Below are 60948 nucleotides of genomic sequence, written 5' to 3' on the forward strand. Positions count from 1 at the left end.
CTATCCAGCTAAAGTTATGAGTAAGGGGGGAGGGCACCCCACATTTGCCTTCTTTAGTATTAAGTTCATGTGCAGACATCAGAAGGCACGAGTCAGCTTAGCCAGTAACTGCATTAATAACAGTATTCAGAAAGTAAATTCAGAAAATTCCACTGCACATATGGTGCTCGAAAAGGAAACAGGCTATGTCACTCCCGTCTTTTATGTGCAGCATTGGCTCTCCACCCATGTGCGGCGTTCAATACAACTTATCTGTCCTTGTTTTAATTTCTTTGAAGGCACCCATCTTGCCTTTTTCTCCGATTTTTTCTTTCCCTTTATCCCAACCACAAAAATTTACTTCTGCTATCACCAAGACAAAAATGTACATTCCATAGACTATGCTGCAGCAGAGCAATGGAACTCTCCTAAAGATAGTCCACTTAAAGCTACAAATTCATTCTCTCTCTCTCTGTCCTCTCATTTTCTTTTATACACTTAGTCCTGCCAATATCTTTTGTCAATATTTTCAGTCTTTTGTTTATAGCCATAGAGCATGATACTACTAATACTAGGAGACTAGTCAAGCATGCTGGCCCTATAAATCATTTCAGTGTGTAGTTTATGATGCTTTTATATACCTATAATTAAGTGAGAACATAAGTGACTATAGGTATGGTGATTAGTCATCAGTCTGATAAATGCATACTTACCAAGATAGATGTTGTATGTAGGTAGTAGGTGCAGTTCTGTAACAAGTGGGGCTTCATACATTTTGAAAGTAAAGATGTGCATGCCTTCTGAATGTTTCAGACTGCTCCTGTGGATATGTGTGCCCAAAATCCAGAAGCAGAAGCCTACCCATCTATTGAGGGTAGTCGGCCTGTGTTAGCGGTAGCTGTCTGGACACTGGTGGGTCAGCTAGGCACAGCACTAACTGTTCAGAGCAGTGGCCAGCTGGATTTGGCCTTCATTGGCACAACAGATGGAGACTTACTGAAGGTTAGCATGTGCACACTTATCTACATTACCCTAAAGGATGTGGAAACGTTAACGGCTGATGCCAGATAAAGGAAGCAGGAGGAGAAGCATTCAGAAATCTGTAGTTAATCATTGTAGACACTTAAGCGTATGCATCCATGCACACATATATACATGCACACAAGCAGTTAACTAAAAGCATAATCCATTTTAAGCATGCTTGTTCGAAATCAAGGCATGTAAGTAGATGTCACTTCCATTAATAAGTGCAAGTTCTAGCTATATGTATGTATGGTTTCTCTTGCATATAAATTACTCTTATTAAAAGAGGAGTAAGTGCTGATGCTGGCATGTATAGCTTGTGTCAGACATATTGCTCTTCAGACCAGTTCTAGAGCTTTTTACCTTGTATAGCCTATGTCAGACATACTGCTCCTCAGACCAGTTCTAGAGTTTTTTTACCTTCCCGGATGTAATGTTGCTGAATGCACCTGGGGAATTTTTTAGCCTATAAATACTTGCACTTCTTGGAAGGGCAGCCAGTGCACAGTAAAACATGGGTTAGAGCAACTTTCCACATGCAATCTCACATATGATAAGTATTTTTTTTCTGTAAAAGGACTTTATGTTCCTTAGAGTTCTTTGGTTTGAGTAAATACCAGCTTATGAAATTTGGAGTCATGAGTCTTTATCTTTGCATGCAAGTTGATATGGGTTTGCTTTACCACTCAGTACCCACAGCCTTAGAAAGCCCTCTATAGCAGTGGTTCTGAAAGTGTGGTCCGCAGACTACTTGTGGGCTGCTTGCATAAGTCAGGTGGTCCGCAGCTGACAGTCATCATATGTCAGCAAAGTGATGTTTAAATTGCCAGATACGCTAATTAGTCCTGTACTGGTTTCACACGAGTTTTAATTTTATCGATAACCAACCTCTCGTTCGCATAAAATGCTCGCTTACAAACTAAGTCTTTACATAACAGCTTGAGCATTGCGTCATTTAACCACGTCATCCGTTACCCTTAATGACTCAGTGCACTTCGTTATTTAAAATTTTTATGTATACTTTGCAAAGTATGTAATTTTATGTAAACTTATTACTATACTACTGTCATAAAAGTACATTTAGTTTTGAATTGTAATAAACCAAACGAAGCAATTAAATTTGAAATTCATGGTACATAGTGATTTTTAGGCCTCAGTGGTCTGCCATATTTTTTACTCTAGTAAAGTGGTCCGCAGTCTGAAATACTTAACCACTGCTCTATAGCCTTAGGTGAGGACAATACTGAAGATGAGAACTAATTGATTGTCATTTATTATCAGCCTATCTCTTGTTTCCTATGCACCATGTTTCCAATTACAGGATCATGCAGTGTGTTAGATACATTAAGTAGGAACATGCAGGTCTGATGTGTTAGATACATTTGTCAGAAACATGAAGGTCTTACAAGGTAAGATTTACCGCTGATTCTGGTCTATGGCCTCTGGTGTTTCCATTTACTTTCAACCTGCATGCAGAAGAAATGTGTTTGAGAGAAAGGCATTTTAAATAAAAGATACTTTGGATGAAAAAAAGCATGTACCTTCAGTCGTTCTCTAGTTTGTTTGTTTTGGGGTTTGTTTTTTTTTTCAGAAACCTAATGATTAATACATTAAACTGAAAGACAGACACCACTTTAAGTGCATTTTATGTGGTTATGCTGATTGCAGGTGGTTGTACAGGGAACAAGTGGCAGAGACGTTGACAGGTTGCGAGTGGACTCGCAGGGTCCAGTGCTGCAGGTGGTAGACTCAACTGATATGGATAACCTCTATGTCCTTACACCATCCAAAGTAAGAAGACTGGTGTAACATGCTTTATTCTTCTCATTTCTCACCTATTTTTTTGGTGACCCTTTGGTACTCTGTATCTCTCTCTTTCATTTATTATTTCTGGCATGTTCTTGTTTATCTTAGAATTTTACTTAATATTCCTATTAGAATGGCATCATACATCTTATGGAGTAGAGTGTTTATAGAGAATACAGGAATGACTGGTCAGCATGCATGAATATTTGTGTTGCTCTTCTGGCTTGTGGAAAATGAGAAAAGGTATATTCTTGATTGATTGGCTCACAGTAGATTTTGATCTTAGTGCTGTTTACAAACTTTGGCCTAGTGTATCTTGCACTATCTGCCCACTAAATCAGTGCATACCATGGATTAACTTCTGTCTAAAACTATGCTAATTTTATAATAATTACTTTTGGATCATGTGAAATACCCTGGCTAACAAGCAAACTCCTTGCGCTGAACAGTATTCATGAAATAGTCATAAATATGATAGCGCAAAGACTAGCTACATTCTGGTAGTAAAAAGCAATTGCTTCAGATTTAAAGGTGCCTAAAATCTCCAAAAGATGGTATAGTGATGCTGTTAGAACAGCAATAGTCAGACTAAAAATGTGTGCATTTACAGGTATCACTCGTTTGGGCTCGTCACTGTGAGCATCGAAGCAGTTGTGAGGAATGTGTTGCCGATAGTGATCCTATGTGTGGTTGGTGCATCATGCAAAACAGGTCAGTATACCTTAATGAACTCTATGAAAAATGCATTCTAGTAAATTTTCTTCACTTTCAAGTTTGCCATGAAAGAATTGTCAGGTTTATAATATATATAGTTTATTGATATTTGTTTTGTTTTGTTTTTGTTTTGCAGTTCTCAGTACACATGCATGTTGCATACATCCACATCATTCACATCCCTGTATAAACATCTTGAAGTGCCACATGTCCATGGAAGACTGATTTTTACTAATTCCTCTTCAGCTTTTTACCAATGCCCAACCATATCTACTACTAAGAATATTTCTTAAGGAATTAAGTGTGCAGTTGATTGGAAGATTGTGTCATCTGCTGCTTTGGTTTCATCTGTGTGTCCTTTGTGGAATGAATGGGGTTTTTTTTTTTTCAGTTGAAGACCAGTCATTTCTGTGTTTGTAAACTTTGTTAAAGAAGTGAACAGGTATAACTAAAGGAGACAGTTTTGTTTCTAAAAGGAGTTTATTCAAAATTTGCCATAGGAATAGGATGGGTGCTAACTTGATGTGAAGACATAAAAGAGTGGCTGACCAGGTGTTTTGTTTGGAGATTGAGACAACGCTCAAACACTATCAGAGCAGGGTTAATTTCAGCAGGTGGAGGTTCAGTTTTTAAGCAGAGTTGGCAGGTTAGACAAGCAGCAGGCATCAGTTAATCTGGCCAGTTTGAAATCAGATGTACTCAGTCATTTCAGAACTATGATAGTTACAATTCTTGCACCTTACCTACAACTGCAACAATCAGTGTTGCTCACAACATTAACATTGTAATCAGATTCCCAGTCCGGTGTATTATTACAACATCCAGCATGTCTGCTTTCTCCTTGTGACTCTGACAGCTGGCAAGCCTACCATTGACCTACTGTACAGATTGTGATATTTACATGTTGTGACAACCTGTTAGGAGAATTATACCATCTCCTTTAGGGTTGCCAATTCTGTGCATCTACATACAGGACTAACAGGAGAAAGCTGTCATTTCAGCCATACCTCTTCTAAAAGCTGACATGTAAATGAATTGTGACTGCATTTATCTTGATTGTGATTGCATGTGGGTCTGGTTGATGATGATCTGTGTAGTGAATGTCTGTGTGATGATGTGCTAAGGAGATGTTCTTGATACCTGATGAGTTATATTATAACTATGGTAGTTGCTACCTGTAACAAAACAATTTGGTGTAATGTTAAGACAAGATGCAGGCATTCCCTTCTTGTTCTGATGCATGCAGCATTGGATTTATTTTCAAAGTACAGATAGAGGTATTATGCCAATACATATAATAAAATTATGTTATGTACCACAGGATGTTTATAGTAAACAATAGAAAGGATCTCTTGGAGCAGTATAATAAGTCACATAATCATTAATATTAAACAACCATAATTGATAGATACAAAAGCAATAATGTAGTTTGGATCCATGATAGTTATGTTTCTTGCTTTAGTCAAGATGATTTTGGTGGTTGATTATATTATATTTAACTGAGTTTATTCAGCTGATTGGTTGGTGAGAGGTGCATGTGTTTATGAATGTTGTTATGTTTTTAACAAGCATTCTTGAAAACAAAATAAATTTTAACAGATGTACTGCTGAAGTACAGTGTGATAGATCAGCCATCACTCCCAACTGGCTTCCTGCAGCAACAGCAACTTGTGCAGCCATGACAAATATCCAGCCACAAGCGGTCAGCTTTGAGAGTCTTCAGTCTGATATCCAGTCCACCAAGCAGGTACTGGATTTACTAATTAGACATATCTCCAAAATGTAATGACTAAGTAAAATAAACATTGCTAAATTTACAGAAAAAGGTATGCGTACATTATTTTTCGGTAGGTTTTGATCAGATGTTCCATTTTTCTGTTTGCAGATAAGTTTTGAGCTTGATCATGTCAGTGTGAAGCCTGAGAAGGATACCAAGCTGGGTTGCATGTTTGTAGCTGGTCAGTCAGAACACCATACCCCAGCTACTCTCAAGGATCATGTCATCACATGTCCCCTTCCTGATCACACTCGCTTACCTCGCATACCTCAGGGTAAGGGTAAGTAGTAGTCATTGCTTCTGCTTTTGGTATTAACACTTGCTCTGCTTACCTTTTCTGTGCAAGCAATATCATCTAGTAGTCCTATCTAACTCCTTATTTGTTATCATCTGTCAGTACTAACTCTATTTGTTATCTAGCATGCTATTCTAATTCTTTATTTAATCCTAGATTAGGTTAGGAATGAGGACTTATCTAATGATGAAGTGAGGGAGGAGTTTACGGGAATGGCAAAAGAAACAGTCATGATCTTTTTCTAGTTGTTCTATTTTTAAGGCTATTCGGTTTCCTGACTTTAAATTTTGGTTTTATGCTATACATTATATCCTTTATCCTATTTCCTAATACTACATTTGTATACAAATATGTTCGTGAAAGAATCAAAGACAGTTTTCTTCAGGATTTTGTCCTCCATGCATAAATGGCTATAAGCTTGAGCTAAACAAAGAAGAGTATGTTTTCTTTAAAAACTAACAGTCTTACCTAACTTTAGCATGGCTGTTAGTTTTATTTCCTTGCTAGAGATTAATAGTGATGAGAAGTTTTACTTAATGCTGTTTCATATTGTTGATGGCATTTCTTTTTCCAGCTTTTGTAGACAAAGACTTTCTTTTAATAAATAGGTTTGTATATGTTTCAGTGTGCTTTGCGACTTCCCATAAATGTTTCACACACTCAGGCTTCATTAACTACAAACAATATTCCATGTAAAACAAATGTAAATCATTCTTTTTAAAAAAAATAAAATATGTTATATGTAAAAGGAAAAAAATCTTTGTAAATTTTGATAGGAAAACCATTTTGCAAATAGGATTTATTCCCTTTAACAACAGATGGGATGATTTATTAAAGGACATTCTTAAAGGCAAAGCTTCTTGTGGGTGCTTTTTAAAATGGTTTTGCCCGTGCGAGGGAAGGTAGGAATACATGCGGGGTAGTATTCGCAAATAAGCGTTAACAGCTCAGGAGGTTGACCAGGAGTTTCAATATGCAAACATTTATCTGAAAACTGTTGGTTTCTTGTGACCTCCATGCACTACTTTTGCCAAACTTGGTTAAATGTTTGACAGCATTAACTGGTTAAAGGTGCTTCTTTAACAAATACGGATGGATAGTATGATTATATAAAATTTTTTGCGAACTTGGTCAGATGTATGTTCATATATTTGCCTGATTAAAAAAAGCCTTAAAGAGTTTCCCTAGTGGTAAGACATATCATACTCAAAAGACTCTTTTCATATTATCAATTCCTCAATCATGAAGTCACTAGATGAAACACATATGAGAAATTTGAGAAGAGGATTTCTGTGCAAATCTACATCTAGTATGAAGTCATGTGTGACGTCAGCTGAGCATAGTGTCTCTAATGATACAAAATGTATGCAAATCTCAAAATTGCATGTGTAATGGAAGCATATGTGCTATTGCTGGATGCACAGGAAACAATTCCTACCTTCCAAACGGATTCAATATTGAGAAGATGAGAAGATAAATCATGACAGATCAGATCATTGACATTTTGTCTAAAATTATTCACTGTATATTCTGTGTAAGTTTGAGATGGGATGAGAAGGATTGTATCTGAGAAGCTTTCTAATTTCATGAATACACTGTGTCACATTTTTGCTGCTGTCCTGTTACTACAAAACTGGCAAAACTTTTACTTTTATGGGCCAGAAGGTTGATAATGTCACAACTGGCAAGGAAAGGGCATAGTATTGTAGATTTTGATTGTTGTTGATGACAGGGTAAAAGTTGTATGCATTTATGAAGATGGACTTTTATGTTTTTATAGGATAGATTTTGTGAGGTCAAGATTTAACTTTGATATCTGAACAGGGTTTTATTGTGATGTATTTGTGAGAATCATAGTTTACTGTGATAAACCATATATAAACAATATTTTTTTTTTTTTGGAATGTAAAGATAAGATTTTATCCATTTAGGGTTTTTAGGGAGAAAAAAATGATGAGGACCCACTTAAAAGCACCCTTCTACCAAATGTTGCAGATCATGAGGACATGGTTCTTCATTTCCATGTACAAGGCAAATCAGTTGTAACAAGAAGTGTTTCTGTGTATGATTGCAGAAGTAACACAGAGTAAGTGTTACTCATTTGTTTAGAACTAGGAAAAGGGATGATTCTTTAAGATTTTGACCTGTTGACATTTTGGTATAAAATACATAAACATTAATGCTTTCAGAGTTTATCAGATATTACGCATGAGACATATAATGGAATAAATTTTTTTTCAAAGGCAGTGATTTGTAAACTGATTTTTATGGCTTGCAGCTGTAGCAGCTGCACTAACAGCTCCTACCAGTGTCAATGGTGCTATGCTAGTGGAATCTGCCTGAGACAAGGCAATGCATGCCCTGCCAACAAGGAGTATTCTGTCACCCCCATTACCTCTCCTAGTGCCTGCCCCCTTATTTGGACATTTTTAAAAGACAAAGACATATTAGTGCATGCTGGAGAGAGCCGCCAGATTGCAGTGCAAGTGCGCAACCTGGAATCAAGTCGGACAAAAGAGGTCAAATGTCACTTCAGCTACCTTGATTCTAACTTCTCTGTAGCAGGTGCCATTTCTTCTCAGTCCTTGACTTGCAGTCCTGTTAGGGTATGTTATCTGATTGTATTCTTTATCTGATTATTGTTTCTACATTTGTCATTTAAATCTTATTCTTCCATTTACATTATTTGTTTAAAAGATAAAAATCATGATCAATCAGCATCAATAGATATTATTTAATGGCCATGCATTTATTTACTCTTTTCCTAAGTTTTTTATAAGAGTCCGACCATTTTTCAGGCTGTCACCATTCTTTATAATTTAATGTTAAAGTTTTCCTTCTTACACTTATCCTTCCCTTAAAATGAAGATTTTCAAAGATTTTTTTCCTACAAGATATCTGTAGAGTGCAGTTTGTTCAGTTTTACCTTGTTGCATTCCTGTATTGTTTACTTGCAGTTTGATTATGCTGACAAGATGCAGCTACCATACGTAACTGCCAACTTCAAGGTTACCTGGGGCCCCAGTGCTCTTCCCTTGGACAATTCTCAAAATATTCAGGGTATCTTATCTACTTTACTGCCTTAAATAATTGCAGGAATTATTAGACATTTTTAAGAATACAGTACAGTTTCAACTCTCTGCTTGCTGTCACGCTTTGTTTCTGTCATTTATATTTCATGACAGAAACTAATATGATTCTTTGTGATAGGTAACATTCTTCAACTTTAATTACATTGATAATGATTTCATGTAGTTTATCATCTGGTATGTATTATCATGGCATATGAAATCTGTCACTGGAGTTATGATACATGAATATCATTAGGGTATGTGATAGTTTGTATTGTATGAATACATCTTTTTAGTGATAAGGCAAACTATGTGCTATCATTACTTTTATGACATAGTGAGGATCTGCAAGGATTATTCTTACTATTGCAATGATGATGATGATGATGATGATGATCATGATTGGCACAGTGAGGATCTACAAGTGTCCTCTGATGGTCACCAACTGTGGCAAGTGTCTGAGCATGGATGCTGAGTACGAGTGTGGTTGGTGTGGCGACAGATGTACTCTGCAAAAATATTGCCCTCCTTCCTTGTCCTGGATGGACCGTACAGCCACCTGCCCTGGGCCTCAAATTTTGCGAGTATGTAGACATTAACCAAAAGTCATCATGAACTTACTAGTAATCAAGGATGTTTTGCAACAGACATGGGAGACTGGAAATGCATATAGCACATTGCATAACTTGATTGTTAATTGTAGGTTTTGGGTGGTTGTTTTTTTGCATAACTGTTTCTTTTGAACATACTGACATGATTATTTGCCATAGTCTCTCACCCTTAAAATACCATGTGTTCCATGCCCGACAAGGCCGTCAGCTGAAACTTAAAATCTATACCCGCTGCCCTCCAGCCAGAGATGTGCTGATGTGATGGACCACCTTTTCCAGATGTTTAAGTTAACGCTGATAAAACTGACTTTCTGACAACCAGTTTTCAGCAAATGATGTAGTCTTCCTTCTCGACAGGCTTCTGTTGATGTTTGACAGTCATCTCAGTCAGTCAATGCACAAAGTCTAATCTAAGTTGTGAAACTAGATGAAACAGAATTCGCTACATACCTAAAGTGCCAGTCTGACTAAATTAGAGATCTGCTACACACCTTGCCTTCTTACAAGCAGTAAACAGAGCAAGTGGAACTGGCTGTGAACAGGGCTGTTCCTAGCTGTAATTTAGTTGCAGGGCTTAGAAATGTGACTTTTATACCTGTCCATGTTGATAACTTAGATAAATAGCCAACTGTGGTTGTACAAGAGAAATTTGTAACATATTGATGCAGATAAGGTAGATCAAGATAGTCTACTCAGGGTTCCCAGGTCCTTACAAGGTCCTTATAAGTCCTTACATATTGAATTTTCGCCGTAAGGCCTTATAAGTCCTTATATTTGCCATGCGGTCCTTACAAATTCGCACACAGGTCCTTACATTTTCTCTGTGACCCTTACAAGTCCTTATATCGATAAAATATTACCACAAATTTATTTTCGGAGTCGACTTTGGCGCAAAATACGGACGATTTTTTGCCCCATTGCTATTTTAATCACATGACTACCCAGTCTCGCTTTCGGCGGGAACTTCCATTTCGGCCTTTCGCGAGTTCACTCTCGTCGTGTCGACCACATTTCTTTGTCTGCTTAACAATTTGAAAGGTGCCGGGGAAGTGCTCTTTTCAGGAGAACTGGCTAAAGGAAGACAAGTATGGATGACCCTTCTGTAAACCTGAACCTTCTTGAGAAAATTAATAACGACATGATTACCAATCACAATGTTGGTATGTTAAATGTGGGCAGCTGTGGACTCCATGTTATGCACAATGCATTTAGGCGTGGATGCGAGGCTTCTCAATGGGAGTTTGAGTCATTTCTTACATCTGCTTATATCTTGTTCAGAGACAGCCCAGCCAGAAGAGAAGATTATATAAAGTAACTGGTTCCACATCTTTTCCAGCCAAGTTCTGTGCTCACCGATGGCTTGAAAACAATTCTGTTGCTGAAAAAGCAATTGTTATGCTTCCAGACTTGGAAACATTTGTCAAAGCTGCAATGGAGAAAAAATAACATTGCCAAAGAACAAATCTTTGATATGTAAAAGCTGGAGTCTTATCTACCCCTTTGCTTCATGTCGTCTGGCTTTCTTTAGTTTAATTGCCAGTATACTTGAACCTTTTTTGAGAAAAATACCAGCTGATCAGCCTCTTCTTCCTTTCCTTTGTTTAGACTTACATGACATTATGAAAAATCTGATGCGCATATTGGTCAGTCAAATGTACTTAATAAATGTGAAACTGCCCTCCAACTTGTGCAGGTTGATATATGCAACAGTTCTAACCATGTCAATCTGAGCATGATAGATCTTGGCTTCAGGGTTGATAGACTACTGGCTGTAGCTAAGAAACAGTCATCAGTAAACGATGGAAACTGTCATGGCCTTCAGAGCTGAATGCAGAGATTTTTTGAAAAGCAGTTGTTCTAAATTGCAGGATAAATCTCCACTGAAGTACACCCTAGTGAGAAACATAACTTTCTTAAACCCAAAGACCATGGGGGAAAAAGACAAATCAATACAAAAATGAAAAAGGTTTTGTTGTATTGCCAAGGTGTGAAAAGGTTTGATGATGTGACTTGTGACAAGGTATTGTCAGAGTTCCGTAATTTTCTTGACAGCAGGTGAGTGTGGTAGTAAGGCTTTTGACCTATGACACAAAGACTGGATAGTTGGTTTTATGATGCCCTTGCTGGAAAAGCAGAGTTTCAGGTGTTGTGGTCTGTTGTCAGACAGTTACTCTTACTCTCTCATGGTCAAGCTACAGTGGAAAGAGGATTTCATTCAACAAAGAACAGTAGCTGACAATCTTAGCCAGACTGCACTAAAAGCACACAGAGTAATTCTTGATCATATTCACAGTGTGGGAGGGGTGGAAATGTTGAGATCTTCCAAACCACTGATGATATCCGCTTCTAGTGCCTATGGCAGGTATGAACGTTACTCTCTGAGCAGAAGCAGCAGAAGGAAACAGAAGAAAAGCAGGTCCACAGAAAGAGATTAGGAGATGAGCTGGTAATACTCGCAAAAAGGCTAAAGACCACCAGTGCCGAAGACACCTGCTGGAACTGGCTGACAGACATAGTTTCCAGGCTGAAGAGCAAAAAGTTTTTCACTTATTAAAAGATCTAACAACATGCGTTTGTTAGCCAAAGACAAGAAGAAGGGAGATAACAAAGATTCATCAGACATTGATAGATTACAGGAAGAAATTAAAAAGGTGTTGAATTGTGACATTCAGAATTAATGTTTATTTCAGTTTTAAATAAGCTGCACAATTCTGTACATGTATGCAATGGAATATGTTAAAAAAAAACAACAGAACTATTTAGAGGAAATTAGGTTATGTAAGAAATTGTATTGTTTACTATTGGTAAAACTGTAGGGGTGACAAAGAATTGAACTTCATCAATGAAACTTTTGCTTATAGTAGATGGATTGCTTTGTCATTTTGTAATCTTAATCTTATGTGTATTAGTATATCATGCTGTTTATGTATAAGTATATGTTTGCATGTGTTACATGTATGTATAATAAGAATGCTTAAATAATATCTCAAGGTTAACAAAAATAAATGGGCTGTAATGCTTGACAGTTTCGACTCATTCCATCTTTGGTTTAGCATTAGGATCACACTCTTTTCATTCCTCATCTGATCCTCCAAGCCTTGGCATTCCTTGTAGTCACAAGAAAATGTTTGGTCTACACATCTGTACAACACTAGTTGCCCTTCCATATTCGCAAAAAACACTCTTTTTTCAAAAGGTCTTTAGAAACTTACTCTTTCTTGAACCTTGATCTTCTATTACTACTGTGCATAGCTCTATTTCTCTCTCTCTTCCCGTTAGAGTGTGTGTGCGAGAGAGAGACATGAACTGACTTTTGTATTACACCAAAGAATGGCTTTCAGGTTTTGTAATTATTATTACTTAGATTTCTAGAAAACTTGGAACATTAATGGTGTATGTTATCAGCGCGCTAAGGACACTTTTTAAGTTATCTAATCTAAATATGGCAGACAGGCATCAAAATTAACTCTTTGATTATTTATTACTAGAAATACATGTATTTGAGAACACAGAGAAGACCACAGATTCATAAATAATGCATCTTTCCGACCACACAAGAGAAAAACTTAAACATTGATGACTGTCACTTAGGTCCTTACGAATGCATGAAAGGTCCTTATAAGGTCCTTATAAAGTCCTTACTTGGCACCATCCCTGATCCCTGGGAACCCTGTCTACTTCCTAACCACAGGTAAAAATTGGTCAGCATGTTTATACAATAAAATGGTATGATGTTGCCAACAGCTGTTGACAAGGATAGTTGAAAAGTTCAAGACTACCATACTGGTATAAAGATTTAATTTGTAATATGCTTTCTTTGTATTCTACAGTTTAGCCCTACTACTGGGCCAGTCAAGGGCCGAACAAGCATGTCTGTGACAGGTCTCAACCTTGGTAAAACCTATGCAGACATTGCGGGGGGCATCACTGTTGCTGGTGTCAACTGTGAGGTCAAACCTGACCACTATGAACCCTCATCTGGGTAAGTTTCTTGGAACAAAAACCAGCACAGAAAGTCATGATACAGACAGGATCTGGCACAACTGAAACTCACTCTTTCCTTTGTCACAAAAGCTCACCCTGAAAATCCTGCATATTATACTGTTTTTTTATTAACATGCCATTCATGCCAAGGAGCCAAAATCTGTCTTTTTCCATATTCAATCTCATTTGAAGTCCATTTAAAAGTATGGGACAAATATGTCCCTTGGTCCTCAAAGAGTTAAGCTTATGGTTTACCTTTTTAACCTATTTGTGTAGGGAATATGATTATTTCTTGTCATGATGTATCCTGTGATACTAACTCAACATTAAGAACTAACAGGCAACTGGCTTAAAATTGCTGCTTACGATCAGTCTACTATCGGTAAATAAGAGAGAATAAGTGGCAGTAAATATCACTATGTTTAATATTGCAGGTTTGTCTGTGAGACAGAAATGACGGACAAAGCAGTAAATGGTACTATCACTGTGGTTGTTAACAACCAGTACAAAGCTGAATCAGATTCACCCTTCTCCTTTGTTGTATGTCCATTTGTTCTTCATGATATCAAATACTATCTTTAAATATGTTTCACATTACCTTATTAAAACCAGTGCATTCTTTAACTTTACAGTGGTTACATTTACATGAAAGCAACCAAACAAAATTTATTATTATTTTGCTGTAGTGACAGAAGGTATGGGTTTTGTTCTGACTACACTTTATTCCTGATATGCCTGATATTCTTCTTGTCTTTATATAAAGGATCCAGAATTGGTGGACATCACACCCAAAGTAGGACCAAGGTCAGGAGGCACAACTATCTGCATCAAAGGAGAAGACATGGATGCAGGCAGTGACGTGACTGTTATGATAGATGGCGGGTTATGCCAAGTGCTCAAGTAAGTCTCTCTTCCTTTCCTGTTTTCAAGATCTGAGAGACACTGGTATCAAATGATTTTCAAGACTGTGATATAAAATAGTATAGAAAGTGCAGTGAATAGTATAACTGTCAAATAATTACGCAAAAGAGTAAAGATTTTGACATACCAAAGCATTAATTTCTTATGTACACCTAGCATAGACTTTGGCACCCACCTGACTTTCAGTTATGAAATGGAGTAGAAAAATGTTTCTGAAATGCATGAGTGATTATTTGCTTTAGTAGATTTCGCTAAATAATAATAATAAAGGAGCTTCTGCTAAGTGGATGTATGACTTTTGATTACCTTTGTAAATTAAAGTATAACCACAGACACTTCAGCTGTTGCTTTTCAAATAGTCGCCCCTCGCTATATCGTGGTTTCCTTAAAGCAGCTTCACTGTATCGCTTTTTTTTTTTTTTAAATCTAATTCTGTATTGCAAAGTTTTCATTATATCGCAGGATTTTGCGGTATATAGGTATTTATATTTATTATTCTTGGAACGATTCTTGGTATAAGAATATTCTTGGTATTTATTATTATAATTATTTTTGCCTAAAAAAAAATTTAAAACAGTATATAAAAAATGTTAATTCAAACATAACGCCTCTGTCATGAGGTTCTCTGAAACCTAACCCCTGCAATAGGCGAGAGATCTTTGATAGTAAAAACTCCCTATTAAGATTTGCTAAAATCCACCAAAATCAGGTCATAACTGAGAGAAGCTACAGCAGAGAGATCTGTTTTCATTCCTCAAACCATGACTTCTAATGCCTATAAAATCAAGTTCTTTTATTGAAAAAGTGCTCTTAGAAACCATATAATGCCTTTTTGTCATTCTTGGTCATGCTTAGTCTACCATTGTGAAGCTTGACTGAAGATTTATAGGAAAACTTATTTTCCAGGTAAGAGCAATCAATTAATACATGTTCATAGGTAGACAAAGATGCTTTCTTAATGCACTTTTTGTATTTTTAAATTTGATTTCTGCAAAAACTGAAGGTGAAACACAAAACAGTTGGTAACGAGAACTTTTTTTAATAGACAAGCGATTTCTGGAAAAGGTTGATAATAAAGCGTAATCAACTGATGTGTGCTGGCAAAGAGACAACAAGGAATGAGTGCTGATCACTTTAACCAAAAACCATTTTGCCCCAGCTATATCAATCTCCTGCCTCAGTTGAATCCACTCCATCATGACCCTACATCCTATGTCAAACATCATCCGTCACAGAAAGTCAGAACGACAAGGTCCAGGCTAAATGAATGCCTGAGGAATAACACCCATTTTATGTTAACTGATACATTTAATACAAATCTCCAGACTGAAAAAATAAGGACAAAGGCATTTTTCAATTTTATTTTTAAAATTTAAAAGAAAATTGCATTATGTACCATTGGGTGGTTTGTTCTTTGAATGTGTATTTCCAAACAGCCATTTTTGTTTAGTAAAGATAATGGCTGAACTTGTTCACAAACTCTGTTGATAATATTTGATGATGTTATTGACTGTCTTTTGGACCAGGATGGATTCAACTTACAGTGTTGAAATGATATGGTAGCTACAATTGGAGTAATATGGTTTGGGTCGAAATGACAGGTGACCCATAGAACAAGCAATCTTTTTCAAAATATACTTATTTTACATGATTTCTACAGAAAATTGTAACAGAGGTAAAAGCAGCTAGTCAGAAGCAATCTGTTTTAAAATGTACTTAATTTTTTTCAACACAGAACTTTTGCAAAACAAGTTTTAATACAGTACAAACTGTCAATCGTAACAGTCCTTTTTATGAAGTTCCAAATGGTGTGTGTATGGGGGGAGGGCAAGTGAAACAGGCCCAAAAAATTGGCTTTTGCAAAGAAGGGTTGTATGCAACTGGTCTTTTTGCCAGAACACTTGCATAAAAATCCTTTTGAGGTATCAAATTGACATGGTATTGATAAAGTTGGAACTTAATATTAATCAAGAGTTAAACTGCCATGAACTCACAAAAAGAACTAGAGCTTACTGATCAGAGAAGACTATTAAAAAACATTGTAGCAAATTTATTGTGATGCTGAGCCACAACCATACTCTAATTTTTGGTAGTGTTTTGCTGAGATAAAATGAAAAATGAGGTATTAATGAGGTATGAATAACAGTCCATTGAGGATGTTAACATGCAAAATCTTGAATATTAATCTTTCTTGTCTTACTAACAAATAGGGGAGTTCTTTGAAGGACTTGTATAGTCAGACATTTTCTTTTCTTTTCTTTTTTTTTATTAAGGCCATTCATTTCATTCTCATATTGGTCACTAATTATAGAAGTATATTCTAAAGTCTTTAAAGAAAAAGTGAAGTAAGAGCAAAGATTTTAATTTTATAAAACTTTAGAAAGTTAAATGTTGTAACCTTGTAACAACAGTGAAAAAGTAATTTGTGATTCTGCAATTACACCAAAAACTATGATGCAGACGAAATCGGACTGTGGTGGAGTGTGTGACACCAAAGCAGACTGGAACAGAAAGTAATGTGACAGTGGAAGTCAATTTTGGTGGGAGCAAAAAATCTGCTCCGCAGAAATTCACTTATGCCGCCGATCCTGTTATCTTCAGGATTGAGCCCATGAAAAGTATACTCAGGTATGTACAAGTATACTCGGGTATATAACATTTTTTTTTAACTGAATCATAATTGCACCATTGTCCATCTCTAATTCTGACTTTTTTCCCCTTTGTGTGACCATTCTGGGAGAGGACATATGTTAATTGGAGGAAAAAAAGGTCTTTAAGTGTGTGGAACTGAATGTCATACAAGTTTTCTCTGATCTTGCTTATACTGTTTCAGTGGTGGAACATTAATCAGAGTAATGGGCAAGGAACTGAACCTGATACAAAATCCCAAGTTCTTTGTGACATATGGTGGCAAATTTTTTACCTCTGTAAGTACATCCCCATAGACTTCTTTACAAGCTGAATAAATATAAAACTTGAAGTGCCACAGATTATGAGATTACATCAATAAGTAGGTGAGGTTTATAAAGGTATTGATGATGGGATCCTGAGTGGGATGGCTTGTGTCCACCTGTCTGTTAATGAATTCAGATAAGATAACATTACTGAGCATCATCACCTATAACATGTCAGTGCTTCTTATATTAATAAATATATATATACCTTCATGAAGATTCACCCATGCCGTCATATTATGACTTTTGTTTTGTATAGAAATGTGTAGCACCAGAGCCATATGGATTAGAGTGTGAGGTGCCAGAGATGCTCAACACTGTAACAGCAGCAGGTGCTAATGTGACAGAAACCAGTCCTCTGGAGGTACACTATGGCTTCAGTTTGGATGGTGTAACAACATTCAGAAACATCTCCCACCAGCCAACATTTCCTCCACTGCTTCTCTACCCTGATCCTGACATTATCCCATTTTCAGAACAGGAGCAGACCAAGCAGCACAGAGACAAGAATCACCTGGTTGTCAAGGTAGCTGGCAGATGTAACTTAGGTTGCGTGTGATTGTGAGAATACCTGCTACACAAGCATCTATGTCATGATAAGGTGACTTTCCTCCCTTCAGACTTGATAACATGAGCAAACAAGTCTTTCAGGTCAGTTTTCAGAAGTGCAGGCTTAGCTAATGATTCACCTGGTGTGCAGACTGATGGAGACCATTTAGCAAAAGGCTTTTATTTAATGGATACAAAATATTGGTATTAGATACACTGCAAAAATGTTAATGTCAAACAATAATATTGAAGAATACTTACAGAGTGCCATTATTGCTCACAGTGATTTACAGAAAAATAAAACACACTAAGATGATAACAGCATAACAAAATTCTCCATTATCTAAACAATCAAGCAGTCCAAGTCAAAAGGCGTAATGGAACAAGAGCAATTTCAGTCACTGATGATGGTCTATATCTCAGCTGAAAAACATCAATAACACTAGCATGATCTCTTCCACAAATTCATCAACTTTAAAAAGGTATTTGACAGTCTGGGTATGAAAATATCTTGTACAAGAGCTCAGTGAACTCATTAACAAGTTCATTAATGAATGGGAGTTTTCTTTCAACCTACAATGGACTTCCGTCACGGGTACCTCCAGTCACCTGTACTGTTCAACATCTGTTTGAGAACACCATGCAAAAAAAAAAAAAACCCTTCACAACCATCACACTTTTATTGATGGGAGATCCATATGCAACCTTTGCTTCGATCTGATATAGGCACCTACAGGAAACTACAAGATCACACCAACAGACTGACAAACTGCATATGTAATGAGACCAGCACTGGCAAAAGCAAAGTCATGGTTAACAGCAGAGAGTTATGTGAACAGAGCAGGAGCTCAAAGAGGTTAACAGCTTTAAGTACTTTAAACTCACACTTTCCTAAGATGGCAGATATTTGCATCAGGGTTGCTACAGCAGCCGCAACAATAACCTGGCTGGACAGGAAGCAACACCTTCCCCTTTATTGCCGAGTACATAACTGTTTCAAATCCATTGTATTTCCCATCCTGGTATATGCACGAGATGTGGACACTTCTTGGTAATTTGAAGAGAATACAGCCATTCAGAACCAAGTACCTGAGGAGGCTGCTGCTTATCTTTTACAGGAAGCACAAAATCAATAACTTTCTAGGGTAGTATAGTTGCAACCCTTGTAGGGCACCAGGAGCCCCATCTCACAACTGTGAATGGGTGCAGACTTGTCTGGCTTATCATGTGACCCAGCATATCATCAAAGTCCAACCTTAAAAAGTGCCTTGGAGTGGGGTAGTCAGGGCTGTGGTAGTCAAAGAAAGAACTGGTTGGCACATGGGAAATAGCAAACTGGTTGTTTTATGCAAGATTGGCTCACCACTACTGAAGACAGGCCTAAGCAGTGAGTTTTGTCAGCTACCCTATCTATCCAGTTGTTCTTCCTGGTGACTAGCACCAACAGACCAGCATAATCACTAGCATGACCACTTGTTAGTTGGTATTTGTCAAGAGATAGATGGACATGTGTATATGAAAAGAAAGGAAAGCAGTTAAGTTAATATTCACAGAGGTGTGTGTTAGATTGTGTTTAGTTTCTACAATGAAACCTCACGTTTTTCTTTTTACTGTGATCCCCTCTTAGACATGACGCAAAAATTTCTATAGACATATATTTCACAATACAAAGGTCATCTCTGTTAAGACTACATCCCAGCAAAACATAGCTAGTCTTAATAGAAAGGTTCTGCTGGGGAGCCTTCATCGTGCACACGTGAAATGTGAGTGTGTGCATGCATCCATGTGTTTGAAAATTTGCTTTTATGTGCAGGGCCAGTTCCGTATAATCAACAATCTTATGGCCAGTGTGTTCGTATATGTTGGAAAGGAACCTTGTTTAAATGTTGCTGCAACAGATACCGTAATTACCTGTGAGCCACCTTCTAAGGCTCCAGATGGTACTGACCTCAGTGGAAAGGCCCAAGTACAGGTAATTTAGTCTTAAATGCCCAAAACCATATGCTACTCTTTAAAGGAAAACTAAAATTTTGAGATACCAGATGGAAAACATTTGTTCTGGCTTGTAGGTTGTTGTTTTTTTTGTTTGTTTGTTTTGTTTTTTTTTTTGCATAAATTTCTGTGTAAATAGTGAACATTTTAACCTACAGAATGTTGTGTTAGTACAGCTGCAACAAGTTTGTGTAATCAGAAGAGTGCTTACAGGGAATCGTAAGGACCTTACATTTAGATTTTTTTCCCAAGGGCTTACCAGCCTTTATATTTATTTATTCAGATCCAAAGCCCTTGCAAGTCTTTACATGAACAAAATTTTAACATAGATTCATTTTTGCAGTACGCAATTTACAGAATGGGGATGATTTTGTTGATGTGGGATATGGGGGGTCAGATTGTATTATGGTGTCAGATAACATTTTTACAAAGCTGCTTTTCTGTTCTATCAAGTAAGTTATTATTACTACTACTGTATATATTTTTATCAGGATGGATTCTTTCTTTCAAGACTTATCCATGCTAATATTTTAACATTTGAAACTATGAAGGATTAACACTATTGTTTAGGTCCTTAAAATTGTGTAGAAGGTCCTTACAAAGTTCTTACAAGGTCTTGACATTGCATTAGCCTTTTCTTTGGTTGTTAAAGTTTTACTCCATGCCAGTAGCTAATGTTATATCATGAGGAGCTATTGCTTGGTTACCTTCACTTATCAGAACATAAATACTGGTGGAGAAACAAAAAGCAACAATTTTAAGGATTGCTAATTTAACTTAGGCAACATTTGCTTGTGTTGCTACACAGATTTCACAAAAATTAGGCTTTTGCCTTTGTAATCTGCAAAACTATATCTTTGATATTGGATGTTACAATTCCTTATGTAAAACATAGTTTTCTCTTACTTGTTTTCCTGTTTCTTCTGTAATGAGCTGGTTTAAGTAGAAGTATATGTGTTCTTTGAATTTTCATTTCTTCACATATATTTTGATTCAAAACCACCACCATCCATATTAAAGAAAGAGAAGGATAAAATATTTTGAATTTAAATTAAGCTTATTATTTTGTTCGTAATGCCAGGTGCGCATTGGGAACTTGGTACGGACTGTGGGCTTTCTGCGCTATTATGAGGCATCTGGAGCAGATAAACCTATGGCACTAGGTGTTATTCTAGGTGTAGTTCTTCCCATCCTGGCCATCATAATCTTACTGACAGTTTGTGTGTTACGCCGCCACCGCAAGCACAAGCCAGCTACAGACTACATCCCAGACGTTTTGCAAGACTACCAAGGTCAAAAGGAAGAAGAAGAAATTGGCTTAAACCATGTTGCTGTCACTGCCGACATGAATGGTCAGCTGTGTGATGAGCGAGGTCAGCTTTTAACTATATTACTCTCAATGCTGCTGTCACTTTTGTGTGACAGTGAATGTTTGTAAAAATGTGAACTTAATAAATATTTGTTTGCCATTTCTTTAAGTATTTCATGTTATTTGAAAAGTCTTGCTATTTGCAGATTCTGGACCTTACATTGCTGATTTGCTAGGGCGGTTTGATGACACAGCTCTCCGTCACAGTATTACAACAATGTTAATACCTCGAAGCAAATTGGATATGGGCGAGTTAATTGGAAAAGGTGAGAAATCTTAGTAAACGCTAAGTTTTTTTAAGGAATTTATGTGCTTTGTGCAGACTGCACCAGATCCTAACATGTTTATCTGTAAACACTTCTTCTTGTTCCTATTCACCCCCAGTGGAGCATAGGGCCGCATCTGTAAACACTAGCTATCAACATTTCTATCTGTCATTATTAGAGTCTTAAAAGGACAAAAAAATGACATTACCTTTTATATTTGATAGCTGTGATCTTAAGCAAGATTTCATTTATTTGAGGTAACATAATTTGGCAGTAATAATAATCAACATCACATACTGCTGGTGACTTGCATGTCAGTGGGTGGCTGTACAAGATCAACATTTAATTATGTTTGAGTTTTCAACTTAATTTGGTAATCTGCTTATGTATATGCACTTATGAATGCACATATGCATATCTTTATGTTTCAGGCCACTTTGGGGCAGTATACAAAGCACAACTACAGCGTGGAGATGACAAATCATCTCAGGTTGCTGTAAAGACACTCCAAGGTACAGACATTTGTGCCCAGTACTTTATAATAGTAAAATTGGGTTTTTCTGCATGTCTCACTTTTTGATGAGACCTATGTGCCTCTGCCAAAGGAGGTTGGGGAATCACACATTCATCTTCAGACTTGGCATCATCTCATCATAGATCCTTGGGTTCTCGACATTATCAGCAATAGACTTTGAACTTCCCAGTAGTCACCACAGACCTTCTCACCAATGTAGATATCAGCTCTGGTGTGCCCTGCAGACTCTTTTGTTCTGTGGGATGTGATAAAAGCACTGTTGCCAATGGGATGGAAAACAGTTTGTCAATGGGCTCATAACTCCTCATCGATCCCTCAACTCTTCATTGCCCTGACCTTGCTGGGGTGTCAGAACTTGACATCAAATCCGAACTGTCCCCTTTCTCTGTTGGCAGTCCGGTGGCGCAATGGTTAGCGCCTGTCTCAAATACAGTGGAGGTTGGCTGTCCTGGGTTCAGCTGACGTCTTAGGCACGCTGTTCTTTCTTTGCATGTGGCATCTATTTACAGGGCTAGCTGCATTGCCTTAGTTGGTGACAGCATAAAACATCAGTCCTCTCTCCCCCACTGTCATTAGGCGTGGAATGTCTGTATGGGTACAAGGAGCTTGGGATTTGACTGTTGCTTTCCCCCCTCCCTTTCCATGCTGTGCCAAAAAACTTCAGTTAAGGGCAGTAGCAAGCATGTTTAACTGGGCTTTTCATCTCATGTACTCGTCTCTTCTGGTGTTCATTATGTGTTGTTTTGCCATAAGGTCAATGAAGAAGTGAAGCAAAATGGCTTAAATAAGTTCTCTTTGTTTGAGACAGAAATACTCTCTCATTTTTTTCCATCATTATGAGTACTGTTGGGTTTGATGAATTAAATGACTGCTGATGGATTCAGTCTCGTTTACATTGAAAATATTAGATATTAGATTTATGGCACCATCAGTGAGCAAAGGGGCTGGCAGTCCAAAAGAAAAAAATTGTGTGGATCAAGAGTAGCGATAACTTTGAAACAAAAGTAAGTTTCAAAGAGAATTTACTTTACCCATGATAGTTAATGTTTTACAAGAACATGTTTAGTTCACTTTTGGAACAGATATAACTTCTCATTGTTTATCATTTATGGTGAGTATGCTGTATGGTGCATAAAGATGTTTAAATTACTTTCTGATTATGGATTATGTTGCAGCAAAAGTCAGCGAAGTAGAGGCTATACAAAACTTTCTGCAGGAGACAGCACTGCTGAAGGATCTACAGCACCCCCATCTTCTGCCCGTGGTTGGTGTGTGTATCACTGCTAGTGATGACCCCATGGTTGTGTCACCTTTCATGGCTACTGAAGATCTCAAGAGTTATATACGAGAGCCATCCAAGGTGCGCATGGTGATGGATGGACACTCATTAAGTACCCACACTGACACAGTGTCGGTCAAACTAGAGAACTTACAGACCAGTGTATAAGTATTTAGCCCTAAGTAGCTCAGTTGCCAAAAAAGATTGGCCTGGAATAGACATCCTGCAGAATGGTCATGCTATTGGATTTTAACGTAAGTAAATCTTTCCCTATGCCTTGAAGCTTTGCAGTGGTGACTCAGCATTTACTAATTGGTGTGCACAAGCTGGTCGCCGCATTAAGATCAAGATGAAGACTTAGCTGACAATCATATTTTTGCTTTTAAGAAAATACAATAATTATTATTTCTTTGCACAGATGCTGACTGTAGCTGACCTGGTTGGCTTAGCTAGTCAGATTGCTGATGGCATGGCATACCTGCAGGAAGTGAAGGTTGTGCACAGGAACTTGGCTGCAAGAAACTGCATGTATGATGAATTTTACAAGTGCTTAATACTTGTAATATTATAAAATCTATTGAGTACCTGAATGTTGTTTATGATTATCACTTTTCTCTTCTTTCATCTTCATACATTGAGATACTAAAGCTTTTGAGACTAACAGCAGAGCCTTATTAGAAGCAGACATCTAGCTGAATCTGAGAAATCAGATACATTGCAGCTTAGCAGTAGCTAGAAGCAGATAGTTGCACAAAACTTTTCACAAGCAGTGGAAGCTGAAGGCAGGGGTGGTGTGGATTTTCAGAGTGACGGAGGAGAGATGTGTTCGTCTAACAGACTACGGTGTAACTGGGACCCTCTTCCCACAGCAGCACTATGTTTCTGAAGATGGATGTGCACAGGGTCTACTCAGGTGGATGGCCCCAGAATCAGTCATCAATTTTCAGTTCTCCTCCAAGTCTGATATTGTAAGTGATGGATAATTTTTATGCATGCAAGCCACCATTGACCTGTTTCTTACAACAACTTCCACTAATGTGTTTTTTGTACATGTGAGCCAGCTGTTACTGTGAGCTTACATCAACATTTCTTATACATCTGACTTTCCATTGGTCATTTATACAAGCATCTGTTTTCGTGTCATCATTTTTGCTGAAATGATGAACATTGCAGCACTGACTCACATATAAGAGTGTCATCATGACAGTTGCAGCATTTCATTTCCTTAATATACACATTTTAGTGCAAAGCTCAGCAGGATTGATATGGGCTCGCAGGTATTTTAAATATGTTCCTGAAAAATGAGAAGAGGGAATTAACTGTGTTAGTATAAAACATTTTGCAAATTGCTTGCATAGACTACATTAGTGATAATTGTAGGGATTCTCCCAGAACATCCTCCCACGTGATAAAGATAGCAGGAAAACAAAGTAAATAAGAATATGTAGTTGTAGATGATTGTCATAAGGGAGTCACATTGGTGCAGAGAATCATCCTGAAGAAGGACAGGAAATCTATCTCTACAAATACACTTTTCTTAACTTTCACGGAGGAGTGTAGGGTGGCCCAGCATGCTAGGAAGAAGGCCCAGCGCCTTGCTTTCCGCCACCCCGCTCCTGAAAATGTGATAAGTTTTAAACACAGTAGAGCTCAGGCTCAGTATATTTTTAAACTGACAAGGAAACTTGCGTAGCAGAGGTTTGTGTCCTCATTGTCCTCCTGCACCACTTCCTAAGTGATATGGTCGGCCATGAGGAAGATAAAGGCAAGGTTTCAGGCTGGCTCGATAGGCCGTCTGAGGGTTGGAGACTCTGTCCACACAGAGGCACGAGATGTTGCTAATTCCTTGGCATCCACCATTGCTCATAACTCCTCTTCTCACTATTCCCCAGATTTGTAGCACCTGAAGTCTGTTGGAATTCTTTGGCTGTGACTTTTCTTCCAATAACTCCAAAAAGTACAATCAACCCTTCTCTCTCTCTCTGAACTGCACCAGGGCCCTCAGAAGTGCAAGGACTCTGCACCAGGTCCATTTCTTATCAACTGCTGACTCATCTTCCACAGGTCTCTCTCCTCCTTCGTCTTCTAGACATCATTAACTTTATTTGGGTGTCCAGCTGTTTCCCTCCCTCGTGGAGAGAGGTAGTTGTGCCCATCCCAAAACCTGGCAAGGATCCTTCTGATCCCAACTCTTACTGTCCTATCGCTCTTACTAGTTGTCTATGCAAAACTTTAGAACGAATGGTGAATGTCCGGCTCACCTGGCATCTCAAGTCTCAAGGTCTCCTCTCCAACCTGCAGTGTGGCTCCAGAAAAAGCCACAGAACCCTGGACCATTTGGTCTGTTTTGAAACTTTTGTGAGGGATGCGTTTGTCAGCAAAGAACATGTTTTAGGGGTGTTTTTTGACTTGGAGAAGGTGTCTGACACTACCTGGAAGCAAGGTATTCTGTTGCACCTTCACTCCCTTGGCTTCTGGGATCGTATGCCACTCTTCATCAAGAATTTTCTTTCACATCGCCTCTTTCAAGTTTGAGTAGGGTCTATCCTGTCTGATCATCAGGAACAGGAAATGGGCAACCCTCAGGGCAGCATTCTTTCAACAACTCTTTTAACATCAAAACAGGTTTGGAGGCCTCATTATATGTAGATGACTTTGCTCTCTGCATTTGAGGCTGATCCCTATTGTGCCTCAAACGCCAGCTTCAACTGTGCATAAAGGCTGTACATAGGTGGGTGACAGAAAATGGCTTCAAATTGTCCCCTAAGAAGTCTGTATGCAACCTCTGTTTTATAAGCATTTATGTTCAGTGCTTCACTTTTTGGCTTTTAAACTAAGAGAAATGTTAAGTGTGCAGCTGACAGCACATACCTGTGTGAATTCTGACAGTCTCTTTTATTTCGGGTTTCTCAAGGCTAACTTTCATATGTTCAGAACTCAAAACAAGCGATCTTTGTTAGAAGTACAGTTGAGTGTTATAATTATAGAATTAATTCCCTAATTATAGAAATAAATTGTATAGCCAAAATGTTTTCTTTAGCTATTGAGTTGTATATGAATACCAACTGGATTGCAGCTATTCAGCATAATATAAATGAAACACTTTGGTTTTACTGAATTCTTCTCTAATTATAGAATGAATTATGAAGCTAGACAGAGAAAATTATTAATATTCTCATCTTGATGCCTCACACAGCATCCACAAGTGCACCCATTCTGCAACTGAAAACACACCTCTTCTGTAAACATTACTCCTAACAACCTTTCCCCTAATGCTAGTCCTTTATCACACCCTTCCTTTTGCAATATCATGTTACTCTCAGCTCTTGTTCTTGTTATTTGGTTCCTCTTTGTGTTTTATGTATTGGATTTCATTCTTCATTTAGTACCAGTTTATTCTTTTATAGTTCAGAGTTATTTGTTTGTTTTCCTGTCCCTCGTATGCTGTCCATGTTTCGTTATTGTTCTTAAACACTAAGAGCATGCTCCTTAGGAGTGTGAGTATGCACTTTACAAATTGTGCATTTATTATTATTTGCAGCATCAGAATCTTTTTCAGCCTGAAAACTAAAATCTTGTTTCCATTGTGGCATCATGCACAGAAACATGTTGCTTGGTTTTGATGTATTGTTACAGTCTGAGAGTTGGCTTGGCTTAATTGCATTATTGCATTACACTTACTTAATGTGCTGCCTTTGCCTTATTGTGCAGTGGTCATTTGGCATTGTCTTATGGGAGTTGTTTACAAGGGGCATTACGCCCTACCCTGATGTGGACAATGCCGGTATTTTGGCTCATGTCACTGAAGGCAAGCGCATGAAGAAACCGAAACAGAGTCCAGAGGCAGTGTAAGTAATGGACCAGGCTGAATGGTTTGAAAACATTGTTTCATGAACATTCAGGTGTATGTGTGTTGGGTTTTCTTTTATACATATGAAAATTATACCTTGTGAATCATACTGTTAACCGGGAGAAAACTAACAAGGTTTTATTCTGAATTGGGTGGTTCCAGCTTGTAGAAAGCTATATTTTGTTTTTGCTCTGGGTCTCTTGGGAGATTTACTAGCAAATTGTTTTGATTTTTTGTGTGTGTTAAAATTTGGAAATTGAGTGGCATATTTGGTGTGTTGGGCAGATATGGGATGATGCTGGCATGCTGGAGTCAAGCTCCAGAAGACAGACCTGACTTTTCTCAGCTGCTCCAGCAGCTGCAGCTGCTTATCTCACCCAAGGAGAATGAAGATGATCCTTCATGTCAACTGCTTAATAATTCTGTGGATATCAGTGGCTCAACAGAGTACTTGGAGGTCATAGGGTGATCGCTTGGCATTTGACAGTCTCTAATAGAATCTGAATGTGATGAAGTGAAGAAACTGTACCTCAACCTTCAGATTTATCGTCCACTAGACAGACTTAGTCCTAAAGTTGATTTTAGCCAAACTTACTCCATAATGGAGACCTTGTAGAATCAGGGTACTTGCCAGTAATCCAACGGCCACCAGTTTTGAAATGCTGGCAGGATTACTCAAATGTCCTTGGAGATGAGGTTAATGTGTGCAAGGTTAGAGCTTGTGCTGATAGACAGCTACAGATGAGCATTAAATCAAGCAGTAAACCCTTTTCCTAACATGATGTGTGATAGTGGTTCATTGATCAGCATTTTAATGCATTGGTTGTCTGTCAGCATAACAATGTCCAATAGCAAGTAACATCTTTACACCTGCTAGAGATGTGGTGCATAAGGTGTGACCTGGATGCCAGCTAGAACATTCATGTGTAACTGACTTCACTGTATATTGCACATGTACTTGCTGCCAAAGGCTACAACTTTTTTCACTTAATTACATCGTTGTGATGAAACTTTGGGGATCTGTTCACATCAACATACGATTCAAAAATAAAACTGGACTATACAAAGCAAACAAAAAGAATGAAATAGCTTCAAATGTGAGGAAGATAATAACTGCTTACTAATGAGAAAAAGCATGTGTGTGGATAAATGCTAAAACATCAAGTCAAAGCTCAATTCAGAGTGAAATTGTGACAAATGTGCCAACTTAAAAGTACGCACCAAGACTTCCGTGCCTCTACCATCTTTCACTTTTTGCAGAGTCCTTGCACTGCAGGACTGGCACTCAAACAGCTCCTCATGACGTTGCCCTGCAGATAGTGACAGTAACCTACAGAGGCAGAAACATTCTCCAAACACTAGGTTTAGAAGAAGTCACCCTGCAAATAGCAGCAATAACCTTTAGCAGTAGGCACCTGCTCAGTCTGTACCTAGCTATAGGATTAGAAGTAGATGTTTTATCTTGCAAAAAGGCCATCAGGAGTGGTAGATTTCATTGTGTGTGTGTGTGTGAAGCATCTTGCTCTTCATGTGTCAGATATGGGTGACTGCCACTTGTGTATTGGAAAGATGTCAGAAGTACATTCATTAATATGCTTGCAAAATTTGTCTTTTTTAAATGGGATGCTAATTTATGATTGTGATGGCTTGCAAGTGGACAAGTATACAGCATCTTGATGTAAGTGAGTTATTGTATTATTGTATGAAGCTGTTTTAGCATCACACTGACCTTTCAGGCTCCATTGATATCATGCTTGCTAATGGAGCTGTATGGATCTCTCTACACTGTACACAGTATTACATATATTTGTAATCCCTTATTCACTCTGCCAACAAAGTAATCACTGTGTACCACAGGTCCTTTAGTCTGGGCGAGTTTTTTGGGTGGTGGTAGGGGGCTCTCTCTGTAGGGATGTTAACAAAGTTTGTCTAAATGTTTTGTGTTTGTCAAGCAGAAAGATAATATTTATAAGGTTTTAACATGCATAATAATGGTTCACTGGTAGGGGTAGGTTTTTGAGTGGCTCTGACCTTATCACCAACCACCATTTTAACTGTTTTAAAGGTTCATAAATAAAGCAGTGACATCCACCTTTGTATCTTGCTGTTTAAATTTAGCTTAATGAAATAATGTTCTTCACTCAAAGTTTAGCTTTAGGCTTTCAGTTTTTCAATTGTTCAGACTGTTTAAATGTTTTATTAAATGTAAGATATGTTAGACAAATTATTTGAGCAGTTGTCATGGTTGTTATTCAGTTAATAACTGCATGCTGTTTATTTGCTCCAAAATCTGTGTTTCGCATACTCAAAGCCAACACTTTGCAGAAACCACAAGTAGCATTAATAAAATGACATTCTTCTCTCTTCTTGCCATGCTTATGTGTACTGTTTGTTTTAACACTGGAGTCATCACCATTTGTTTTTCTTTTTTTAGATAATAATGAACTGCTGTGTGCAGACAAAGTCATCTGTTTTTTAGATCTTTTTTGGTATTTACCTTTTGGTGCTTTACAAATCTTTTTGTTGGAAATAATGAGCTCTTTCGAACCTGCTGCTTTTCCAATTTTTGAGGGTTTAACAAAATTTTAAAAGGAGGCATAAATAACTTGAAGTTTTCAAACCAAGGGGTTCCATTGACTATGCCTAGATCACAAATTGAATACTGTATGGGCTGCTTTTGTTTCATGTGTTTAGCATTGGCTGCTCTTGGCAAGTAGGAAAGACAGCCTGCAGCCTGTTTGTAAATATGTGAATGGATGGTCCGACATTTTGTGAGTAAAAGTCTTGGTTTCATTTTCACAGTTAAGGCTGTCATTGGATGTGATGCTTATTGTCTGTTTGCTGCAATATTTTTAGCCTGTTGAATCTGCTATTATATTTCTTTATTGCAATGAAACTGGCTCACATTAAAGCCTTTTTTCTTCAACCTTTTTGGGATCTAGACAAGTGCAGTTCTGATAAGAAAATAAATTAGGCTGAACACAGTTGATGTCTGAGATTGTTGTCTGACAGCATCATTTTGATAGGTGGTTGAGCTTAGGGGCTATTGCTTGACATGTTGGCATAGAGACTTCCATCCATAAATGATTATTATGTAGATTTTAGGTAACGGGTGTAGAATCACTGCGCTGCCATGTCTGCAAGCAGTCCAGCAGTGGCTGTGACTTCATTTCCTCTGTTATTGATAATCTGTCCTTTCAAGCTAAAAATAAATGAAGTTATTATTATAATTATTAGTAATCAGTTTCTTGCCATTGTTTAATATTTAATATGCACTTTTGTTTTGGAGCTGCAGCATCAGGGACTACGGGTGTGTGCCTTTTCATTTCCACCATCACATTTTTTGTGTTTGATATGTGGTTAACAATGTGTAATCGCTGATGACTACAGTAGCAATGCAGATGTTTACATTGAATATTGTCTAGAGCAGGGATGCACAACCTACGGCCCGCGGGCCATATCCGGCCCGCGACGCGGTGCCATCCGGCCCGCGAAACTTCTGCCCACAGTGCAAGAAATCGGTATGTTAGTAATAAAAGAAGACGTTAAAAAAACGAAAAAAAAAAGGAAGAAGAAGTATTTCTCCCCACGTAGGGGCGTTTCCCAATCTTTTTTTCGATGGACGAACATTTCGATTCAGTGCTCCGACTTGGTGTCTCTACGATGAGGCCGGACTTTCAGAAGTTGGTTTCGGGTAAACAACTTCAAATATCCCACTAATTACTACATAATTAATGGTAAGTACAACTTGTTTCTAATAAAAAATGGTATCTGTTCTTTTTTTTTTTTTTTTCCTTTTTGTATTTTTGCGGTGAAGTGGCCCGCAACACGGCTGTCCGAAATGGATATGGCCCGCGACGGCTGTCCGAAATGGATATGGCCCGCAAGCCGAAAAAGGTTGGGCATCACTGGTCTAGAGCCTTATATGCATTACTTTTTATGTCATCTTTAATAGCAGCATACAACATTTCTGAAGATATGCAAGGTTTAGTGATTTTGCATCACATAAAAGTGTATGTTTTTTGGTGGCTCTGTTTACAGTTAGTGACTATACATGATGTAACAAGAGTAGATAAATATTCTGACAATACAGACTTTAAAAACAAAATGGCTGCAGGGGACTAAACGTAATTTGGGTTTTGGGGGGGGGGGGGGGAGAAATTTACTTCACCATTACATCCTTAAGTGGTATCTGTTCGTGCTGGTCATGTTAATAATACGAAATATTATAATTAATGATTAGAAGTTCGGGAAAAACTTTCAGCAAGTTGAATGTATACTTGTTTCAGCTTAGATTTGAGCTGGGAACACTTTGTGGCATGTGCAAAAAAGATTGTAATTGAAACCTTGGATCAGAACTGCATTTCATCTTCATTTTGTGTTGTTGCTGTCGGTTTTTATTGTGAGTACATTTACAGGATGGTGCTATTCGCAGCTATGTACTTCAGCATTTACCCTAACTTTGTATGGTACACTTTATGTATTTAATCTACTGACAGAGACTGTGTATTGTGAACTTCTTGCGTACAACATTTATTGCATTTGATAAAAAGAAGCTTTTTGTGTTTTTAAAAGTGTTCTCACTTACATGACTGAATGTGCTGGGTGAATAAATTTCAAGGAAAGAAAAATGTGTAAATCAAGGGATAAAATGGGCGAAGCGAAATCGTGAGAAGTTCAAGGTCGTGAGTACACATCCTTTCACGAATAATAACTCCGCCGCCACACGCCTTGCCAGTAATTGTAGCAGATCTATCTGATCGAAACGGGCCAGAGAAACCGGAGATGTCCAGATCAGCGTCACCTTCGTGGAGCCATGTTTCCGCAAACGCCAACAAACATGTATCCCTAAACAGTGTACCCACGCCTCAAGCTCATCAATCTTGCCACGAATCGACTGGACATTGGATAGCAGGATAGAAGGAAGAGGTGGATACCTGCGCCGATCGTCCAGACGAAACTTCTTGAGTCTCCGCTTCGCACCACCTCTGCGTCCTCTCCTTTTAGGACATAAGAATTAGTACTTTAAAGGAGAGAAAGATAGGACCTATACCAGAGCATAAGCCAGAAGATGGCATCAACATATCACTAGGCCTCAGGTGACAGGGAAAAACCCTACTTCCCACCTGCACCAATGGAGGCTCAGACTGATTAAGGTTCATGACTCGTGGCTCTCTGGCAGCTTTGTGTGGGGCACCAGGACCAAAGCATTGATAGATCTTTGGCTTTGCCAGTTGTGACTCAATGCATGCTTGCTCCTCCTACTGTCATGTAAGCTTTCTATATGAATCACAATGCCCGATGCACATAGGGATCAGCTGTGGGCAGGTCTGGGAGATGAGATGGAGTGGAAGGAAATGGCCTGTCCTTATTATGTGCTGGATATGTCTTATGTCTGCTGAAAGTACCTGTACCAGGGGTTGTAAAGTATGGCTCTGTGCTCCCCGTTCTAGCAAAGTCTTAACTGTAGGATGCTTATGATTTTTTTTTCGGTCTTGGAGATAGGTGTATCTTTGTTTTGGTGGTTTGAACTAAGATTTTTGATGCAAGAATACAGATCAGACCAGATGGTGCCAAGTGTACCACCCTGAGTTACAGGGTTAGAGTTTTTTTTCTGAAGCTGGTAGCATAATGATCTGGAAATGTTGACTGGGTTAAGCAGGAAAAAGGTACTTAATATACATTATGTACTGAAATAAATAAAACAGATTTCATCTTCATTGTTTAAACAAAGTCACTTCTAATTCAGCTTCATAAATATGTTTGGTTTATTTGGAGATTTTTTTAAAATCATATGGAACTGTTTCTGTCACAGACACATCTACGTTTAGGAAATCTTATAAGGAAATGGAATATCTTGAAGGCTTACTTTTTCATAAGACTCAAATAAGTCTTACAGCTTCTACAAACACTACCAATGGTACTAAATATAAAAACAATCTAATAGTGACCATGCAAAACTGCACTGATACTCAATACTAGAGAATTCAGCAAGAATTTGTTTTTAATTAACTGTACAGGCAACATTTCACACAAATGTGCAATAATTTGTACAATAAATTAGTTGTTTATTTTTCACATTGTCAATGCAAACGATTGGCCTGTATACCTACATACAACATTAGCTGCAGAGAAACTGCAGAAGTTCATGAAACCCATAACTGCTTTTACATATCTGAGAAAGAAAAATTTTCATTGGTGCTTGTTTAAGAGGTATGAGTATTTGTATTCCCCACTTACCTCGTAACTACATCTATGATGATACATCTTAACTCTTAAATATACAAGCATACAGCTAATTCTTAAACCATTGTTCCACATTTATTACAATTGCAAGCAAATGGTCAGTATGCAGAAGACTAATTTCCCAGTTTTGTTCTAATACTACCAATCCTGGACCACCCAATGCCTTTCAAATGTGCTATTTGGTTGACACAAAACTATGATGGCTCAGTATAAAGGTTTCCCATTCATGAAGCAAAATATGAATTTCTCTGTCATGCTGCTTAGTGATACAAGGACTGAGGGGTTTTCACAAGCTGAAACTTTTTCTCTGGTAGAGAACACAACATAGCTTCTGTCAAAAAAGTTTAAACAGGCAACACAACCATTTTTCTATGTAATAAGGAAAAAGGTGAAAAAAACTTTCTATCAGCAAATCAACTTCACTGTCATGTTAAATACAGTATTGGTTCCTTTAACTTGTCACAACCTTTTGTCTCTCCTACACTTCAAAACAAAACAATATCTGATTAAAACAACTATCAAAATCTTATGGTAATATAAAATATTAGTCACTGGTGATTCTCATTCCTACTCCACAAATAGGACTATATTTTCTTTAAGCAAGGATTTCTGAGGAAAACAAATCAAACATAGATGAGCACTAATTTTCTAAGACCTGGATTTCTTGGATCTAGCATTATGCTTGAACAATTCATACATCACAGTAAATGCCATTTGTTCAACCTGACAAAAAAATTCAGAGACATTTTTTTCACATTCACACACTACATACTGTTTGATCTTTCTAAATGTTACTTTGTCTGAGGACTTTTCAGTTAGCAACAATTTGTTCGTCATTAAAATTTCAAAACAAATCAGTTAAAAATACTTAATTCTGGTACATCATAAAGACTGCTGGTGTTTGTTTGTTTCCAAACACCTAAGTACAGGCGTCAGAAACTGTAGCTAAGTATAAATGATCTTGACGTCACATGTGAATCCTGTAGAAAACAACACTCAGCCCCAACAGGCACTCTAAGAATCCAAGTCCAATTTAAATGGTTCTAATGTTAGATCTTTTACTTGATAACTAGTCACAAACCATGCAATTTAAGTAGTATAAACATAACATCTCCTCTGCATCAACAGTTTCCCAATCTAAAATCACTCACTCATTTTTACAACAATTTGGTCAATTTTAAGACAAAAGAACACTTCGTCATGAAACTGCAAGATAGTTGTAACGGTATCACAGTTACATGAAGTGTATTCTTATCATTATAGGTGAAAGTCACTCTGACCTGATAATTGAAAATACAATGCGTGGACAGAACATATGCGTGTGACATACACCTGGTACAGGGCATGAGGTAGCTGTTTGTGAACTGTTGGCAGGGGCAGGGGCATGGGCTATCTATTCTGAAAATCTGTGGGTTTATGGGTGAAGATGTTCACCCTGCACTGGGACTTTGATGATTTTGTGCCATCAACAATCAGTCTGCCATTGAAATACCCGTCAGGCACTACTCTCTCTCTGCCCTTCTGTATAGGAAAGGCTGTTTGCTGCCCAGCACAGCAGTCAGCTGCAGACTCAACAGTGTCCAATGTGTGGATTCCTATGACCAAAACAACTGCAAACATAATCCGAAAAGGAAATAAATGTTTTAAGGGAATAAATGAAATAAAATGTCTCATTTAACTTTCAACAAGAACTGTAAAGCCAAGCTCCATGGGACATTTGGTAATTAGATCACAGATAATGCTAGGGTTCTTGATTATGAAAAGGTAGCTTCAACACAAAGAGCACATGCATATATGCACATGTATACATTCCCTCATTTACTGGACTTGCAAGGCATTGTCCTCATTTTCCTCTTCTACCACTGGTTAGTGGTCCAGTTATATAATGCCCCACTTTTAAACACAACCTTTTTTTCTTGCTGCATAGGCAGCCAAGTCAGTGTGGTGGGCCAAGGCATGATGTGGACTACCACAAAAGACAAGGCAACAAGGCATATAATTTCTTGACAGTTTCAGAATGTTGATAATCTGTTATACATCCACTGGCAAATCTGTGTGCTGCCGTGCACTTTGATGGGCATGTATTCTGCTGCTATGTGAATGTCCAGGGTGATGGCCACCAAGCACATGCTTTAAATGAGACTCTGTAAATGAGGAGTCCATGAAGTCTCTATAACTGGACAACTGGGGAGTAGGAGAACACAGATGCTGAGATTCTGGCACTCCCATGTACTGTGTGAAACATCCTCCACCAGAAATACCATGACAAACTGCATGGTGTTCTTGTTTCCAGCTTTGGCAGTCTGCAGATAAAGACCATTTAAAGAAATCAAATCCTAAGATAGCATCTCCCTATAAAGTGGGGTAGAACTGACACTTTTATTGCACACAATTTTTTATATTTTTATATAGCATTGGATCCATCAAACAAGCACAGTAAAACATGACATGACCATATGTTGTTGTTCTGGTGACAGGAATAGTTAAGATATGGTCATCAGATGAAGAGTGTAGCTGTCTCGCTGGGACGTAGGGGAAGAGAAGCTCAGAGCAGTCAGGGCAGGAGCCAGCAAAAAAATTAAAACACAGCATGGACAGTTTGTACTGGATGCGAGAATGGATGGGGAGCCAGTGTAGAAAACAAAGGAGAGGAGTGGCATGATCCAGTTTCCTAGCTCTAAGCAGACTTGCCAGAGTTCTGTGCCTTTTGAAATCTCTGAATAAGGTATGAGGGACAGCCTACGAGCAAGGAATTGCAGTAAAAGCTACTCCTATCATCAGAGACTGATTGGTCTTTTGAGCCTGGATCAATCTGACTTTTTGGTGTTAGGACAGTATGATCATTACAGTGTCGATTTGACTCGGGTAGATGGTAAATGACTGGATTGGTATGGTTTGGTCCCAATGACTAGTGACCCAATGAACAAGCAATCTCTTTCAAAATGTACTTAATTTATGTGAGTTCTATGAAAAATTATAAAATAGGTTCAATGTTCGGCCACAAGCAGTCCAATTTAAAATGCTAGACTATTTTTTTCCCTGACTGTGCAACAACTTTTTTTTTTTCACACCAGATACACTAAAAATGAAGTATATCAAAGATTTAAGATAACAACAGGTTATTCTTCTTCAAAAGCAAATTTTTAGCTATTAATTTACTATTATACTTATGATTTTATTTTTAAAATCATAAAATGTACTACTAGAATTGAGGACCAAGTTAACAGTCATGATCTGCTACAAATTAAACTAGAGTACATGTATAACACAATCCAAATTCATTGCGCCACTAAAAGATATGTACTAATATTAGGCCGCAATTGTCTGTCTATACTATTAATCAAATTCTACCAGGACAAAAGTCACATCTTGTAGTTCTGCATTCTCCCTGAAAGAAGCACAACTTAGTGCTCAGACTGTTAGCAACAGGACTTTCTTTTTCTCTAAGCCTAAGGTACTGAAACATCAAAATCACAAACTTGCCAACATGCAGACCTATAATTTCTTGATGAATGTATTGTTACAATATCTTAAAATGAACAACCAACCTTGCATACCAAGCAAACAGGTGTGGTGGCCACATGGTGTAGCACACGTATGGTGCATTTCTGAACAGCAGCAATCATGACTACACCTCTCTGCAAAAAATGCCAGTATTTACAGCACTGTAAAAAAGATTTACCTTACAGTCTTCTTATGAAAAAAATATTTTCAACAAATTATCAAGTTTTCAAAAGTGCATAACATTTGACAAAAAATCAAAATGCTGTGCTTTGTGTAAGCACATCAGAACTGGTAAAACTTGGTTTTTTTCCTCCATATGTTCCATAATTCCTTAAACTATGACTTATTTGGATTATTCTTCCTAGTATGAACATGGTTCAGGAAGATTAGAGATCAATGACAGGTGCAACTATTAACCCTGGATAAAACATAGGTTGCAAACTAGGTTCAGGGCAGTAAACAATTACCAAAACATGGTACAAAAGCTTGAACCTAAGTGGCCAATTTCTCATGTACAAAAAAATTGTTAAAGGCTAACCTAAGTCACACAAGGAGTTAAGTTCAAAGATGATAAGAAAATAGCAGAACATACACTGTTATAAAAATAGTAAATTTTTGTATTTCTTTTAATATCCAAATGTGGTCTGAGCTAAATTTGTACTTTTGACCACTGAAGGTTCAATGAAACAGCTAATCTGGATAGCATTTACAAAACAGTGAAACAGCATCTTGCTTTAATGATTTTTGGTCTGAGGAACACCTTAATGAAATGGTTTTGTTTTATCCATCTGAATGCACTAAGCATTAAAGGATTTACACAAAGCTGTAGTTTGAAAGTGGCCCCAAGGTTTTCTCCTGGGGTCTTTTTTTTTTTTTTGGTTGTTGTCAATGTCCAAAATTTTGTCATATCATTTACTAGTTTGACATGAAATATGTAAATGTGCAAATGACATTTAGGAATCTGGTTCCCCTTTTGACTTAAAGCAAATTAATACAGTCTGGATTATGATTACAGTCATCTGGTCATGCCACATTAATGCAAAAGTTGTCAGAACTAAGGTGTCCAGACACTTAATCCCCAGACACTTAATCCCCAGACACTTCATCCCCAACGCTTCATCCTTAAAATGAAATTTTAACTATAAAAATTATGAAGCCAGCGAAAAATTTAATTGCAATTCAAATAATTATTTTCATATAAACATCACAATAAGTTTTACAATTAAAATACTTTAAATAATGTTGTAGATGTTCAAATGACGTTGAAGTTAATAGCATGATTTAAATATTATTAATGTATGTCAATATTTATTTTAATTGTAAAACTTATTGTGATGTTTATATGAAGATAATTATTTGAATTTCAATTAAATTTTTCGCCGGCTTCATAATTTTTATAGTTAAAATTTCATTTTAAGGATGAAGCGTTGGGGATGAAGTGTCTGGGGATTAAGTGACTGGGAACCCAGAACTAAGCCGTAAGTAGTCAAGATTTAGTAAGCTAAGCAACTGACATATGGATGACTATTAATAAAGTCAAGATGAATACTATGATGACATTTACTGCCTATAACATATCTGGAGTTTACTGTTCACTCATTACTGAGGGCCAGTTAATATTTCCTCAGTTTTTCTTGTCTTAACAACAGTCCCAAGATTTTGTGCTTTACTCTTACATTACAATGAAAGGGATGCTAATCTGTGGTGATTATTACCTCATGTGCAATGGCAAGTCTGCCCAAACCTAACTGATTATTCACAAAATTTTTGATGAAAATTGTAAAGATATAAATTTGTTGTAAACTATCTCTAGACATTTCTTGGTTTTTTGGAAGATCCACCACTGCACATCTCAAAAAGAAGTACCTTTGATCACTGTGAAACCTGTTGATTAGCAAGCTGAGAGTTAGCTACCCAGAAGAACAAGAAATTTGTCGCCAATGGACAAGATGAATCTATATATATAGATGACTGAGATTGAGTGAAAACTAGAGACCACAAGCTATCAAGCTAAGAATGAGCCGCCTATAAGAAACAAATAACTACAAATACTCACCCAGTAATGTTTGCTGCTGCTTCTTAGCTGCACAGGCATTGTACTTGGTGCATGATCCTGACGGGCACCAGTATCCTCCCCTTTTTTCTCCTCGTTTGACTGGCTAGCAGAGACTCCTGATGGCAAGGAAGACAAGCTGGATGCTCTCACAGGCAAACCAGATGATAAGGCTGAGGACAGCTGGTGCCCTTTAGAGTCTACACTACTGCAATTGCCTTTCACGCTGTGTCTTTGCTGATGGTATTTACCACACTGTTCACAATCCTGTCTGTCACATGTATCACAATCATGATAGTCTGATGTCTTTTGTTTACCAAAACTTGTGGAGATGGTTCCTCCCAAAACAGATGGCAAAGTGATAGAGTGTGAGCACCTGTCATGATTAGTGGGACCAGGATGAAAGGTACTGAGAGCATGTGTGCTGGCACTGCCAGTCTGCTGCACACTCAAATGTGGTCCTTGCAAAGATGGGCCACAGGAAGTATCCAAAGCTGCTGCAACAGCAACACGAGAACTGTGGGCACTGCTGGAACTGCTTGTAGTGTTGGACATCTCACTCTGAGAGTAATGCAGGCTAGAGGTGCTAGTACTCTGATGCAGCAGCTGCTGACTGTGGGATGCTGGTCCTCCTTGAACATCATCTTCTTCCACATCACTAGGAAAGATGGCAGCAGAGGGGCGCACACCAACCCATCCATTGACACGATACTGGCCTGGGGAAGAGTCATAGCCAGACTCTTTTAGCTGGTAATCTGCTCGTAATAAAAAATATCAGGGAAAAAAATTCATTACAAACATGTTTTTAAAAAGAAATTTATATTAAATACACTGTTTTTCCTGGCAAGAAATTGATAAGACTTGAGGGACCATTTGGGAAGTCTTCACACAGAATGTATAGTTCTTTTTTCTTCGTTTAAAATGTATTTTCTTTAGCAGCTGTATGTCTGCCATCTACTTCTTCATGCTGGTGCCCATATTTGACATTCTGCTGCCTTTATTCTGCATAAGCAACGCTTTTTACTCAAGAAATTTTGTGACTGCTCTATGTGGAGTTTGCTCTTGGTTGACAGGTTTAGAAGACTAAGTGATCTCAGCAATTTTTTTTTTTTTTTACATACAAATCTACAAATATCAGAAAAGAGACATTTTTAAAAAAACTTACACCATAAAATGTATATGAAAATATGTTGGCAAGGCTACAATCAAAGGGATAGCTGGAAGCATATGCTACTATCACATATTCATGGATATTCCAAGTGTGACATTCACTTTTTATCCCAAGGGAGTTATTAATATTTTGGGAAATATGTTGAGCTCAATCGAATGATCTGAAAAAAAATTTCTGGTAGATCTTTTAAAATATAAAATAATATGAAAAGTGGTTCAGAAGAGGACATTTTAAACCTATTATGATAGACCATATAAACACTTCAAGAATTTCATGCTTTGTAAATGGATCACCAAACTCATGCAATCAGCTTTCTTTTTATCTCAAAACTCTCAGGTAAGCTTATCCTCATCCAGGTCTTCCACAGGTAGAGTTCTGACAGCCTATCACACATGCTAGCCCACCGAAAAATTCATTTTCCTGTCTTGCTTGGCTACAGCTGTTTTAGCAAGACTGAGAATTATCGACGTCACATCTCTTCCTACCTTTCTTCTTGTCTTCTCTCACCTTGATAATGGAAGGTAGTGATTCCAATAGGACCATGTGTGAAGCTGCCTTCTTTGTCAGATGAATACCCAGTGCTATGTACCTCTCCTGGCAAAGTTGTTTCATCTAATACACACATCAATTAAATTTCACTCACAATCATTCTTTCATATGACATGATTATTAAGTACATTTAAACTTTTACTGACATTTAGAATAAGCCACTATGCAATGTACTAATCCTGCAACACATTACGTGGTTCCTACCTGTTGGTGTGGCACTATACATCTCGTGGCGCTTTCGAGTCTGATATATGATGATGACCCAGACCAAAGAAGGTACCAACCACACAGCAGACCACGGCTATAATGATGATGCCAGTTGTTGTTGACTCATCATCAAGGCCTGAAGGACTTCCTCCACTTCCTTTTGCCTAAGAAAAACACAGAATCACAGTCACGAACAAAATGTTTCATGGCTTTGTCATTTCAAAACAATTAGTTTTACAGGTTTTATAATAATAATAATAAAAAAAATTTGCAGTATCCCTGTTTTTGCCCCTTCTTAACACTGATATCATCATCCTCAATAAACTCAAGGATAGAGCTGAGATACTCAAAATCTGAAAGTGAAGTAAAAAACCACTTTATTGTGTTTTGTGAGTATGTTGCTTTAGTATCCATCATAAATTCTAGATAGCTCAGATTGACAAGAACTTACATTTACATCTGTGATTACACGCAATCGTGTAACACCCCTTTTGATACCCAGTGTGTTGGACATTTCGCAAGTATATAAACCAGCATCTTCCCAACGGGTCTCCACTATGATAAGCAACTGGTTGTCAGCAGTAAAGAAATGGCGCTGAGTCACATCTAAAGGCTCTCCATCCTTTAGCCAGCGTAACTTAGGGCGTGGGCTGCCTGAAGCCATGCATTCCAAGACTGATGTTTCCCCTATGCTTGTTGTCTTCTGCTCTTCCATGGGACGAATGAAGTCTGGCGTCTCTGTGACCCACAAAATTCTTATCAAGTACAAAAACAGGAAATCAGCTGCAAAAGCATCATCTAATATTTTTTATTTCTAAAGATGTCTACATATTTAGTATATTTTAAATACACTCATAAAGCCTAGAAATTTTACAGGCACTATTATTTTTAAGAATTTTAAAATGACAACACATACTGAAGAAATTTTAATTTAGCATTTTTTATTCTTCATATAATAAACAAACTTATTAATTTCAATGGCCAATTATTACTTGGCAAGTGTACTCAAGTTACGAAAAACAGAACAAGTGTTATACAAGGATAAGGGAAGTGGTGCATCATAGTTTTAGTTTAGTTTATTCCTTGTTACTTCTGTTAGGAGCATAGGGTTGTTCTACAGATATCACAGAAATCCACAAACACCAATTTACACCACAAAGCTTAATTTCAGCCACATAGATTTTCCAGATATATCCATCACTATAAAACCTATGGAGTAAGAAAACTGTAGACTAAACACTGGTAATTAAGAAGAAAAAAAGGTGAGCACCCGATCTGTCACAGCACGAGTGCCTTTCAAGGGCTATGAATATTGTTGGATACCATATTTTTAATGAGCTTGTGGTTGCGCCTAATACACACAGTCACAGATTTTGAATGCAATACAGATATAGCACTTACCCAAAATTGTAACAGTGGCATTGGTTGCTATGACACCTGCCTCATTACGTGCCATACATGTATACACGCCTTCATCAATGTTGCTGGTGCTAACAATAAAAAACTGGTCATCATTGGGGATGACATGCATGCGACGTTCTCTTGCAGCTGGGAAGTCATCACCACCATCTTTTTTCCAAGAGATCACAGGCTGAGGCTGCCCGGTAGCAGAACACTGCAACTTTGCTGATTGTCCAGCTTTCACTGTGATGTCGACTGGCTTCTTGACAAACACTGGAAATACTGTAAATAGTTCCCAACATAATCAGCTTCAGGCACATATTCTCTCTTTCGCAAATTGACGGCCATATGACTTGCTAGGGTGTCAATAAAAACATATTTAATGACGTTCTTTGTTTTGTAAAATATTAATAAGATATCTTAAAGTTTAAACATATCTATATCTAACTTTTCTTATGTACAAATAACATCTTGATAGAAGGCTGCACTTTGAAAGAATGCATCATCATCAGATATCAGCTAAGTTTCCAAAAGCAAAGTATATGTAGGCATTCCCTTTCAGATGGTCTGACTTACCATATACATTGATTCGAGCTCGAAGAGAGAAAGCAGATCCAAAATCATTGGACACAACACACTGGTAACGGCCTGCCATGTCATCTTCAACATTGTGGAGGTGCAAGGATGATGTATAATGTTTTATTTCACCAGTACTACTAGCTACTGTCTCCACAACACTCTCTTCTAATAGCTGCAATAGCAGACCAATCAAGCCTCAGTTAAAGCAACAACAGCCATAACCTGCAATTTCTTTACCAAAAAAAACAACAAAACCCCTGTAAAAACTAAAAACAGGCAGATAAATAAAATTAAGTTTAAAGAAAACAAATTAGTTGATAATGACAAATTAGAATGTCATACAAAATGTGAACATTACACATTTTAACCAAATGAAGTCTTCAGAACCCTTTGATTCTAAAATTAAAAAGCAATTGGAAAAAACTTTTGTATTACATAAGATCACATTTTAAGATATGTCAACATATACCTGTTACAAGCCTAAAATCATGAAACATGCAATTCTGGCATGTGAAAAACGGTACCTTTAACTAGCCTAGATGTTTCATTAATAATTTATGTGGCATTTTTCTGATACATTATGCACAGATCTCCAAAAAGACAAGCTTGTATATCTTTAGGTACCAAATATCATGCTCCTGCTCAAGCAACTGCACATGAAGACATTTGGATTTAAAGTACACAAAGATGTTTCAGAAACTGATACATACAACCTAGATTACCTCATTTTCTTCCACCTGCAGATGTAATGGAAGATCAGCTATTTATTATGGCTGTGTTGTCATACGTTTTTGCCAAAATAAAAAACTAGGTTTTTTGTGTCCAAAATTGTTTTCCCAATCTCATTATCTTTCATCTTTCACTTATTTTTCACTCACATGATTTTTTTATTTTGTTTTTGTATACATCTCTCAGAATCTTAAACTATGGGGAAAAAAAATCATCATAACACAGCACTCAAACTAAGCACTTTAAAAAAAACTGATCTGACAAGAACATTAATGCCATTTAAACTTATTAAATATGAGAATGAAATTAAGTAAGAAAAAAATGACTGCTTACTAACCATATTATCTTTTTTCCACTGAATGGTAGGCTCAGAATCCCCTGTGATTGCAGTTTCGCACTTTAGTGATATGTTTTCACCTTTGAAGGCATCCTGTGATTCGGGGTTAGTTAAAATAATAGGCTTAGGAATCTGCTGTTCACCTGTAAAAATGAAACTAAGTGTTATTTCAGAACTCCCATTTACTGTTTTGACATCAGCATGAACCAAGTGAAAAAGAATTCAGATATGGAACATATCAAACTTTCGCACTTCTATCTACAGCACCTGACCAAAAATCACTGTTTGTGGCAAGACCAAAAAATCATTTTAAAACAATACAAAAACAAGTGTCTTATACACATTCCACACTGCAATGGAGATATATTTTAATAAGACTGTACACATGCTAATTCAGCATCATGCTTTGTTTAATTTAGTTCTAAATAGGTTTTCTTCTGGATTAAACCACTCAAAATTCAGAGTAAATTGCATAAGTACGGTATTCTTAATCAGAACAAGTCCCTACATGTTACAAACCAACCATGAAACTAACCCACAAAGTGATCAGCATCAGTAAGACAGCTTTAAAATAATGTATACTCACTGCATTTAAATTCTTCAATGGCAACATCAAAAATGCTTTTTCCTCTGAGCAATTCTGGATAGCCACACACTGCTATTACAGTACCCTGGAAACCAAAGTGTGTGAGCCAGCTGGCAAGCCAGCCAATGTGGCAGTCACATAGCAAATTTGTCGAATTGAGCCGCCTAAAAGGGAAATGGTGAAGAAACAATAAACTGATATAAACATTTCATTAATATATATACATCCACATGAGCAGGGGCATGTCCACTCTCTCACACTTATACGAAAAGCACACCTATATGTCTGCATGCACGCACGTGAACAAATATATACAAAAACTATCTTAAAGGACTGAGATTTCATAAAATAATAATAATGAGTGATGGTGTTTGTGAAGGTGTATGCTTAAGACAAAAACAAGACACGGACATCATATGGCGAAGTTTAGGATAAACAACAGAATTCACAAGTAATAAAATACAGACACAAGAGGAATCAAGTAACAAACAGCAAAGAGTGCAGAGGAAGACAAGCAGGCAGACTTATCACAAGATGAACAAAAGTGAGAGAGATGGTCAGAAGATGGACTAGTATTAAGTGGACTGCTGTTAGGAGTAATGCTCATTTATTGCACTGTAACTCCTGAGACCATTTATTGTTCTGGTGACAGGGACAGCTAGCATACAGTTGTCAGGATTAGAGCTACCCGGCCCTATTCTTGTGCATGAAGTGGCAGCTCTACAACTTCTTTGTCTGTCTGTCTATCTGTTAACTGGAATTTTAATCAATTTTGCCCTGAATGATTTAAAACAAAAATTCTGCATATATTTTTAACACGTGAATTTGTATATTTTTCAGGTAATGTGTCTTTGACAATACTAAAAATATGCAGGCTGTAGAAGCTCTGTAGCCTGGTGGTTAGTGCACTCGACTATGGAGCTGAGAGTAGTTACTTCAAGGGCTACTCAGGCCTGCGGCTAAAATTGTCCTGCCTGCCTACAGTGGCTGTCCAGCTGAAATGAGCACTTTAAGGTAAAGATGGCACAAGGAAAGGGTTCAGCTTCTTCACACAATCCCTCACATACTGCTCAGGACTCTTTACCTTTTAACTTGTGCACATATACATACGTACTAGCTGGCAAAAAAAAAAATAGAGGAAAAACTAACCACCATCTGGGAGTAAAGACAACTTCTTTGTGTTTCTAGGTGACTGGCCAATTCTCTTATATATCCTGTACTTGTGGCTTTAGAATGTCAGGTGGTTTTGGCTGCAGTGTTCTTGGGGCATGATTAATATTTAAAGATACTCATACTTTCAGTGTAGGCAGTCTTTAAAATGAAGGAGTTTGCTCCCAATGAATTCCTGACAACTTTCACATGACATCAAATACTGTCCTCCTAATAGATTTTCTGCAAGCCTTCATTCAAAGCCTTCATTCAAAGCGATTAGAATCAGAACCTGCAAGAGCTGAAGCATCAGCACTGAAACGGATGCTAAATAATCAAATGTTCTTGAGTGACTGCCTGCTCCGAGTGGAATCAGTGGCAACAAGAAGTTGACAAAGAATGGAAGCATTCTGGAGAAGCCCCATATTAGTCTGTCTTTTCAGAAGGCCAGAAAAATTATCAAACATGGAATCAAAATTTTATGACCTAGAACTTGGGTTACAATCTATTCAAATATCTACTCCATAATCTCAATCATGCTAGAAAAAAATGATGTTTTGGACCTCCATACCAAATTCTATTGCCTGAAAGCTGCAGAAAATGCTACTTGTGATTATACAGAGGGAGACCTGATGCTAGAACACATCCTGAACAAGCTTCAATTCCAAACATGGCCTGAACCCACTGACTTGTCCACCAAGGTCTGGTGAACGGCTTAGAATCTACTCAAAACATTTTGGTTTATGACAGCATCTGGTCTTTGGGGATGACACAACCATTGAACAAAAGAAAAAGAAGAATTACAGAAATTTAAAGCAACAGGTTGAAATATCATTAGACCAGAAATTGCTAAAATGTTGCAACACATCAGTAGTAAGAAGACTGTTCGCAGAACACCTGAATTTTGTTTTTACCTCATCGACCAAATCAGATTAAACTACTCATGTAAAAAGCAGTCTATTATAAGAGTTAGAGGTGCATGTCCCCATAATTATTCTTCACTGCAAGTTTCTATAATTATTCAGAAAAGTAAAGTGATAAAAGTAAATGTCACTCTTATTACTTCCCCTCCCCTGCCTGACAATCTGGCTATTTTGTGTTCACTGAGGTTATAAAACACTCTAATATGCACTTTTGAAAAGTTCTGATTTATATTTATGCATATGCAAATCTGTAACTCTGTCAAGTAAATAGAAAATTATTTCATTCATATTGGTAACACAAGTGTTCAGGCTGTCACTGGCGTTACCAGCTATCATTTGTGTTACCCTGGATGATGTGTGTTACCCCTCTAATATTTTATAAAACATACATCATGTAGTGTATGCAAATAAAAAAGCAACTGTTTTAAAAAAACTTGTTCTTCTTTCACTTCCCTGATTGTTTATTTTAGATTCTTAACAGTGCGGCAATTTACGAATATAAATGCTCTTTAAGCACACATGAACACAAAATCTGTTTTCTAGGAAACAAAATTGGTGACACCAGTGACTACCAAGAGTTGTTGCTTTTAACCATTGTAGTTTTTTCTGCATTTTATGTTTGCATTTGAAGTGTAATGTCAGACTGTGCATAAAATCGTTCCCAAAATACTAGTTTTCTGATTAAAGTTGATTTGTGAAAATTTACATTTATTAAACTTCTCTCGCACACACACATATCCCCTAATATTACATGTATAGATATAAAAGAGATGCATACAGGCATGTACTGCACACACAAGCATGTGTATATTCCCATCCATGTATACCTATAGGTACCCAATCTCACGCTAAAACCCAGTCAACACCAATCTCTTGTAATAAATGCCAGTCTAATATTTTTAGCTGCTGCTGTCAGCATGCTTGGAAGTGGCCTCATGCCAAGAAAAACAGAACAATGTGCAACAAGAACTGTCCACCAACATCACTTATAATTCAACTATCAATTCGAAAATATTATAATATTTACTCACAGTTCACGGAGATCCTGCAAGGGTTGAAAAGAATTTTCCTGGATGGTAGTAATATCATTATGTTCTAAGTGCAGCTGCCGTAGACGCTGAAGACCCAAAAATGCCTGATTTGTAATGGACTTGATGTGATTCATCTTTAACCCCAACTTCATGAGCTTTTGAAGTCCTAGAAAAGCACCACTCACATCCTCCATTGTCCAAGAGATGGAATTGTCATTCATTTCACTATCACAGAAAAAAAGCAAATACTTATTATTTCTCAGATTAATTTCTGTTACATCATATTTAGCAACGTTCACAACAGGTATGTATTAAGTCATGTATCAAATACATACTATCTGATTCCCCAGACAGATTTCCATTAATATCCCTAATGTAAAACATAAATGTATAGTGTTTAAAAATATTATTTGGAATCATTCTAGTAAATTTTAAATTTGACATCTGAACTTAACAATTTCCAAACAGTAATCTCAAAGTAAATGGAAAAAGTTGATAACTTCATCAGGAGTCAGTAGGAGCAAAACAAAAGTTAAATTATTCCTTGAGAAGTGCTCTATAATAAAATGAAGTCAACCTAGAAAGACTTAAAAGCATTTTAATTTGTAGATTCAACATAAAGTGATGAATATATTTTCAAAATGATGAACTAAAATTGTCAGAATGTTCTTGGCAGGATATTCTGTAAAGTATCTTCCAAAACCAAGATTTGGGGTGGAATGTAGAAGAAAGTATACTTCCCAACATTAAAAAGGTCACAGTTTTTAGGCTTGATCTTCACAGTCCTTATTTACTGAATGCTAAATATGCACATGACTAAAACTAAAACATGAGTGCAGAAGTCTCTGCATAAATAGGCCAGTTTATATATCTATTTCTAACTGGACCAATGTGCACATTACACAGTCTCTTGTATCGCTCACAGCGTAATAAGATGACGGAGATCAGAAAAGGCACCATCATCAATACGTGACACACGATTATGATCAAGCACCAGGTTCTTCAATGCTGACAGTTTTGAGAAGGTTCCCTGAAGAATGGTGGTCAGATGATTGTTTGTTAGATCCCTGCAGCAATCCAGAATCAAAACAAGTAATATTTATCTTCTGATGTCAAAAATCAAGTAGAAGATTCTTAGGAATTACATCTTCTACTACAAAATTACATTGTGAATCAAAGTAGAAAAGATTAACAAGTCTTCTAAATAAACATTCTACGTTCATGACTAGGAATGGTGAACTTGTTGTAAAAGTAAAGATGTAAAAAGATAATTCAACCCAAAATGATGTAATATATGTTAATCTTTAATTTTTCTTTTATCTCACTAGCACTTCAAGGTATCTGTTCTCTGGACTTTTTTTCTCAGTGCACATGTTAGCCAATTAGATCTCTGCCCTAGAGAAACATGACTGATTTTTTTAAAGGTATTAAGCATATATGCACTGGTTTTCAAAACACTGAAAACCTAGAATACGGAAACCAACTAGAACTAGAATATTTTGGGTTCTTTGAGAAAACCTGAAAATAAATCCACATCTTCATGAAATCATGAACATGAAATCTCAAGCTGTTTGTAAGGCACCAGCACTTAATTCTAATTTACTTTGCTGCAGAAATTTATTTCATTATACCTTAAGTGGCTCTTGTATTTACTACCTTAAACATGCATGCCCACATTCAGCTTTTATGAACAGTGTCATTCTATTCCCTTATCCTATTTCTTGACAAAAAGAAAGCAGAACTTTGTAATCATGCCAGCTATAAACTATTCATCATAAAATTCACAAAAATAAACCTACAGCAAAGCCATAAAGAATACAAGCACAAGCACAATAAGAAAGTGCACAGCTGAGTAACCTAACCAGTGCAAAATTGTTGTACTTGAGGTGACAGACACTCACCAGCAAGTGAAATCATAAAATCTACATTTATATGCTCATGGCTTGTGAACAAAAAAGAAAATTTTGTTATGTATGAGCAGAGACAAAACTAAATGCATTACATTAATAGCATTAACAGCCAATGCTAACAGCAATAAAGGAAGTTCCCAATACCATAGTGTTATACTATTTATCTTATCATTATGGTGTTTAAACAACATTTATGTATATGACTGTACAAACACTTTCTTTTGCTTTATGTGAAAATAAAAGAAACAAAAATTAAGAAAATATCTTACAGCATATCCAGACCCTGGCAGTATTTCCATCCATCCAATTCAATGGAAGCAATTTTATTGTGAGTCAGTGACCTGCATCAGATACGTAAACACTTAAGAAGTAAAAGAAGTAAAAAAGTAGGCTGGCAAAAGCAAGCTATCCCGTGACTAATGGGAAGTTTGTTAAACATTACAAAGATCTTTATTCAAAAAAGGTATTTGTTACTTTCTTTTATTTACAGGATGTCAAAGTAAAGAAAATAACAAAGAAAGGTTAATTTAAAACTTACAGCTGTCTCAGTGATGCCAAGCCATACAACCATCCTTTTGTCACATTGGAGATGTTATTAAAGTCAAGTTGGCTGCAATTTATTTAAATGATTAAAAGATCTAACACAACAAGAGTTGGTCTTGATGCACATTCATTCTATCCATGAATTACTAAACTTTAATTTCTTCCTACCATCATAATTCTGTGTGTGCGTGTGCGTGTGTGCGCATCTGCATGCATGCACAGCCTTTTTGCATCAACAGACTAGTAATAATAATAAATGTAAAATTTGTAAAGCGCATACTCATGCTCCTAATGAGTATGCTCAGAAAACACAAAGAGGAACCAAATAACAAGAACAAGAGCTGAGAGTAACAATTAAAAAAAGAGTAAATTTTTAAAAAATACATCTTCAGATGAAAACTTGAAATCCAAATAAAAGCAGAAAGGTCTTAATACAAGCCAAAGAAACTCACAGATTGTTGATCCTGTCTAGGCCCCAAAAGGCACCATCCATCAGGTTTGAAATAGCATTATGCTTAAGCTTCAGTACCTGTAAATTCTGCAGACCCTTGAATGCCAACCCATGGATAGTTCCTATTTCATTTCTAGACAGCTCTCTGCACAAAGATAACAAGAAAAACCAAGCAAATGAAACAGATGACAATAGGCTAATTATGTCCTACTAAAATTGTGAAAACTGAATTTTTCATGCCACCACCAGAGCAAAAGTGGCATAGTAGCGAGAGTGGCATAATACCAACGTACAGTCCAAAACTCTCAAGAATCGTCTGCTGGCACTAGCTGTTTCCTCTCATTCTCCCCCTCACCTCTTCATCCTCCACCCCTCCCAACCACATCCGCGCACCTGCATCCTGTCGCTAGTCGACCCCCTCCCGCTCTCCCTGTCACCCGGCCAGCGACCACCACCCCCGATCGCCAGCCTCCACCCTCCCTGTGTGCGTGCTATGTTCCATCCCACCTAACTGCGATGTCCCACACTACCGTACAGTATAATAATCGAGCACTGCGTGGAATTTCACAACTTATGCCTTTTAACAATCACACAATAGTGGCATAGTAGCGAGATTAGGTGGTGGCATAGTAAATTTATTTTGCATTGAATTTATAGTCGGGACCGAGCAAAGGTGGTATAACACCGAGAGTGGCATAGTAGCTGGGTGGCATAGTAGCGAGATTTGACTGTATATAAAATTTTGACAAGTGTGTTGTTAGAGTTGACATTTTAATAATAAAATCATGTCATTTGTTTGCAAAAACTCATATATTTGGTTCAAGGGTTTTCAACAGATTAAAAATTATCAAAATACAAGCATTCATAACTGAAATAAAATACTGCCAACTTTTATAATGACACCTTTTTTGTAGCATTAAAAAAAAAACCAATGAAATCAGCTGACTGCATGTGAAATTCCCTGGAATTTCTACCTGAAGTAAATTAATTAACTTCATAACTGATAGTATTAATCTTCATTCGATCTCAGATTTTAAGACTAATTTAAGTATTTATCAACCTGTTTAAAACAGTTAACTATGTAAAAATGCAAACACATCAGGAAAAAAATGTAACAAAGATAAAGCGACTTACAGAAACTTGAGATTTGTGAGTCTGAAGAATACTTCTTTTTTAAGTTCAAACATTCGATTCTTGTTCAATTTAAGCCTTTCTAAAGCAGTCAAGTTGTCAAGGCATCCTTTTTCCAGACGCATAATGTTGTTGTTATTTAGATACCTGCACACCAAATAATAATAATACAGTGAACTTATATAGTACCATATCCTATGGGCAAGCTCAAGAACTTTACCAAAAAAAAAGACACAAAGATATACATGGATGCATGCAACAAACACAGAATGTCATATGAGATCAATGTTATGTAGCCAGAAGCTGCTCCCAGTGTGCACAATTCATTGGAAAAACTAATTCAGGCTGCAAATGCTCCTTTCCAAACCAAAGGTCCAGTCACAGAACGGATCTAATAGGTAGAAACCTTTTTATTTTTTTCACTGTTCATTGGGTTCATGAGTTGCAAAACCAAATGTCTGATTAAAATATTGTTGAAACACTGCAATCTTCAGCAGAAAATGATATAACGGAATCAATGTAAAAGCAACAAATCAAGTGACCAATAGTCAAAAATGTCAAATGCAGTAGTGTAGCATCTTTTTATGGAATAAGAGGTGTTGTTTGCTTGTTTGTGTTTTATGCTGTGCCAGAACAAAAGGTGCAAAAGTTACTGAAGTAATTGATGTTCCACAGTAATAGATTCCAATGCCCTTTTCTTAAGTTGAAAATTAAAAACAGTAAGGAACATTAAAATGTTAAAAGTAAAATACAGTCCAACTATCTAAGGGTAAAAGGACAAAATATTACAATCTAAAATTGCAAATTCAAAATAAATGCAGGCATGGAGACCCTACAAGTGTATACATGTGCATGCACTCACACCTCTCACAAAAAGATATTGGCAGGTATTTTCTCTTCTCACATGATCACCACACACCCACAGAGATGTCAATAGTCAAAATAATTCTACATAGAATACTTACAGGCGGGTAAGACGAGATTGTGAAGGGAAAGCTCCTACTGGAATATCCATAATCTGATTGTGGTTTAGATAGAGTGATTCTAAAACAGGCAGTTGTTGCAGAGCATCTGCTGACACTGTGAGAATCATGTTGTGTGCTCTGAAATGATTCCAGGTTATCAATCAACAATTTCAGCCCTATCTCCCAGTGTGTCTTATTAAAAAAAAAAAGGCAGGGTGATGGTGCTGATTGCAATAAATCCTTCATTCTTTCTACTGCCAAAAGATGACTGAACTGCAATTCTTTTCAAGCTTACTACCTTCAAACTGGTCACTTTGACAGTAAAATTGTATATAAATGATGTTTTATTTTCTAAAACAACCTTACAACCTCTGTTTGCAGCATCAAATGGATTACAGACTTGGAAAATGTGTTTGTTTTTTGCATTAACCATGAATCAGGGTTATCTGATCAGCAATGTAGAACTCTGTCTTAAAGAATTGTGCTGAAATTAAACAAAATTAAAATTCAATATTAACTAAACAAAAATTATTTGATCTATAGCTAATAATAACATATTTTAAATATTTAGCTTCATAAGAATTATATATAATTTATAGAACTTTGATTTGTATACAATGTTTACATCTGTATAATGTATTTGTAATCCAGTAAATCAAAATGGGAAGGAAGAATCAAATATAAAATTACTTCTTAATTGTTTCTAATTTTTCTCCTCGACTGATAAAGCGATTATCTTCAATATTTTTATGGGATGCTACAAATTATCAGAATTTATGCTGTGTTAGGAACGAGGTCACCTAGGAAGAAAAGCAAATAGTCCCAAGTGACCGACTCCCCTGTAAAATGTCACCTTGTCATTACTTAAAAGGCTCTTTGTTTTTGGTTGCCCCTATTGCTCACTATAAACACTTGTTCGCTTCAATCAATCTGCACCTGCCGGAACACTGCATGAAGTTTAAAAGTGGAATGAGTATAAGAGTAGCAATATGTTTCAGACACTTATTATAAGAGCACAGATCATTCCTGTCAACTGGAAGGTAAACTGGCCCAGATACTTTATCCCCAGATAAACACCCATGATAAATAAACTTATATATAAACTCACTGAGACACAAGGATAATACTGAGGTAGTTACCCTGAATGTACGAATGCAAGAGATTTATATCACTTATTATGCATGAACTTGATTAACTGCATAAATATTCACTGGTTTAATATTGAAATAAATATTCACTGGTTTAATATTGAACTCACAGTGACATTTCAGTGACGTTAAGTGGCTTTGATGGCACTGGCATTTCTCTTAGTTTATTATGAGTAATTTTTCTGAAAAAGAAAGAAATAACAATAAAACAGATTGTACATGTTCAACTAACCTGTAAATAGTTAAATTAAAAGACTAGTAGTACTAAAACTGATACCCACTGTAACTTTATGCCGAACAGCCTTTATAAAGCACATATTAATCTATATTGATGCACTATTTCATACACAAACCATTTGCAGAGTATAATATAAAGGCAAGAAAAAGGAAAGACTTACAAAATGTGTAAAGATTCAAGATCCTGAAAAATGGTTCCATTGACAAATGTGATGTCATTGTTACTCAGATCTCTGAAACAAAAAGGAAAAAACTCCAATCATATTTTGCATTATTATACAACACCACTAGGGCACAAATCAATACTTAAATTTAAATTACAACAAAATTCAGTCCTAGTGAACCTTGCTTTTAAAGTCATCTGGCTGTAGAAGGTACAGAAAGGATCAATATGCTTGACTAAATCAAATGACTTACAATATTATGGAAAGTTTGTTTTTACCTGAATAGACTTTAGTATGTATTAACCAATCAATCTGAACAATTCATTCATGAGAAAGGAATGGTGCAATCACTAGTCTCCAGTGTTAAAGATCTTTATCAACTTTATGCAACAGGATATTTTAAAATACTATGGTGTAGATCCGTCATTTGGTCTTTAGCCAAGTCCATAACACAAGGATGAGATGAAGCTAGTTACCCCAAGATGAACAAAAATACACTATTTTCTAAAAAATTATTTTTCAAAAACTAAGAGAAAGGACAAAACAAAATTACAATAAATATAAAAAATAAACATAAATTAACTGTTTCTACCTCAATCCATTTCATAAGAATACCATTCTGTAAATCCAAAATAGACGAGAGTTGTCCAATAAAATTTTGAAAACATTTTTCCCTGCAATTAGTCAAGTGTTGTCCACACACCATTTCTACTGAATTTTCTTTATTTCGTCAGGATTACCTAAATCCTAAATCCTATGAAAAAAAAGACTTGTCAATGCTGAAGTCTTCTTCACCTTCAATCTCATCAGGTGAATCTCATATTAGCTAAGAGTTTATGTTTCTGTCGTGGTGTGGCACTTATTTTAAACAGTTCTGCTAAATGCCATTTTGGCAGAGAAAGGAGGGCTTTAGAAACTTCCCTTTAAAGTCTAAGGAAGAGACCTATGTTTGGAAATAGTTCAGCCAGTGTAACCATTGATTTTTAGATGGTGGTGTCCTTAACTGTACCAAACAGAAAATAGACTTTAGTAGGAGCTACTGCGTAGGCACTGGGTTTAGGCCATATATGCATTAAGTTAGCATAAGTTAACAATGACTTCCATATTTTTAGAAAGTTCCATTACTGGTCATAAAAACACTAAAGTACATATGCACATGGCATAAGCAAATAATACATTGGCAAGTACAGTGGAACCTCGGTTAATGAACACAATCCATTCTGGAAAGTTGTTTGTTATCCGAAACAATTTTTCCCATAAGAAATAAAGGAAATAGATTTAATTGGTTCCCAGCCCCTGTTGACTCGCTAATATTTGAAAGTTAAAGGCTATATAGGTATGTTTTAATGAGAACAGTTATAATACAATATAAATAGACTTAAATAAACATAAAAAACATTTTTAAAAAAAAGCATTTAAGCATAAGAAAACTTGCCATTTTGACGGCGTGGGTGGATGGAGGTGTGGGGAAGGAAGGGGTGAAATTACTGCTTGGATTCCCCCTCCATGAGCATGTGACATTGTAAAATCGGGGGTGACTTCCCTTTTCTGTTGCTTTAAGGATGAAGGAAAAGACCTGTGCCGTGTCTGTTGCTTCTGCCTTTTTTGTAACACTTTTGGGTAATACGACATCACATTATCATTGAGCATGTTTAGGCTCCTATTGCCTATCGCACTGTCATTACCTTGCTAATATTGCTCTTAATCTTCTTTGGAGCCATGATTGAGGATTATCTTATTAAAATAAAGCACAAAAATTACTAAATAAGAAGGATGCCTACAGATAAGGAATGTAACTGTGTCGCGAGCGCAAATGATGACATGCTGGTCGGTCACGTGTGGTTCACGTGGCTGTTCGTTATCTGAAATTTTGTTCGCTATCCGAAACAAATTTTTAACAAATTTTTTTTCTTTATCTGAAATATTCACTATCCGTGGTTCCACTGTACATTAAAAACTCCAGTCAAAAGACTCAGCAATAAGGTTTCGGAAAAGCCCAATGTTTAATAACAGTTCAATTTGTACCTAGATGCTGACAAAAGGAAAATCATTCAATGCCTATTAGTGTTATCTGTGTTATCTTCATTAATGTCAGTGTGCATTCCATACAACTTAGTTTAAAACATTAACTTAAAACAGCAAACTTGGTTCTTTTGGCATCCTCTATTTTAAACAAGTTCTATATACAACTGAATTTATTTCATAATATTCCACTTTTGTCTTGCTGTATCGGTGATAAAAGAACTTCAATGCCTACTCCATCTATTTTCTTAAATATAATTTTTGTCATATTTATTGCACTATCATAAAATAACGAGAATGATATGGACTATTTTGAAAACATTTATTCTTGTAATAATTTGACTCTTTGACTCTTGTGTCTGTGGCTGGTCTGGTGGCATAACTGTTAGCACCTGTTACCAATACATTTATTCTAATACAGTCTTGTCATCATCTGGAACTTCATCGTAACTATCCAAACCCCGAAATCTGGCCTGAATGTCTTATGACTCCATTTGCCATTGAATCATTGTCTGTTATAATTTATATTATTTATTTTAATCATTAACATAATGATATTATTATCATTACTTTATAATTCAACATGTCCATCATGTTTTTCAGCTGAAGAATGAAATCCATCCGTCTGGCTGACAATCTTAACTAGGGCTTATATTTGGGTTAGGGCTCGATCACAAGCATCCTAAAAAATCCTTCTAGGACTAGAAGCATGTTAATAATAAGGATGCATGTAAAATGCAGAATCTCTCTCATGCACACACTCAACCATAGACAACTTAGGAATGCAGCAGGAATGAGTAACTGAAAAAGGTATTCCATAACATGCAAGTCTTTAACCAGTGGACAGTGCAATTACAGGATTTTTGGTGGGTTTTTTTAATTTGGTTTTTTTTGGGGGGGGGTGTGCTCGGGACCCCCAAAATGTTTTCATTCATTTTAAGCAAAATACCATAACAAAACATCAACTATTAATATTAATACAATGGTAGGATATACAAAGTAATAGAATAATAGCATGCGTACATTAGTTACACTAGATTGTAATTATGATGGTAATACAAAGGGAATTTTCCTGTTATACACATGCACAAATTTATGAAAAAATTTTGATTATGGGCATGGTGTGAACTGCACAAAATGTTATTTTTAATATGACAGTTTAAAGACATTACTTTCCTAGATTAGATTTTGTAATTAATTTGTTATAAAAACCCTGAATATTGGACACATTCTTTATTGGCAATTTATTTTGTCTACTTAGTGACAGCAGCTTCAAGTGGTCAGTCATTTTGAAACAGCACTTGCATGTGACTAGTGTTGATGCTAAGGTCTGTGAAAGCTAATAAAAGTTGGACAAAACTTAAATGCAACAGTATAGATGTCAAAAATAATGATCTTTCAACAAGATTTCTGGAGCCAAAAAACATAGTCTCAACTACTTTAAATTAAATTTTAAAACCTACTTTGCTTGACAACATAGGATAATGGAAAGAAATCAATTAATCAATTTCACTCTTAATTCTTTTATGGCCTTTGGTTTTTATACAGCTTCTGCGTGACAATGACAACCTGCATATATTAACATGTCTACTAAAAAATTGGTAAACAAATTGGGTCATATGCTGGTCACACAAAGCTAGAAGTGCCTAATATATGTCACATTATTTGGAACAAGTCTTAATCTTAGAAGCATTTTATATATTTTTTAACTTACAATTTCTCCAGTTTGTATAGTCCTTTGAAATCATCAGGTTCAAGAAAAGATATTCCATTTGACTGCAACTCTCTGCAAAATAAAGAAAAACTAACAAACTGGTGATAGGAAATTTTTTTCCAAACTGTAATTATAAGTGATTCCCCTTATTTAAGAAACAAATATTTGGTAATAATAACTGAGGTATTTATAAAGCAGCCACTCTTTCTACACCAATTCATAGTGCACACATAAAAGATCTCATGAACATGGGGATGCACACCTGCACACACATTATGAAAGGAGAAAAAAAAACTATTATCTATCCAAGTATTAACTTACATACAGTAAAACCTCCCTGTTAAAATCCACCAGACTCCAGTTGAAACTTAAAGGGGTCATAGTAGAAAGATCAATCACTGTGCTTCCCTTCCAAGGGCCATGAATATAAACACCTATAAGTCAAGTTCATTTATTGAAATGTTGAAAATAATACTCTTAAAAACCATATCATAATGCTTTATTTGTTGCTTTTGCTTAGTCATGCTTATTCTGTCACTGTTAGGCTGTACTGAAGATTTATAGGGAAACTCTCCAGGTAACTGCAATCGATGAACACATGTATTTATAATTTTTTTAATGTGATTTCTACTAAAGTTGCAAAAAAGCACAAACAGTTGGACACAATAATTTTATTTTTATGGACACATGACTTCTGCTAAAGATCAATAAGCATCATTGACTGATGTGCACTGGTTGAGACAACAATAATTGGTTGGGGGGGTCACATCAAATACCATTTCACCTAGGCTATATTAATCCATGCTTTATGCTTTCTAGGTGCATTCACAATCATTTCTACTACTGATCTGTTAATAATGTATTAAAGCTGGAGGTTTTATGTAGAGGAGGAAAATAAAGTATCTTAGAACTTAGGCCATGTTCATTTTTATTATAATCTCTTTATCTTCACCATAAAAATTCCCTTCCCACAATATTTGGGATTTTGCACACATATGTGCACAGACACATGCATACCCACTCAAACACATCCTGCATATACACCCATGTGTGCAGGTGTGTACGTAGGAGAGAGAGAAAGAAAAAGTGAGATTTTGTAAATGATATTTAGCACAAAAGCATTTTATTAAGTCTAAACTGTTGTTGTATGACAGCCAAACATTAGTTTATACTATATTTCCACTTCACACTTCTGCCACAATTTCTCAAATTTATGATTTTTCTTTACCTAAAACATCAACAGATCATAAATAACTCTATTGAGCATTTTTTTTTGTTTTGTTTACTTAAAACTAATACTTTGCACATGGAGAAGTATAACACTGACCTAAATTTGGTTCCATTAACTAAGCCTATAGCTTATTTGATGCTAGTCATTTGATGACAATATGAAGAAATAAAACATGCGTTTCTTCTCATCAATATTTAACAAAATGTAAAATGATAATTTAAGCTTCACTTCCAAGCAAGAAGACAGCTGTAAAACAAGCTATTTAACACGCTAGCATTTAGGTTGAAAAATATTTCTTAGCATGAAAATGCATTGTAATTATCCCCTGTTTAATTATTGCATCTAGTTAAAAATCTTAGCGCTTAAAACTCCCAAGTACAAAACACACTGTCAATATCATTCCCTATTAAAGAACATGTAAAAAGAAAACGGCACAGATTTGGAAAGCATGGGGGAAAGTGAGAAAGAGAATGTACATGCCATACAAGAGAGAGAAAGCAATCACATCATTAATCTCCTGAATTTTCCAGACTCTGTTCCCATTTATGACTGATCTCAGTATCTGTGTAGGTAAAGCATCTGTAAGTTTAAAGCAGCTGTATTATTATATTGTTATAACTATTTTATGATTAAATTATAGAGTTTTTAAGCATTACAAAAGATTACTTGTAGGCAACCATAACTTTAAAAAATATTTGATTTTTCAGAGAAAATACAGCAACTGTGACTGTGCAAAATGTACAGTACAGATGTTACTATTTCATGTTTCTTGCTTGTAACAGTAGAAATAAAGAATACTAATATCAAATATCTCAAACTTTTGTATCCCACACGTTCTTTCTCCCACTTTCTTACTCTTGTTAATAACAATGTTATTGGTCTCGAGTACATAAGCTTCATGCGACCTGTGCTTTATCTTGTCTTGTGAATGGCGGTATCGAGTGGATGAAATCAAAGCACTACGATGGAATAAGTTTACATCTCAGGTGTGAAAACACGACGTTTAAAACCATGCCTGCCCGCAATTTCGTCTCTCCCGTACTTAAGTGTTGCTACCCACCATACCCTTGTTTTATATGAACTCTAGTTAAAATCTAATACCTTGCCGAAAAAAATAGAAGGATATCCGTAACTGCATAACTTTAAATAAATTCAGATGTGGTACAATTATATACAAAAATAACAAGCGGCTAAGTCGTTTCCCTCCTCCTCAATACCTTTAATCGATGTGAAAGCCAAAATTAGGTGGGAATCCATACTCACAATATCTCGACCCAGCTGGGTAGATCCTTTGGTACTGAAATTAATCCTTTTCTGCTGCAGTCAACCATATTTCCGAGACAAGTGCAGGATGAAGGGCATAATAAATGATCCGAAACGGCCGCAGAACACCGCCATAACACAGCCCAAACAACAAAAGCTGAGCAGACGTACAACAACACGGCCGCCATATTTACTTGGAACCCATAGCGGTCCGACATTGAACTGAATTTCTGCGGCCCTAGTCATACATAGTTTGGGTGGCGTGCAAACACTTCAGTAAATTATGAGGCATTTTTAGAAATAATCCAAGTACACCTGACCCTGTGCATCAGTCAACCTGATGAGAACTGACCACAGATAGATTACGTTACACAGCGAAGTCCCCAAGTACTCCGAAATGCGAACTTCGCCTCCCACGTTTCGACTAATACATTCCTAACAGAAAGCAACACTCCACGATTGGTCAATCATATCACGTGATGCATATATTAACACCCTAGGTTTGAAATCCTTCACATATGATCGCAGACGACAAATTGGACATTAACCACCCGCTCTGGTGTATCGCATCTGTTTGTTTTAATCGCCATGGCCAATCTGAGAAGAGATCCCACGTTTTAGGCGGAAAAAGGCGGTAACGCATTACACTTTCAATCACTGTAGGCTGGCCCAGCCCTCCAAAGCGCGGAACAAACGAGGCTTCGCTTTGATATTTACCGTTATTGCCCC

At 36.8% G+C, this 60948-nt stretch overlaps 2 protein-coding genes across 6 annotated transcripts in view; one reads left to right on the forward strand and one right to left on the reverse strand.

The window, feature by feature from the left end:
• The window catches only part of LOC112572526 (plexin-A2-like), a 57195-nt gene extending 28760 nt beyond the window's left edge, over positions 1–28435 (forward strand). For 4 of the 5 annotated variants that reach the window (XM_025252245.1, XM_025252247.1, XM_025252246.1 and 1 more), the window contains 24 exons: positions 793–981; positions 2671–2793; positions 3419–3519; positions 5122–5269; positions 5408–5579; positions 7590–7680; positions 7873–8200; positions 8552–8654; positions 9077–9249; positions 13107–13258; positions 13695–13800; positions 14024–14160; positions 16642–16809; positions 17015–17108; positions 17395–17661; positions 19498–19656; positions 20758–21049; positions 21192–21311; positions 21743–21823; positions 23022–23206; positions 23544–23653; positions 23931–24093; positions 26837–26973; positions 27261–28435. In XM_025252245.1, the coding sequence (XP_025108030.1) occupies positions 793–981; positions 2671–2793; positions 3419–3519; positions 5122–5269; positions 5408–5579; positions 7590–7680; positions 7873–8200; positions 8552–8654; positions 9077–9249; positions 13107–13258; positions 13695–13800; positions 14024–14160; positions 16642–16809; positions 17015–17108; positions 17395–17661; positions 19498–19656; positions 20758–21049; positions 21192–21311; positions 21743–21823; positions 23022–23206; positions 23544–23653; positions 23931–24093; positions 26837–26973; positions 27261–27444 (3783 nt within the window). In that variant the 3' untranslated portion in view covers positions 27445–28435. The remainder of the gene's footprint in view (positions 1–792; positions 982–2670; positions 2794–3418; positions 3520–5121; positions 5270–5407; positions 5580–7589; positions 7681–7872; positions 8201–8551; positions 8655–9076; positions 9250–13106; positions 13259–13694; positions 13801–14023; positions 14161–16641; positions 16810–17014; positions 17109–17394; positions 17662–19497; positions 19657–20757; positions 21050–21191; positions 21312–21742; positions 21824–23021; positions 23207–23543; positions 23654–23930; positions 24094–26836; positions 26974–27260) is intronic. The other variant, XM_025252248.1, reaches the window with a different exon arrangement.
• Positions 28436–32719: 4284 nt separating this feature from the next.
• On the reverse strand, positions 32720–60638 carry LOC112571773 (leucine-rich repeats and immunoglobulin-like domains protein 2). The gene is given in 22 exon segments (XM_025251052.1): positions 32720–35524; positions 36770–36859; positions 38782–39533; positions 40457–40561; positions 40703–40772; positions 40774–40849; positions 41137–41443; positions 42107–42388; positions 42683–42857; positions 43752–43894; positions 44338–44501; positions 47441–47665; positions 48364–48507; positions 49620–49691; positions 49889–49960; positions 50346–50489; positions 51479–51622; positions 52441–52578; positions 53699–53770; positions 53987–54058; positions 57726–57797; positions 60220–60638. Coding segments are annotated over 22 exon segments (3708 nt in total). The 5' UTR covers positions 60438–60638; the 3' UTR covers positions 32720–35353.
• Positions 60639–60948: the final 310 nt, after the last annotated feature.

Source organism: Pomacea canaliculata, linkage group LG9, assembly GCF_003073045.1.
Source record: "Pomacea canaliculata isolate SZHN2017 linkage group LG9, ASM307304v1, whole genome shotgun sequence".
NCBI lineage: Eukaryota > Metazoa > Mollusca > Gastropoda > Architaenioglossa > Ampullariidae > Pomacea > Pomacea canaliculata.